This window comes from Labrus mixtus, chromosome 8 (assembly GCF_963584025.1).
Source record: "Labrus mixtus chromosome 8, fLabMix1.1, whole genome shotgun sequence".
NCBI lineage: Eukaryota > Metazoa > Chordata > Actinopteri > Labriformes > Labridae > Labrus > Labrus mixtus.
This window is the reverse complement of record NC_083619.1, coordinates 19,212,911-19,284,999: the sequence shown is the minus strand read 5'-3', so window position 1 is coordinate 19,284,999 and position 72,089 is coordinate 19,212,911. Positions and strand designations below refer to the sequence as shown.

At 38.3% G+C, this 72,089-nt stretch overlaps 1 protein-coding gene across 1 annotated transcript; it reads left to right on the top strand.

The window, feature by feature from the left end:
• The first annotated feature begins 22,952 nt into the window (after positions 1-22,952).
• LOC132979269 (corticotropin-releasing factor receptor 2) lies at positions 22,953-67,765 on the top strand. The gene is made up of 12 exons (XM_061044937.1): positions 22,953-23,282; positions 23,384-23,503; positions 49,941-50,026; positions 52,417-52,523; positions 53,453-53,570; positions 53,695-53,848; positions 58,486-58,546; positions 58,913-58,985; positions 59,505-59,590; positions 62,481-62,616; positions 63,473-63,514; positions 67,082-67,765. The coding sequence occupies exons 1-12, from the start codon at positions 23,162-23,164 to the stop codon at positions 67,220-67,222; spliced, it is 1,245 nt and encodes a 414-aa protein (XP_060900920.1). The 5' UTR covers positions 22,953-23,161; the 3' UTR covers positions 67,223-67,765.
• The last annotated feature ends 4,324 nt before the right edge of the window (positions 67,766-72,089 follow it).

Genomic DNA, 72,089 nt, shown 5'->3' with positions numbered 1-72,089 from the left:
ATAAATCACTTCTAAGAGGAGAAATAAAGTGGCAGAGCCCATGAATAGAAAAGCGGTATCAATGCCACTTGCACCAAACTTAACTCGTGGAAAATATAAAAGGAGGTTCAGTTTTTCTCAACAGTGATAAAGTACCCCGGTATGACATTTGCCTCAGAGAACAAAGAATGTAGACAACTGAATTTATTGCATGCATTCCCCTATAAGACATATTCACACTTTTAATTTCAGATAAAACTGACAGGAAAAGTTTAATGATAATCTTTCATAATTCACCATAATGACACATACTTAATCATGGCCGTAAGTTGTATTGTTAACTTACTGTCCATTTCTGCTGGGACCTTTCCCACCTGTGCTTAATTTAAACTTTTCATTACAAAAGGCATGCTGCTTTTTGAACCTCATCACTCCAATATTACATTATAGCACAGTCTGTAATACCGCAGCAGGTACATTACAGCTCTGTATATACTGTATATGTTTGTATATTTAATGTTGGTTTGTTCTACATAGACATGTAGACACGATGAAATGTAAATTTCTGCAATTCCCCTTTCTCTGTACATCATTAACACATTTCATATACATGTTCCTGACACATCAGATTTATCACTTCAATTATGTCCAATGCACTTAATTTTCTTTATTCTGATAATGTAATATTTGCAGTGTTGTACCATAAACAAAAATCCACTATTCCCCTCAGGGATCATTAAAAATGCATTGACTCCTCTCAAGTCATAAATCCAGCTGAGCCGAGTGCGCAAACAATCAGCTCAGGTCTCTCTTATGCCAATCCTTGGTGTAGTTACTGTACATACAATCCATTATTATGGCTTGCGATCTACTGCTGCAGAGACATGGGAACATAACTGTCATTGAAACACCTAACACAATGCATGCAATGTGTCGGAGGAGGGAACGACTGGAGATTGTTTCTTGTTTGTATTTATGCATTCATGCCTGAGTTGCAGAGGGGCTTTTCACTGAGACGTACATTAATATCCAGATTAATGTGATCACCTCTGGGGCACCTGCGACTACAGCTTCATGTCAGGGATTGATATTGGACATCAATTCAATTCAATTCAATTCAAAATTGAAGGTGGAGGTGGACTGTGCTTTTCACAAGAGAGATAAGGTTTGTCTAAGGCTTTTGACTAAGGCTGTGACCAAAAAGAATTCGAAAGCCTACATGATAAAACTCCAATTAATTTTTTCGGTCCCATTTTCTTTAGAGCAATGTCTTATGTTACACAAAAAAAAGATCTGAAACTAATTTAAACTAACAGGAGTAAAGCTGTAGATGCAAATTAAACATTTTCTTAATTATGCTCCCCCTCTGTCCCATTGGGGATTTTCTTTTTCTCTCTGAGCAAGTCATTGTGAGAAAAACACCTGCCGACACACTTCCCATGTGTATTTCTCAGCTATGAGACTGCAGTAAGACTCAAAGTAATTCTTAAAGTGACATTCAATTGCTGACCCCACTGAATCGCTTCTTCACACTTCACTCGAGGAGAGGTGGTATCAGGAACAGGTGCTGAGACAGATTAGAGAAATGAGGACTGAGTGTTCACTGTACATAGACCAGGGCTCTGTTTTATATCAACCAGGGAAGGAGAGAAGACAGCAAGATGGACGGATTTAACTTTAAGAGTGACATTCAATTGATGTCAAGGGAAACAGAAGAATTTCATGGATGTCAAAGTCAGTGTGTTGCAGGAACAGAAACATTGAGTACTGGCTCTCATTTAAACTCAAGAGTGGCATGTAATGTTTGTAGACAGGATAGTAGAACTAAATGGAAAGTATTACTTAACTACACTGTGAATATACATGAGTGTGATTATGGACGACAAAAAGTCTTAAGTCTTGACAAAATTTGGTTTAGTAGCAAGATTAGTAAACATCTTACTCATGTGTAGTCTCAATTGCTAGTAACTATGTCTTTCTGTATATCATGGTGCTCATTTTGTGACTTATGTTTCAAAAAATCAAAAGCTGGGTAGGCCCTATGGCGTGGCTTACGTTCATAAGCATGTTGCTACCATGGAAACTAGTCAACCAAGGAAAGATACAATGCAATGTTATGCATTTCTACCTTCTTATCCAAATATGGTCACTTCTGGTTCCAAAAATCAAGATGGCATCTGTCAAAACACCGATCTTGATGCCCCAAAATCAGGCTTAAAGAACCGATGCGTGATGTCACAATGTCCCGGCCCCTTTTTTGATATCGTCTATGATCTGGATTCTTAAAATTTCTTGGAATGTTTCCAGAAAGACCAAATTCATGTCCTGTTTTTACTTTGATATACAAAGTTTACCAAGAAAAATGTGCTTCTCTTAAGCAGCTGGATGCTCCATTGTGTTCACCAGCTGTCAGTTATTTGGATCTAAAAACAGATGCTTCCTGCAGCTTAAAACGAGATTGGTGAGAGGACAGAGACAGAGTGAAGATGTAGGCTGTGGCACTGCAACAAAAGCTAAAAAGATGCTCTGCAGAACTAAAGGGAACTGCAGGGTCCTGGGTCCATTACATCCATTTTAAAACCTTCTTTATAATAATACTGAAGATTGGTGCTAATAAAAGTTTTAGAAGTCAGTAAAGCCAGCAGTTCATGAATGACATTATGATGAAAGATGTTACCAATATTCTATCCCAAGGTTAAATAAAGGAAGACAACCAACGTCCCCATACGAAACGCAATGATTAGTGCAAGAATCTGAACCAGGGATGAATTGTAGAGCAGAGTCCAACATTTTCAGTGACGTAAGCGTGCATACATTTCTTTTACCCTAATCAACTACTGATTAAAAACATCCCTTTTAAGAGTTTTCTTTCTTACACAAAGCCTCCCGCATTAGTTTCTACAGAAGAGGCCAAATATCACAGATTTGTTAGATACTCATTGGAATGATTATTAGACAGAAATATGACAGATGCTTCAACATCACATCAGGATTATTATTATGGAAGGGAACAATTATTGGTAAAAATGTTGACGATATTTTGATATCTTTTGATGATATTCATGATAGATTTAGGTAATATTCAAATGTAAAACAGTTGTAGTTTCAATTGAAGAAGTTGTAAATTAGTTGATGACATACTGCAGTGAAAAACGTATATTCTCACGTGAGATAATCCTGGGGTTCAATACCAAATACAATAATTAAAAGTCTGACTCAAAATGGAATAAGTCCTTTTTTATCCTTCCATCCAACCAACCATTGATCTATCCGTCATCTATTCTTGAGAGGAATGTCATTGTGACAGATAGTCTGTAACATAACAGACTGTCCTGTCATCTTTGTAAGATTTACAATATATTTCTAGGTTTCTATTCCAATTATTTTCCTCCTTGTATCACAGATATTTATATCATGTGACACATCTCTGGCATGTTTATAACTCAACTGTGTTCAGTAACTGAAAAATGAGGGACACATACAGATGCCGTAGAAGCATTTATAACTAATCCCTGCTGTGACTTGTACATGAACCTGCAGCATATAGGGTTACAGCATATGGAGGATTCACAGAAAGGTTCATGATATCATGGAGATTAGTCTGTTATTAATATGAGCGCTGAAGTCCATTAGCACAAATTAAACATGTCAATCATAACAAAAACTACAGATGTATGCACAGAATCTTCTGGACTTCATTTATTGCTATAAAACCATGATAAACAAACACATTTAAATTTGCATAACACTTTAAGGCCTTTAATGTTTGCTGAATTTTAATAGAGCAAGATTACAGATTAAGAGTGTAGGAAATTAATTTCACTGTGGGTGAACCAGTCCAGGTTAATGGCGGATTTACAGCAAATAAGCATTAGGACGTGACAGGTCATGGACTTAGGTGAAGGCCGGGGACATGAGCGTACTGTTTGTACAGGGGGAACGATTATGTAATGACATAAACATGCATGCACTTTTTAAAAAGCCCTGGGTAAAGTAATTACGCTGAGTTGAATTTGTTATCAGACATTGTTTCCATTATGTACTACGTGCTGTACCATGTCTATCGTATAAAACGCGGGAGGAATCTGCTTTGCGATTTTATCTCAGACAAAATACTGGACAGGATATTAAAGCGTGAAGCAAACATACACAGACAGTGAGAGAAAACACTCTTGGATTTATCACACTGATTGGTTTCTGGAAAGAAAAAAAATGGCTGAGATAAAACTGAAAATCATATCTGTTCCCCCCCCCCCCCCACAAATAATCATCTTTCATGTTATGACTCAACAGACGTGGTTAAAAAAAAAAAAAAGAAGTTTTATCCCCCAGTGATTGAAATCTCTGGAAGTGTGCTGTGTAAAAAAGTACCTGTTGTTGGCTTCACTTGGTTTTAGCAGGTGCAAACAACTAGTTGCTAAATTGTTCAATTAGGAATGAGAGTAGAGGGTGAAAGGTGTGTCTCTTGTCTTGGAGATGAATCAATTCTAGCATAGCCCTGAGGAGTGGAGGCGGAGGATGAATAGAAGCAGGAGAAGGGTGATATAAATCATGCCGGGCTATTTTCCCTGTTTAGCCAGCCAGAGCAATGTGTATAAAGAAAGGAAAAACACTGACCTGAGATCACCCTGGTATTTAAGAGAAAATGCATTTATTATCCCATTCTTCTCATATTTTTATTTATTTATTTATTCATGTTTTATGGCATTTTTTAAAATTATATTTCTAATATGATATTACTTGTCACAATTTAAATAAAAATATCCACTCATATGTAAACTGGTTTAAGGAAGGGGTGGACAACATGGCAAAAATACCATACCATGTCTTTTTTTTTCCAGGATCAGGGTTTTATCATCATTCTGATTTAAAGTTTTTAGCTGACTAGTTTGCAAGTTACTGACGTGAACAACTTACCATTAGGGTAGAAATTATTTCATTGCAGGAATTTTAGGATGCAGAAATTTTCATTAAGCTAACAGTACTGCTACACTAAGGTGAGAGTTGTGCCTTAGCACAGCTCTTAAAAAGAACCCCTCCTATGAAGACATGCTGACCATATTGGATAAACAATGGTATCTTTTATAGTTTTCTGCAATACTGTAATGAACAAATCTTCAGTTTCCTTTTAGTATCCACCAATGGCCTCCTGCTTCATCGTCAATGGGAAACGTAAGGGAAAGATGTAATCAAGACATTAGCATTTATTAGCTGTCAAGGTTAGCTTAGGGTTAGGTCATATAAGTTAACAATTGGAAACAGCTTACTTAGTAGCTACAGCATACTATGTACGTCCAGAGAGAAAATGTTACAAAGAAAATGGATGAGAAATGAAATCAACAACATTGAAGCAGCAGTTTAGATTGTGTATTTGGTTATAACAATAGAAAGGTATGTTAACACACAAGTACTAAGAAAAAAATATAGAAATGTGGATACAGCATGATGGATGTTCCTTCAATGCACTATCTTGACAAATCAGATCTTGGAATTTTGACATATTGCACCAACTTTTCCCAGTGTTATCAGAACATGTCCAACTTGAAATTTAAAGAGACGGTAACCTTTTCCATCATGTAAATCTCCACTGTCACATCTAGCCAGTTATTTATTGTAGGTCCCACCTGCATCATCAATCTTTATGTCAGAGCATTTGTCCCTCACACCAGCAATATACCAATACATATTTGTCATCTTGTTGTAATTTCATATCTTACTACAAATACTAAAGCAAGTTAGACCAAACGTCTCTCTCCCTTGCTACATTTCCTGCTCGCCCTCTGTGGGTCCAGAGGCTTTCACAGACCTGATGAGATATCTTCTCCCTCCAGCGTGTTCTTCTTTCTACCCAGGGGTCTCTCAGCTGAACATTTTGAGAAAACCTCCAAAAGAAAGGTGTGCTGTTCAGGCGCCCAGGCCCAAACCAGCTTTTGAAGCAGAGAAGCAGCAGATATATCCCCTGAGCTCTCAACGACTTAGCTTCGAGGTTCGTCCGATCTCAGCTGTGGAAAATTCACACAATTCTCCAAGTGCCAAACTACTCATTTAAGCTGAAATATGAGGATGAATATTCTACTTTCTGCTTGATTGATTGACAGGAATCTGGCAGGAAATGCCCCTACTCGCCCGTAGACACACTTCAAATACAGTATATTTAGATACAATAACTAGGTGGAAATTTTAGAGGAAGGTTTTGATACTTTTAGCATTTGATACAGATGCTAAAACAATAACAACGATGTAATGAGGTTGGTTGACCATACTAACTAGTAAAGCTGCTATACAGTTTTTTAACTCTAGTCAGATTTACAAGGACAAATAAACAAGACATTTCAGAAGAGGAGAGATTTCAAACAAGGAAGTAGTTCATATAAAATGTTAAAACCATGAAATCATTTTTTCATAAATTGATGCATTCCCCATTAGTATTCTTTATCCCTGAAGAAGTGATGTTGGATGAAGAGGAGCTTCCTCTGTTGACACCTTACAGCTTTTTTTTAATTGTTGTTTGTGTACTGGACAGTATTCTAAAATGAGGCTACATGTCAGTAGCACAATATGACATATGGATGTGAATATGGATGTAGAAGTGAATCCAAACATGTTCTGCATATATCTGTTTTTCCAGAAATGTGGAACATGCTGCTGTCTGTGGCCGATGTCACTCACAAACTAATGATGCATCTCCAGTGAAACTCCAGTGAAAGTTTGTCAGTTTGGAGCAGCTGCCACTCTGCGACTCTCGAGGTGAAACCGAAATGTTGAGTAATGTAGGTTAACCAATATTTAATCTTGCAGTTACATTTAGATATGATTTAAAATGCTGCTTAAATTGATACAAACAAAATACAAATTACGTCTTAAGTTAGGAATATTAGGAGATCATCATTTATTATTCAATGCATATCATACTGTGTACAGTAACACCTGATTCAGAGGAACTCAAGAGTGAAGTGAATTCCAATAAGTGACCTTGGGAAGTGAGAATGTGACTGTTGAGGGGGAACAGTGAGACAGACTGAGACATATTCTTGAATTTCTCTGGGGATCAATTACACATTTTCTTCTCTTGCAGATAAAACGGAACAAATCAGTTAATTCCTAATGGAGCTGCTGCTATCAACTCAGCTCAGGGAGCCTGACATTATTCCCTGCTTATCTTTATTGTTAAATTCAACTTTGGTGAACTTTGTGATGTCAGTATCAACGTCTGGCAATGGCAAATCATCTTGATAGTGCACACCTTCGACTTCACAACACCATCATTTCCCCACTAAGATAAGATTATTATTTAATGGAATGATGATTGTAAGGTTGCCGAGTATTTCACATTAAAGGAGCAATATGTAACTCTTACTTATGTAGGGATTAAAAGTGGTACTGCAGTCCAAATTCAAAACATTGAAGAGAGCTGTCTCCCCCTGCCTCCTTCTCCCTAGAGTTGATGCGCACGCAGGTTGCCATGTCGCGGACAATGAAGCTTCAGTGTTTAGCCAGCTCTGCATTGGTCTTGAAACCTTTCTTTGCCCTAACCGCTCTCCTTTAAAAAAAAAAAAAAAAAAAAGCTTCTCCAATATTTATCTTAGTTTTATCACGTTTTGGTCGTGGAGCTTTTTAGAAAAAAACTGATAACGATAAATTGGCTGATATCTATGTTCGATTAGAGAAAGATAAAGATATACACATTTATTGAGTTGATCTCTCACATGCAGTTATTAAACACTTGTGCGAAAGATAAGAATGACAAGATGGTCACTCAACTGGAAAGTAACTACACATGTACGTGCATCACCCACAGCTTGACACTCTGCACCCTCTGCTGGTGAAAGAGAACTGCTAGTTTAATCCAATTAAACTCAAATGAAATGCAATTTGACTGGTGAATGAATCTAGTAATATCTGCGATAAAATTATCAGAAGATTAATCAGACGGGATCTAATAGTAAGGTCATTTTATGATTTAATTAAGTTGATGTCTGACATATTGCGAATTTCAGATTGGAATCAGAAGTTCCTAAAGTACTATTGGATCAAGTTTTTGTATAATAACTGTATTTTAACATATATGGTTCCTCCAAACTTATTTTGGTCAAATTGGCTATCAGAAAACAAAGTACAAAACATAATAATTGTCCTTATATAGCAAAATGAATCCTAATTTTGGAGATTTTTAAATATTTCACTGTTACTACTACTTAGGCTTTTTGATTTCTTATTTTTACAAAAAATTAAGTATATACAGCAAAAGAGAGGTACAATTAAATTTAGATTTGTGTAAAGAAAAAATAAAGATGTAACCTGTTCTTCAAAAGAAATCAAACCCTTTTACTCAGGAACATAAATAAATAACCTTCCCACCAGGATAGCCTCACCTCTAAAAAGGTGGATCCATGTACCATTTGCATTTCCTTTCTAATTGTATATGTCTTGGTTACTACCCACAGGTGAAAGATAATTACCTCTCATAAATCTTTTCACCCAAACAATGTTAATTTCTATGATAGAATCCCATTAACAGAACAGGTCTAACGTAGGAGAGAGAAACCCCTGTTGGACATCTTGCACATTGGAGACCTGTGATTAAATGCACAAAGCATGTATTTGCAGAGCATGTTACATTTCCTTGGGGAAACAGTTCAGTATTCTGTATGTCTGTGTTTGCTGCATTGGGTTCATGCAGACTCACTCCTTGACATGAACCTGATGACTCAGGGGAATCTAAAACCTGAAGGCTGAGAGTTTCTCTTCCTGTGTGGTACCTACAGCACAGGCCAAATGGCAAGGGATTAGACTCCAATATACTTCATATATTGGTGTGTAATTTATAAATAAATTATGTTTTGCTTCCTTTCCTGAAAACTAAACTTTTTTTAGGAAGTACAGCTTTTTGCAGGTCTAACATTAATATTTGTATCCTAAAGTAAAACATATTGTCAGAAAACTGCATCTATTATGTTCGAGTAAGATTAAGGAGTTGACTGAAATGGTAACCAGCACCTCACACTGAACAACATCACTGATTAAATCCCAGATGAGATGGGGAACACGCTTGTTAACTTGGGGGCTGCCTCAAAGGTTACACAACAAAAAAACAACACAATCTGAAAACCTTCGAAAGTAGAATTTCAGATTTAAATTGTTTATACTACTTTAATGATCCAGGAAATTGCAGCATTGATCAATTGATCTGATTCTGTGAATGTCGGTTGATTTTATGGTAAAAAAATTATACTGGAGCGAAGGCCTATACTGCCCAATTTTTCATCACACTTCATGCTGGACTGAATGTCTGATTTTTTAAGCCTGTCATTTATGATTTAAAAATTCAGTATTTGCTTATTGTTTGTGTTGTAAATGACAGTATTCGGAAGGTTGTTGTTTTACGCAGTTCGAGGTCATCAGATTTGGCAGTAACTGAGTAGACTGTTGCATTTCATGACTGAAGCTGGATTTTGCGAGTTTCTGAAATTATGTCCCCTGCAGTGAGTGTTATTAAATGATAACATTAAAGAAAAGTTCAATCCTGTCTCTCTTACTAAGAAAGTTGCTACAATACACTTTATAAGTAAGAGGTCCAATTTTCATTCGGAAAAACACAAGCAGCATATCATAGTGATATTCTGAGTAAACCTGCAAAACAGAAAAAGGCTTGTAGCTTTTAATAAAATTAAAATACTCGACAGCCGAGGATGAAGGACTGTGCAGACAGGCTATTGAGCTGAAATGTATACACTGTTTACTCTGAGCATGGAGGAGTATTGATTAAAGCCACTTTCTGTCTTCTTTTTGCAGCTGCTTCACAGCAATCCAGAGTATACTCATTAACGATAACGAAAACGTTGTTGATCAAAGGTCTAACAGCTTCAACACGAAGAAATTAAGAACAATACAACTCAGGAGGCAATAACTGAGAACACTGCTAATAAGTTATATGCACATTAATTCTGATTAAATAGTTCTGATAATACCGGTGAGAAAATGTGACGACTTAAACTTTGTTTCGTTTTTAACATTTTTCCCTCTTGGTAAATCCATATTAGGATTTCTCTGTGGCTCCCTCGACAAACCGGCCTGCATTTCTCCTGTTGTGATACCAGCAAGGGGAGGGATCTCCTGAATAATGACTTCTGGTCAAAGGTACTGGGAATGTGGAATTATATCAGCCATCATCCGGCAGCCTGTGGCAGAGGTGTCATCTCTATTATTCATGCCTTTATGTGGTGGGGACCTCAGCTTCATTCAATCGCTTCTTCATTAAGGTGCTGCATTAAATCCAGATGATGATGCAGAATATGAATGTGACTGTCTGTGGGATTGGATGGAAGTAGTTTTGCTATTTATTTATTTATATATCTACTTTTTCCGCAATACAAACAGCAGTGGTGGTGACTGTGCTGAGCTGCTTGGTTGGGGAAAAAGTTGATAATATTATAGCAAGCACATTTCTGTGTGATTATATTGTAAATGTATTCCCTTTTTCAATTAACTAACTCATTAGTCCAAAAGAGGACGTAAAGGGAATAAGGCGATAAAACATTTTTAAAGTAATTCATTTGTTTATTTTTTTTTACAAGTGTACTTTAATATGACTACAAACACAAAAATGTTGCCACCAAACCAATCCAACGTCTTGTCCTTCCCTTGAATTTGATGTATATATTTTACTACTAAAGGTGATCAAATACAGTTCCCTGTGGAGTGCCCTTGTATTCAAAACACACAGTTCGTATCATTGAGGTCCAACAAAAGTGTTGAAATTATTTCAAAACTATCATCAGGTGGCCAAAAAGACATTTTCAATTTGCGTGGTGTTTGCTGGATCATTACACAGATAACTGTTTGCTGATAAACGTTTTCATATTTGTATAATTCTTCTCTACTGCAGTTTTGTCTCTTAAAAGTCTATTGGCTATATTACAACAACAAATACACAAACCCTTTGGACAAACACAAATGCTGCATTTTTCTGGTCCTCCTGTTTTTGATGTTTGTCTTTCACTCTTCACTGATAATGCAAAGTCAACTGTGCAAATATTCCCTCAGGGTAAATTGCTGCTTTGGATGAAAAATCAAAGACACAGTTTACTTAAGCCCTCCAACAAGGACAAAGCATCATTGTGAAAACTTGTTTGTATGTTTTTCAAAATATACTGCTTTTATTTCAATCAAAACAGGGAAATCAGGTCAGTTTACTTGGCATTTAGATCCTTCTAAGACACTGCTTAGATAGATCAGAAGTTATCCTGAGAGTCATCCCTGTCCTCTGGTAACTGTTTGAGGAGATGATGGGATAAGAACTTGTATATTGCTGCAATTATGTTTGCAGTGCTTTCACTCACACTGGGGAAGACCATCTGGCTTAGGTCTTGGTCCAAGAGAGAGGATCTTCAATGAAGATCATTTTAACCATCTCACACTGAGCTGTGATGAGGTGAAGCAGATGTTTGGAGTCTCTGAAGGTTTGAATAACAGCTCTAAAGCTTCATTTATTGTTATAGTCCGTAGTAGCCACAATATGGCATTAAGTGAATCATGACTTCAGGCTCACAAAGAGTCTAAAACAGATGTGTTATTCAACTTATCAGAACAATTTCCAACATTGTTCCCTGTGTCCTTCACAACAAAGTGAAAAAATTGCCTTTGAAACTAAAATAATTGAACACAGGTTCAATATAAAGCATAGGGGGTGACATTCTGCAAGGCAGTGCTCTTTGTCAGTCCATGTATGCAAAAAACACTCATAGCATGTCAGTGAGGCATGCGATATTATGATCAGAAATCTCCCTCTGGGAAATCAAGTCGCTGCACTGAACATATTTCATTCTAAGTGAGTAGATGCAGTATCTGACAAGCCACCTCATACAAGCAGCATCACTTTTCTTGGTACACTGTGCGAGAGTTTCTTCACACAACCACTTATCATCACCAGTCTGGGAGATCTTTTTATTTAGTTACACACCTAAAAACAATACATAGCTGTGATAATTTGTATGCTGTGCCGTCCAGCTCTCTACAGCAGATCCCTCCAGTTTAAAAAGAGAAATTCAAGAGTTTATTAAATAACTTTAAATTGTGTTTTATTACTATTAAATTAGAAATCACTTAGAGTAGCACTCTGTAAATGTAGCAGAGCATCATCAGAGTGCTGACAGCTATGTGTTTGAAAGATAATTTCATGTGTAAAATTAACTTTGTTTACCCTTCAGGGAGGAGCAATCTCTGCAACATTGTGTTCATCCACTGTTTTGTTGTATAGAATGCTTTCCCATGGGTTGCAGAAAGAATCAACATAACAGTGTTCATTTAACCACAGGGTGCAGGGGGCAGTCAGATTAGCCCTGAAATTAAGTTTCTCATTCCAGCAATGCTATGGTGTTGTGTGGACAGAATTTATTTGGAATTGAAGTCTGATTGGGACAAGTAGCCTACAGGTATCCTTAATAAACAAATACATTATGGCAAGTACCAAAAAAACCGAACAATTAATAACAATCAAAACATAATGGCTTCCATTTACATCAGCAGGAAGCTGTGCACATTTCACGCATAGCTATACACAACTCATCATGTTCTTTAATACTCACTCTACAGCAAAACTTTCTGCCTACTTAGATACTTAGTCTGGTGTAATGGCAGAATAAAACAAGCTATCCAATACTAAATGTGTTGTAGAAGGCACTGTTTTACCGGGGTCTGGACCGAGCGGCAACCTTCGGCCTTGAAAAATTAAGCCAATGTTCCGCATTGTGCAAAATCCTGCAGTCCGTTGAATGTCCTCTTGAGGCTGGCTCCATGAACACTGGAAGTCCCATCAGCTGACTGGCAAAAAAGCTGTTTTTACAGCAGAAATTAACATGTTTACAGCTTGGTTAAAAAAAAACTAAATAGGTCTGATTAGTTATTGTCCTCATAGCCGCACAGTGTGAGTTAAAAAAAAACAAAAAACGCAGTGTTTTGATTTTGTAAACAATATGTGTTATCCATAGTTGGGCGCAATGTAACGGTTCGTCGAGAGGCTTAAAACCCGCCTCGGCTTCGGTTAGGATGAGACACCATTTCCAGCATGGCGGCTACTGCTGATGAGCCTCCGGAGCCCCTCTGCCGCAACAGATGGCTGACGTCACTCAGGGTTCGTCCATTAATATTTACAGTCTATGGTCTGGACCTATGATTTAGTTGATTTTTTTCTCTTAATTATCTGGCATTTTAACGTGAGCTGCAGTTCCTCTTGATTAAAAAAAGAATAGATCAAATGAGCGTAGAGAGGGGTGTAATGCTTAAATAATCAATTACACAGGAAAGATCAGTGCTATTGTCAAGCTTTTCTCAAGCGGCTCCAGCGTGTCGTAACCAAGTAGGAGAGATAATAATTATGGCAATCAGTTTGTATTGACAGTCTTCTCTGTATCGAGGGTATTCCTAAAGGGTATCCACTGTGAAAATGATAACATCTACATATAGTGGGTTTGTTTATTACATTGCCACATTGTTATTTATCTTTTTAATGTGCGGATTAAATATAGATTTAATATGCCCTTCAACCCTTCTTAGAGAGTCCGTTCCTATTTAATATACGAGATTATCCTTGGCAAGCTAAATGATTGACTTTCTTTAATAACCACACTGTAGTGAAATACACATATTGACAGTCAACATGGGAATATGTATTCCAAAAAGTTACATCAGCAGCAGACAAAATACATTTATTCAGGTTTGCAGTGCTCTTGGAAGGTGTGCTGTGTAAACTCTAGGAGAAGAAAAGCACACCCTTGGAGAAAAGGAAAAGAATAAAAGTTCAGACTCCCAATAGTCCTGGTAATATCACAAAATACAAAAAGTCGTTTTGGATTATCTCATTAAGCTTTTAGTTGCAAAAAAAAAAAAAAACCCACTTGGGTTATCTTCTCTGGCAAGGAAACAAAACCGATGCAAATTACATGAGAGTGTGAATGCTTCTTAATAGACACAAAGAGCCAAAACATGTCAACCGGCATGATAGTGTTGAAGCTTGAGCTGAACGTTGGACTTCATTTGTTGCGGAGGCAGAATGGGAGAATAACCATTCTCATCCTGCAGAGTTGGACCCAATCTCCTTATGGCCTCACACTTTTTCCTTCTCTGAGATTTAATTCGCTTGAACATATGTTTTCTCCTTTTTTCTTTCAAAGCACCTACCTCAGTTAATAAACTGAACAACCTCAGGCCAGATTCTTTAGCTCAGTTCCACATACACATACACACTCACACAATGCTTAGCACATTGTATAATGACAATATAGCCCTGCACAAAAAAGACCTATTACTATGAGAAGCTCAATAAAGGCACAGCAGTACTCTAAGCCTAAAAAATAAAGTTAGATCATTTTCATTTGAGTATTAGCCATAGACCTTTAACATATGACTATGTATGATTAAATACGCAAGGACTTTGCTTGTGATATCACAGACGTGAGGCAAAGTTCACAGTGCAGTTTAGTTATTTATTTGCTAAAAATACCAGTGACATCCGGTCCTTTGTGTCAATAAATAAATTATACTGCAGTTGCCTTTCTCACCCTCAAACATTTTAAAATAAAGCTGTTTCTCCTCATTGGACTGGAGGGGTTAATCCACTGCTCTATTTAGTCGCTGCTACTCTGATCAGACAGAGCAGAGAGGTCAAAGCTCAACCTACATGAGGCACGTGTTGAACATGCTGTCCTGTGTTTTCTGTCACACTGACTCAGACGAGTAGGTCAGCGCTGGCAGCAGCAGAACGACAGAATAAGACCGCACTGCGCTATTCACATCCTCACCCAAATCACCTGAGAGTCAAACGACTACAATGAACTCAGCTTATCACTCGTGCCACCTGAGCGGGGCTGAGTGTGTCTGCTGAGCTGCACTGTTAAACAGCTATGCAATGAACAAGTCACCTTGAGGCCTGTCACCACTTTGCATGAGAGGATGTCATTTAGCTCACACTGGAGCCTGCAGTCATGCATAGCTTCCCAGGCTGACTCATGGGATCTTTTACCCTTCAGAGTCACTTTAAAGCTCAATAAAATCCTGTCATTGTGCCATTTAATGTATATTCGATTGTTTTATATATATTTTTAAGCAACATTTGATCTCTGAGTTTTTCTGTTTTTCCAGGTACAATTTCTCCCAACCCTGAAAGTGTTAAAGCTCCAACTTCCCCCTCATTGCCTCTCTACGGTCAGACTTTCCATGATCCTCCGACACAAAGTCTGCCTGCATTTTCTCATCCTCCGGATGCTTTTGTCTCTCTGCCTTTGTCAGCCAAAGAAGACTTTTTTTTTTATTTTTCATTAAATGGCTCAGTTGCAAATATTCCATTTATTTGAATTAGGTCAACTAGACTCTAAGGGTAAAGGATTTTCTTCAAAGGACTTTCTATACACGCCATGGGCAAGAAAACTGAGAGTAAACAACAGGAATGTCCCATCAATTTGAAGTGAATAATTCAGTTTGCGACCTCGAAAAGCAAAGCGAATAATTATCAAAAGTTGCATCTCTGCGCTGAGGTCCACTCTGCATCTGATTCGTCATCCATAGCCCGATGAAGCTGGATTCTTATCTGCAGCCTGTACTTACTCAATATATAAAACCCTGAGTCATCAAACACCCCAAGGCTTAATATCGGCAGAGAAAAGCAAGCACATGAAATCAACGACCTTTTATAATCAGTACACAGTCTATGGTTGACTTGAGTCGAGAAGGATTAGGTCTAAATGCCTTCACGTCTCTCGATACCAAAGGCTCCTGAATCTGAGGCTCAAAGATGCAAACTTTGGGTCCATGCAACCCTGATGAAATGTCCTCATCTCACAGAGAGCGCTTTGTTGTTCATACAAAGAGAGGTTCCTAAGGCTCAAAACACTTAATGTTTCATAGTATGACATGTAAGTAGAAGAGAGACGTTTTATTATCATTCTTTTGAAACTGCTGATACAAATCATTACTCATTCATGTGTTTTTATATTCACTTACCTCCAGCAGTAGAAAGCCCAGAGGAATACAATTCTGCAAATGCAAATGGTAATTTGGTGAAAAAATGATTGATTAATAAGGACGAGAATGTTTGTTTCCTATTTGAAGCTCCTTTGAGGAACCTTTACATCATTTTCAGCTTTTGAAGGCCTCTGCAGATAAAGTATTTGCTGATGTCTTCCACTACATGTGAAAGTCGTGTTTTCCTGACAAATAAAATCTCATCATCTTTATTTAAAATGTCTAGTGTGCAACTCACAATGAACCTTTAGTGTGGAACCATTTTACAAGGTCTGTTTGGACAGTGTGCAGTTAATCTCCTGATCTAACACCTCCCCTGTGGCAGGAGTGATAGGCCTATAAAACCTCTCTGTGGAAATAACCCATCTCTTTGATGGTGGTCTTTAATGCAGTTGGAGGTCATGAAGAAGCATCAGTATTAATTATGGTCTGGGTTAGGGTTAGGGTTGGAGCTTTAAAAAACAGCAGCAAAGATGTGACATTTGAAATTGACGTTCTGGGAGTTGGTTGAAAAATTAATTCAGTTCATACATTTCATTGTGTTCTCTTTTTCTTATACTTGCTGTATTTCCTTATTGTTATTATGACACATCTTGACACTCTGATCCAGTGTTTAAAGACGCCATCTGGTTGTATAAAATAAGCCAAAAGAGACTTTCATTTAACCTAATTTTCCTGTTGTAAATATAGCAGACTTTAATAACTTTGCCTGTGTGGAAGTGTTATTGTGTGACATATCTGCTTTTGGCCCCCCGATAATGTTTCAGTACTTCTTTGGGCCACCTCCATTCAGCATTTGGTCTGGCTGTGGATTTTAGTTGTATTTTAAAACTTGATTGTGTTGTGGACACTTAATTCTGTCAAGTTGCAGGACTTTGTTTCCTTGTACAATTTTAAAAATGTGGTCATGCTGTGTTACTATAAAGTGTTGTGTAGCCTGGAAGTCCAAAGGACTTTAGCTGTGTTGTGGTATTTGGTTGTGGTATCTGAATTTGCAACATGGTGTCTAGATGCTACATTTGTGTTGTTTCATTGATGTGTATATATAGATATTTTTAATGTACATTTGATTTCAAATTGCTATGTACAGTGTTGAGTGTATTTGTCACAAATACTAAGATTGTAAGTGGAGATGCACCAAACCACGTTTTCTCCATTCTGATCCGGTTCTGCTCCATATGAACTGATACAGATACTGATACCAATATTTTTATTAAAATAACTAATACTGTTATTGTTTGTAAGGCTACACAAAGTTGGAGTAATTGGCATTGTATTGAAGCAGCAACAACTCTTAGGTTTTCAAATTCAATCTTTTAAACTTGTGTAAGAATTGTATTTTTTGATCATAAAGAAGGAGCTGTTCCATCTCATCTGAACGTTGTCATGGAGACGAGTCTTACAGTTCTTACAGTCTGAATGTCTTCAAAGTGAGACTGTGAGTTGGGAAAGTGGCCAACCATATTATTTGATCTGTGACGTGGCTTGAGGCCATCATAACGTTATCCGATATTTTATTTATTTATTTGTCAATTTTATTTAATAAAAAAAAAACCCAATAAAGTTAAGAAAAACAAACAAACATAAAATCTCAAATTTTGAATGAAAAGGAGCAGAAAGAAGATTAACCTTATAATATCTGCCCCTCTTTTACAAAACATTAATTAAATCAAAACAGAACACTTAATTCAAAAACAATTTAAATTAAATTGGCTTCAGGCAAACACAGCCACCGGCAGCCCCCCTGTAAGTCCTCCTTACCAATTCATTATACACTGTACAAAGTATATCACAATACATTTATGTTACAGCATCACGAAACAAAACAGGATCTCACTGACATATTTCCACATATTTATTCAACAAACTGGCTTTAATTTTTCTTTTAAATATCATGTTTGATTTTGATTCTTTAGTTTCTCTGTTGAGATTGTTCCATAAACCGATTCCTTTCACAGTAAAACAACGTTCCCCCTATGTAAATTACGTCAACACGTCGGACACGATACCAATATAAGATCAGATCGGTCCCATCTCTAAGTAAGATTTGCAATGTCACCATTTACAAGGATACAAAAATGTTAGTGATACCATTCCCATTATATTCCTGGAAGACATTTTCAAGAATAACAACATAACAGCAGGGTCATCCTGTCATTGGAAACTGTCTGCAACTGCAATAACTTCTAAAGTAGTCTGTTTTGAAGCAAGCTTAAATGCAATGTGTGATAACATACAACAATATAGAAATACAGAAATAGAAGGATTCCTCAACTTAAATCTTTTTTTTTTCTTTGGATTTTAGAAAAAGTGAACATACCTTTCTCCTCCCCATCATAGAAAGCTGCGTGCAGTTCTGCAGAGTGCTGTAGTGGAATTAATTAACTTTTAGGTGTACTATTAATAGAGGGGGGAAATGATAATGTTGTTCCTCACATGGTCAAGTCAACATTCAGATGCTGGACCGTGTGTTGCAGATCTATGAGAACGTGATGTGAAGGCAGCAGGTGTTCAAATGTGAGAAAGGGCCGTGAAGGGAGCCTCACGTTGGTGAAAAGGTCGAGTCTCACATTTAACAGGCAAACAGACGAGATATTAGACTCAGTTATGAGGCACAGCTCGGGTCTAGACACTTTTCATTGGACTGCTTTTCATGATTTGGAGCCATTATTTTTTATAGTTTCATGCAGTGATTTATTTACACTTTTGTATTTGTATGTTTAGTTAATTATATAACAAATAGAAACTAATTGGGTAAAAAGAAATAGCGTGTCTGCTGATCCAAGAACATGTATTTTGCATACCTTATGAGTCACTGGTGCTTGTTGCTAAACATCCACAAATAGCCATTTAAGTTCTGAGTAAAGGTCACTTTATTAACGATTAATTTCACTGACTCAGCAATAAATGTTTGTGCATATTTACAAGCATCTGTGAACTAGATAAGCAGACAGATGTGTTGCCATGAACATGTCATGAACTGAAACTCTGAAACTCAACTAAACCTGCCACACAGTGAACACAGCCGATGCAGAGGCCAGACACAGATCCTTACCGTACTTTAGTTTTTTTTCCTCCCAAAATGTCAAGTGTTAGGCGTACTTAACTACACACCCATTTCCATTGTACTCCTAATTATTTTCACATTGTAAAAATCACAAACAGGCCTTTAATGTTAAGGGGAAGCCCGCCTATTTCTAGAAGCTCTCATTTTTCAGGAGCTGCTGAAATCGACGTGTAAAATGAGACTCTTTCCCTCTGCAAAACACTGAGCCTCCTGACTCGTAACAACACAAGCCTGTAGCCAAATAACATTTAATGCAGTTACTGTCCCAGACAATTTGCCAAATGTGAAAATAATCTTGAGAGTTGCAGGGTGCTCCCTTCATCTATCATTTGTATCAAGGTCATAACACTTAACCTGAGCTGTCATTGAGTCAGTTTGTATCTTGTCTTCACATTCCCATATAATCCAACAAGTTCAAAACTGGTTAAAATTTTTGTAAAGAACAGTATGGAGCATGTTTCAGCCTGTTCAGAGAATAATGTCAGTATTTGATGATTCTTGGAAACCCTGGAATTTATCACCAGCTTTGGAAGGTCAAGGAAGATTTTGGGTGTTCTCATTTCGCTCACATTAGATTACATTTCTTCAGATTTAGCTGACTCTACTGTAGAGGCCAAAATGTGAATTACTTCTTAATATCAACAGTCATGCATCGATGTCTCTGCTGTGACTGGCAGAGAGTTACCAGACCTTCCTTGTTGCTTTAACCATAATAGACATGGGATTTGTGTTGTGAAATTGTTGCCATTTAGTGAGGTTTGAAAAGGAGAACAATAACGAGTACAGTCATATTTAAGTAAGATTTGTTAATTTACAGTGTATAAAAAAATCTTGTAAATTGTATTCTTTTTCCTTCTTTAGCTATTCAGAAACATCTAAAATGTGCTTGTGAATTTGGGTTAGCAACTTTGGTTTTAATGGTAGGCTGGTTACCTGTGCATCTTTATATGTACATGTATTTTTCTATTTTACAAATAAAGACCATAGATCTGATGTTTGGTTGAAAAAAGTCATTACACAAGCAAGGAAACTATCAAAGAAGAAAATGAAGTCATATATTGTACATAACGTTATCACTGCGTTTATAATTAATTCAGCCTTAGAGTCGTGCACTCATAAGTGTCAATATGGGTTGTCGCCTCTATACAAAAAGATGACAAGCACGTACAGTAGGGCCCCTATTGGATCATATTTATGCTCCGGTGACAGGTGCAAACACAGCTTTGATGGGCTGATAACATTCAACTTGGCTGATTTTCCTCAGTGCAAACATAAAAACAGCATTCTCTCACAGTAGTTCAAGTCGTCTGTTTGTCGCCTGCACTGAAGAATGTTTCCATGAAAACAGCTACAACTAGCTCTTAAGAAAACATGAAAAATAACCATGTCAAGCCACATAACAGGTGAAACGTTTATTTTGACCTAAAATCAATAAATGCTGGTCATTATAAAAGAAAGCCTGAAGGGAGTGGAGACAGTCAGAGGGGGGCAGCACAGAGTGGCTCTAAAGACAGATTGTGAATGAATCAGAGGAATCACCACAAACAAAATGCACCACTCACCCAACCTAAAGGTGTAGGTTAATACCACCACACACTGGCAACCCCCCGGTACCAAACCCAACAAACTGTACCGCCCCCACAGTAGAATGAAATTCCGTTACATCTGGCTCAAGACACTAAACAAATAAAACAAAAAACAAAAATGTGTACATATGCATATTTTAAAAAGGGGACAATAGAAAAAAAAAATAGTCAGATGTTTAAAAAATGTATGTACAAGCAGAGAGTAGTACAGTGAGTGTAATGTGTATGTACAAGGAACAATGTTAAGGTCCAGGAAAAAAGCAGTGAGGTACACATGAAACATGAAAACACTATGCAAATATTTATTACATTTGAAGTACACACAACCCCGGCAGCTGTAGAGGTATGAGTGCTGAAACTTATCAGCCAAAGTCACTTTGCAAACAGAAGAAAAATCAATCAGTCTTTATGCAGGCTATAGCTTCTCATCATGCCTAAGTGGAAAATAATTCTGCAGGGCCAGTTTCCCAGCTGTACAGTTAAACAGACTGTCATCTAAAAACGTCTCCCAGTAGTAATACTACAATGACATTCAGGCGGACTGACACTTGTAAAGAGCCATGCCTTACCTAAAGTACTTTTATTTACCACAAGTGTATAATAGAGAGGAGATTGTGTTCGATTAGAAACACAGATATGAAAATGATCTGTTTAAGTCATTGTATGCTCCTTACTCCAGATTTCAGTTTGAGCCTAATTTAAGAGGTTAAAATAAAAAGTCCTATTGGCGCACATTAAACTTAAGCCCCTCCCACTGACACACCTGTTCCTGCTCCCTTGTCTATCATCCCCTAATCAACTAGGATATCCCGGATCCTTCAGTCCAAGTTACAGTACAACTTATGGTAAACATTAGAAAGAGAGCAGCTATGGCATGTGAGCTGTTGTTGTGATTAAGGTTACATTATTAAAACAAGTTCATGTAGATAAAATGTAATATTTACAGTTAATAGCAGCATGGCTTGAAGTGAATGTGCTAATCTTCAATCGAGCAACAAAGCATCCAACCTATATGTCATGCTATATGCTAAACATCACATCATCACTTCTTTGTTTTTGGCACTCATTCTGCACTCGTGCTTATTGTCCCATTGTCCAAGTCAGGTAGTAATTCTTTTCATCTTAAGAGTGTTCACAACTTTTGTTTTTCCAATATTATGGAAACAACACGGACGCTGTCAGAGTCAATGTGTTGTATTTAATTGCTTAGAAGTCGGTCACTCTAGCAACAAAGACCTTATATCTCGTTACAACTGACCTGATAAAAAAACATATACACAAATTGAGTTGTAGTTTGGACCTGGGGGGTTGTTCATGTTAATTTTTCCTATGCAATCACATGTTCCTTCTTTGTATCCATCTCTATCTCCCTCTATCCCTCTTTCTAAGCCCAACACAGACGCAGCAGCTGCTTGTTCAAAATAAGTCTGGTTTCGCTTATGAAAAAGTGATGGAAGGTTTCTACCTGTTAAAAGGCAGTTTGTCCTTGCCTCACTGCAAACCTCATTGTTACTTATAACAAAGAGTACGGTCTAGACCTGTTCTTGTTTGTAAAGTGTGTCAAGATAACATTTGTTATGAATTAAAGATTGATTGATTGGTATGGTGTTGGAACAGTTGGTAAGAAGAGTCTCCAACACGATAAAAAAAAAAAAAAAAAACTGAACAATTTCTTCCTGAAAGGGAAACTTCACAAAAGGAACCCATTAGTTGGAAGACCTTCTACAGTGGAACAAGTTTGTTGACTCATTTGCCTAGTTGGAGGCCGCGAAAGGCTTATAATACTGTTCAGCAACTTGGCAAACTACAGTAAATGTTGGCATTTTTTAAAAATAACTTATTGTCATTCCTTATTGCTTATCGGTTTTGGTTAATTTTTATATGTATTGCAACCTATGTTTGCTGCCCAGGTAATTTGACTTGCTTTTTTCTGAGCAATAACATGGAACACATCGTGCATTTGAGCATTAGTGCGTTTTTCCATGAAGACTTGAACACACCGAAGACTGACTAACTCAGACCCTGAGAGAACTGAGACCCCTGGGCATACTGGGTATGCACTAGGTGTAGCCTAAATCATAAAGTGGGGATTAGTCCAATTTAATGTAAGGGAACTTATTCTTTATAGCCTAATGAGGCACAATAACAACAACATAGTGGGCTAATGAGCTTAAAGTGTTAAATCAAAGGAAACTGTACGTGCTCATTAACTCAAGCCTCCACCCTCTGAATGCAGCTTCTCCCACTTCAAATGAACCCGACAGGTGGGTGACAGGTGTGAAATGTCAGAGTGACAATAGGATGCGGTGAGTTCGCTGTGTCGGCTGTCTCTCAGCGGCTTGCTGCAGCACGTGGATGAATGCGGGCGCGCGCGGCTCTGATGGACCGGGCGCGCGAGCGCTGAGCTCTCTCTGCCTGTCATTACTCCGATTCACAAGCGCGTGAACACCGCTGTGCCCAGTGTGTGCATCTCCGCTCGGACTTGGAAGTAGTCTCTTATTATTCTCCGCTCACCATGGATGCTACATTTTATCAGATTATTTTCGGGGAACTCGCGGACTTGAACTGTAGTTTGATGGATGCTTTCCAGGACACTTTTTTGGAAAACGCATCTCTTTCATTGCTCACCACTGATGGTAAGATGGACTTGCCTCCTTTAATTTTCTGTGTTGAGTCATGGAAAATAAAAACTACAACTATAAGCAGCCCTTTTAATTTTTTTTATCTCCCTCCAAAGGTTTTTATTGCAATGCCACAACGGATGAGATTGGAACCTGCTGGCCGCGGAGCAGCACCGGGAGGATTGTGGAAAGACCCTGCCCGGAGTACATTAACGGGGTGAAGTACAACACAACCAGTAAGAGCATATACTGTTATTGCAAAAAGTAGTTAATCATGCATGTTCATGTTTAAAATTAGTTTTTTTTTTTCAAGAACAAACAGAGAGAGTTATTTAAATGTGATGGCTTCAGGTGAGAGTAAAATTAGCAAACATTCAGAAAATATATCAAATAAGTTATGTTACGGTGTGCTTCTCTATTGCAGAATAACCGCGATATATTTTAATGCTAATTAGGTTTATTTTTGATGTGTAAAGCCAGTCTGTTTTGACGTGAAGCAGTGATGACAGTGATTCTCAATGATCATTACACCTTCTGTCAGTGCAGCAGCTGCATCAGAAGCACGTGTGCTGCTCACTGAACGTTAAAGGACAAATCTGCCCAAAATCACTTACAGTTTACAGGCCTTGCAATTATAGGCTAATTCTATTGCTTTCTTTTTCTCTTAGATGCATGGGTTAGGGTTACTTAGACAATGAGATATCATGTTGAGATATGAGGGAAAGATAGGGTTGAGGGAAGAAGCTCTTCAGTTGGAAATAACAGTTTCAAAGGAATATGAATTTGTAATAATGGTCACCAAATGTAAGCATAAGAAAGAATTTCATCATTGAAGAAGAAATTCATCACATGCAGAGATCCAGATTTCCTCAGCTTTAATCGGCAGATTGCATTGCAGACTTCTACGCTGTCAGGCAGCACCAATCTTTGGCTGTCTAATCTGCTACAGAGCTGAGTCTTTAAGTCTCCTCCAATCACATATGCTATGCTGAAACAAGTCCACAATAATTATGGAAGGCTATTTTTTTTTTTGGCATTGCCACTTTTCTCTGTATTTAACTGTAGACTGTGGTTAAAATGAAGATATTTTTCTGAACTCTTTCAAAATCTGTAGTTTTCATCAGAACATTTTTAACTTGCAGCTGATTTTATGGAAAAGTTGAAGGCCTTGGCTTTAAAGAATCAGCTTTTCCTAACTAAAACAGGATGATTCAACATTTTCAAACCAAGAGCTGAAACTGCAAATCACCTCTTTTACACCACACCAACACTGTCCCCTTATGTAACTCCTGTCTTCATAATTAGACATGCTGAAGTTGCCTATGATACCTTAAAAATATATAAATAATTGCTTTAATTTCACAACATAACCAAACTTAACTCTGCAGATTCAGAGTGTCCGAGGCTGTATTTTTTCATTTAACCCCACAGCTGTGATCTCTAACAGGCGCAGGCACAGGTGCAGTGTCATTAGTCACTAACCACACAGTCAAACACTCGTACACACACCCTGCCCTCTGTAGTCACCTCTTGCTGCATTAATATAGCCTTTGCTCTGTTTGTGCTCAGCGTTAGGTAGACACTCTTGGGGGGTTTGATCCACTCAGTTTGAAAAGCGATGGCAACACATGTCGACACCTTTCCAGATGTCTACTTTCATTTTATTGACAACTTTGTAGATCCAGTTAAATTTATTGACATGTTTGGGTTAGGAAATTGTGCCAAGATCGAAAAGTTTTGTTAAAGTGATCTTCCAATCCAACAGTTGGCTTGTCAAATACACCAGAGGATAATGTTGTTTTTTTTCTGTTTGCTGTAGGTGATGATATAATCACTCTGCCATTCTTGCCTCCTGCTTTTTTTGAAGAATCTGAAAGGAAAGAATGAGAACAGGAATCAAAGAAATATAAGTGATTTTAAGAATATTGAGTCACATTAATAAAATATTACATTCCTCAGGTAGAATGAAACAGGTGAAAGATTTTTTTTTGGTCCCTTTCATAGAGTCCTTGAGTGAGATAATAACAGCAATCAGTCTCTCTGACCGGAGTTTGTGTTCGTTTTATTCCTGCATCAACATTAGTATTAAGGGGAGTCAATCAACTTTGGTTAGTTTGGACTTTAAATACTCCTTTTATTTCACCTATCATTAAGGGGTATGAGAGTAATGCATTTTTCATAGAATGTAATGGATAGTGTCACTGTAAGGACGAATATAGGGACATTTTACAGTTTGTTCACTTCACAGAAATATAGAACATCTTACGATATGTATATATTTTTGTTGTCCCTTTAAAATCTTACCTTAATGAAAGATAATATATTAATGTTATGTTAACCATTATTGGTTTAGCTGACCATGATCAACTGTCATACCCTAGAAATGTGGATTTTACTCGCTGTACAGACCTCTTTTGATCATATAAAAGCATTACAGTCTCAGCAAAGCATATGAGCATGCAGTCTCTGAGGGTGTTAGATGTGACTGCAGCATGATGTGTTTGCATGCTAAGCCTTTGCAAGCACTTTTCAACTCTCAAAAATCAGGTTCAATTGTGCCAGACATGAAATGCTGTTTTTGTGAGCTCCCGGTTATTTAATTTATGAACTCTGCGTATCACATTTTTGACACAATAAGCTTTACAACCTGCCAAACAGAGCCTCTAACGGGATACATGCCAAGATAAAAGCCATGCTACTGCGGATAGGTTCAGAGAGGAGGGATATCAATGATGTGAAAGGAATACTTTTTGAAAATACAGTTATTCACTCAATGTATGCATTTATAGGCCAATATCTTAAAGAGCCCATATTATGACCTTTTTGGGGTTCGTATATTGTATAAGAATATGTACCTACTTTTGTACGTTCACAATAGCTAAAGTCCGAAAAAAGTGTCTGTTTTCATGTACTGCTCCTCCTTGCTCCCTCTCCGCTCTGAGTCCGTCAGCTACGCTCTGCTGAGCCCCCACTGCAGAGCCCCACGTGGGCCAAGTCTGCTCTGATTGGTCTGCCGATCTGCTCTGTCGTTATTGGTCAGTTGCTCAGCACGCATCTCGGAAATTTCTACATGAGCTGCAGGGCTTGCCACAACGAGCCAACGGGCTTAGATCAGTGATCTCACACTGACAATGACGCTGCACTGACAAATTTTTATCGAGGGGGGCTAGAACCGAGCGTTACATGCAGCTAATGCTACAGCTAACAGGAGGAGGTAGGAGAAGCCGCGTTTCCGCGGACTTTGAATTTTTGCACATAGATGTGCCTAAACATGCACATAGATGTGCCTAAACATGCACAGGACACTTGGAAAACACACTAAAGGACATATAAAACCAGAAAAAGCATAATATGGGACCTTTAAAGTGGTCTGCTAGAAAAGTAACATGCTTGTGGGCATCACAGCAGTACAGTTTTTAACGCATTAAAGCAGGTTTCAATCTTTCTAGGTTTTTATCTTTTTCCCTTGCCTGGGTGAGTTTTTCCAGTATTAAGCCAGTTTAAAACATGCAGGTTAGACTTATTGGCAAACCTTAGTTGAGGGTTCATTTGTGTGCATGTGAGCAGAAGTGGGCTGTCAGCCCTGTAATTTACTTTTGAACTGTTCACAATGCACCCTTCCTCTCAGCTTATGTCCACTGGGTTTGGCTCCACCCCACTCTTAACCCTCTAAGGATAAGCATTACATCGGTTGGGAGGCTTAAGTCTGTGTGCTGAATATTATGTAAAGCTTTTTTTTCCCTCATACTGTTTCTTGCAGGGTCACTTCTCCCCACCCTGTTGACCTTTGACAACATGTCTATAGACACTGTCTAAGGACAGGCTGTTGATAGAACTGCACTCCAAGCAAACCACACACACACAAGTGATTACTGATTTACTGTTCTGTTGAATCAACATTTTAGTCAATGTCAGGAATTGAAGCTCTTTAAACTCTTTTAAAACTAATGTACTAAACACAATGGTCAAAAGTCAATCAGATATGATTTGCTAACCCAAAGATAGAATTATCCATATAAAATGTAACACATCCAATGTGAACAAGTTACTGTCAGCATACATTAGGCTGGATGTGAAGTAGTGAAATAGGATGAGATAATGGCAGTAGTATAAGTGTAAGTATAATGGGACGATATGGGATCATAGTAGGAGGTGAAAAAAGTTGTCAAAGTAGGATTAGATGATATGAGTCAAATTAGGATGGGATCAAAAGGGACATAATGATAAGGATTGTAGAGGGTTCTGATAAGGATGGGGTAATAGGGATCATAGTAGGATGGAATGAAAGGGGTCTAGATCAGTGATTCTCAAAGTGGGGTCCGCGAACCATAGCTTGGGGGTCCGCGGAATAGTTTACAAACAATTGTAAAAGTGTGCTATATCATTTAAAAAGCATATCTACAAACTGGGACCTCCTGCACCAATAAAATCTGCTATTTTGTGTAATACTCCCGTCCACTTTAGTTTTGTGCCTTTAGATCAATTCTGATATGATCGTGACATGTCTGTCACTTCATAGTGCGCAGCGATAAAAAAAAAAAACTCAAAACACAAAACACCTCCAAGTCAGCATTTTCTCACAGTTTATAAAATGAATTACTTGAAAAGAATAAAAGCCCAATTCTATCGTTGCAAAGTACAACATAGTATGTTATTACATAGTATTATCAAAGTTATGATAATGAGGGGGTCCTTGGAAAAATGTCTCACCTGAAAGGGGTCCATGGTCTAAAAAAGTTTGAGAACCCCTGGTCTAGATGACGAGATGCCAGGGGGGCAAGGTAGAATAGGGTGTTACTGGGTCGGAGTAGTTTGGAGGAAACATGGGAAGATGGTGGAAAAAAGTATGATGGGGTCAAAGGAGGGAGAAACTAGGTCAAAGAAGAATGGGATGATAGGGGGTTAAGAGATACTGGGTGGAAGTAGGATGGGTAGTAGGGGTCAAAGAAAGATAGGATGGAAGGGGTTGAAATGGGATGGTATTAAAAGGCTAAAATGTGATGGGATGATAGGGAGTTGAAGGAGGATGGGGTACCAGGGATTAAAGTAAAATAGAATGATAGGGGTCATAAAATAGGATATCAGGGGGTCACGGTGGAATGGGATGGAAGGGGTTAAAGTTGAATGGGGCCAAATAGGTCCAATTGATATGGAAATAAATGGAGTGAAGTGGGATGAGATTATAGGGTTCAAAATGGTACTGGATCAAGATGGGCAGAGTAAGATGGCACGGTAGGGAGCCAAGGTAGGAGGAGGTGATACTGGGTCGATATAGGATGGGGGGAAGGGGTCAGGTTATACGGGGTCAAAGTAGAATGGGATGAAAGTTGTTGAGGTAGGAACGGAGGGTTGATTAGGGTTCAGTTTTTGCTGGAGCTATCAGGAACCCAGTGGTCCAGACTAAGGGTGGGGGCAGGTCTCAGTGCACTTTTGGTTCAGTATCCTTCATTGGTTCTTGTATAATGAGAGAAGAAGAGAGGAGGAGAGAGGAGGAGAGAGGAGGAGAATGGGGTTTGGGATGAGGAGAGTTGTGAAAACAGAGTCAAATGGAGGAGTATGGGTTAGGCATGTTTATAGGTATGTTCAGGTAATAGAATTAGGGAGGCATTAGTGACAAAGCTTGTGAGGCACAGGAGATTGAATTTATGAGAGAGAGAGAGGGAGGGGGAGGGTCCTGAGACAATAGATGGTCATTTTATTGATCTTCTTGGATGACAAAGGCTGCTCCACATGCTGCTACTGTTAAATACAAAAGTTCAATCACAAATTAGGTCAGACTAATAATAGAAGTAGGCCTGAACATCACATGAGCAGGTGTTAATTATTACAGTGCAGTTACGCAAAGAGTCAAAAGGAATAAGAAAATGAAGTTGATGTGAAGCTACAGGACACTGCTCTGCAAATGGAATCCCAGCTGGATATGTGATAGGTTTTTTTTTAGTCTCTCCAGCTACATACAGTATCTGACCTTTGGGACTTACAATAGAATTTCTTCCATTTCCATTCTATGGAATGTCTCAGGACATTGTATGCTACAGGCCTGCATATTAGAGAAGCATGATCCTGGATGTGCTACTTTTTCTGCTGAGGGAAAGCCCCCTGTGATTTGCACTCCATTTGTTGAACACTGGAAGATTTCGGCACTTTGTTACTAAGTTGTAAGTTCTTTTCATAGAAGCTTTCAAATCAATGTCTCCGTCATTTGTATGTCGGCACAATGTTTAAAAACACCTTGAAGAAATTCAAGGTTTCTCAGACTTAGTAAACAACTCAGGTAAGGAGCTATAAATTCCTTTCCTTTTTTTCTGGCTAACATAAATATTAATGCCTTTGCAGAGTGGCTTAAGAGGTTTATGCATTTTTAAACCTTCCTGTCTTGTGGTTTTTTTTTTTTCTTTTTCATGCATTTGTTCAGTTGTCTTGCTAACACGAACTTCACATCCCCAAAGTTGGGGCGGAGTTGTTGATGCGGTTGAAATTAATTTCTTGTATGTCTTTAGTAACATATGACATGCTATCATAAGGCCTGGGGCGAGACAAGTTGTTTGCAGCGGTAGAGATGAATGACACCGACAAACAGTGTCCTCCTTTGGTAAACTCACCTCATCTCCGTGTGTGCCTGTTCATTTTCACAGAGGAGACGTCTGGTCTGCACATAATGTACCTCAACCCAGCTCAAAGTCAGGATAGCCGAGTCCACAATGGAACTTTATTGATTCTCTTATCAGGATTAATAATGTCTGAGACATATCAGCGCCGCGGTTTCTATCAAGTTCAGAGAGGATAGAGTGGAGCAGCTGCAGCATTGCATGTTTGGAGTGTAACTGAAGCTTTATTTTGAATCAGAGATTAGTCTGCATATGCCACATTACCTCATATTTCTGATGCAAACTTCAAACTCACATTTAGAGAGACAAAGTTGAACAAAAATCTAAGCAACATAAAACCAGTTGTTTTTGGTAAATTAAAGCTATTTATTACAAAAGAAATAAATTGTGATACGCAACAAAAGGTGAGGCAAACTCTTCATTATTGGCTAAATTACATCTAGTGACAGAAAAAAAACCTATGCAATCATTTAGCTGCTTTTTTCAAGGAAGAATCTTTATTCGAAAGTTTGCGAGCCAAGCCACATCTGAAGACAGACCTGTGGGCACAAAAGTTTTATAATAACTAATACAGAAATGTAGATCGTTGGGCGGTACGGTTATGTAACTGATGTAAGAACTTAAGCAGTTTTAAAGAAGTCCTTCCACTCTTGAAAGGCCTACTCATTCTACCAGCAGCACAACCTAATGACTCACCAGAGTTAACTCAGCGAGATGGATGACATTCTAAATGAGCTTCATAATGCTCTGTATTTTGTTTCATGTTCCCCCCAGAACCCCCGTGAAGGAGTAACTTAACAACTATAGAATGGTCTTAAAATGGCAATCACATACTTGCATGAAGAAATTGGATATTTAAAATCATGTTTATTTATTTAAAATTGTGTAAACCACGAAACTTACTCTCTATATTATACACACATACTACTGATGCAACTGACTGTGCAGTCGCTCATGCAGAGAATCAAGCACTTCTGGTTGCAACAATCCATGTTATTCTTTTCTCGGCTGAATCCAGTGATTGCACCAAAGACCTCTGGAAAGCACCTCTCCTGTGGTGAATTTTCCCCCTTGAAAACCTTTGATCCACTTCTCCACGCTGAGTCTGGTTAAAAGAGCAGTCAGACAGCAAATTCAGGTCAACGTGTAAGGCAAACATTTCACTAGCCACTGCACACCAAGTACCGCAGGCGGTAAATCAACCTCAGGCCCCCCCAGGCTGTACTCACCACTGGCTCGGCTTCCACACACACAGTACAAAATAAAACAAGACTTGGAAGGCGTTTCTCCAAAGCCACTGGAATCCTAAATTGTAAATTATCTTCATAAAAGAAAGCATCTAAAATTTCAAAAAGAGTTTAAATCCCAATTCAAAATAATGTAATTTATGTTTCTGATCATTTTTCTGATTGATAAGAAATGGGCGCAAAATTTTATGTACAACCACCATTCAGTCATTCAAAGTAAAACCATCTTCCCAATCACAAAATAGTCACAGGGCAGCTCTCTTCTCTGTTGATTGTTTGGAGGAGATTATTGCATGTCTTTTGTAATAAAAGCTGAATAATGTATAAATGATTATTAATTAGCAAAATACTAAAGGGGCACAGTTGTCTATTTTCTGCTGCAGGATTTTTGTGTGGGATGTAAAAGCTCCCGTGATGATGTTTAAACTGGTAATATAGCAGACTGAAATTAATTGCTATACCTCTGTTACCAGCAAAAGCAAATCAGACCAGGATTGATTTTTTTCTTTATAGTTAATTGTACTGTTATATATGTTACCATGGGGTTGATGTCAGACAGTGAGTTATAACGCAGACTGGATGTGCTTTTGTTTACCAAACACCGTGTCCTAACAGCACGCGAGCGATATACAGTATGTTGTATCGTTTGTGCATGATCGCACGCTCGCTGTCCACACTGCATCCTCTGAATACTGAATTCTCTGCTCTGTGAATTTCAGTTTTTCTCTTGCAAACAGTATGATATCTAATGCTTTTGTATTGAAGGTGGACACACACGCGTGTGGTGCTTTGTGTTGAGGAGTAACACAACACTCAGAGGCTCGTCAGTAAACGGGTCACAGTGAGCCGAAAAAAAAACGTTTTTTCCGGTGTGGCTGACACAAGTCAAAGCTCAACATTTCAATCACAGATGCGGATATTATTAATACATCGTTATCTCCACTTTGTAAAACAAGCTAACAAGCTGTGCTGAGTGAGAAAAGAGAGTGTCAGTGCCTTGTAGAACCCCCCCCCCCCCCGCCTTCCTTGTTGCTCGTCCGACTTTTTGTCTTTATTAGATAGGACAGCTGAAGAGACAGGACATGTTCGGAGGAGAGATCGGGGGGTGACGTGCAGCAAAGGGCCGAGGTTGGATTCAAACCCATGGTCACTGTGATGCGGACTATAGCCTCTGTACATGGGGTGCACAGCATAACCGCTAGGCTATTCACTGCCCCCCCACAATCATGATTTTGACTGTTTAAAAGACAGCAGGAAGATTTGTTGTTCATTATTCGATACTACTTATACTATAATAATCAACTATTCTGGATGATTTCAGTCTGATGGTAGTTTTCTTCACATGTAAATAACTTGTTTTTTGAAAGTACGTTTAGTTGTAAATAAATTCTTCACATAGTCTTTCCATGTGCAAGAAAAACACATGCACACTGTCTAACATGCAATGGACTTATTTGCAAATGAATGTATTTTTGAGTCCCAAAGAATCAAGCTAAGAAGATTTATATGTTGCCAAACTGTGTAATTTACTAAAGTCATTAGTGGGGATTAAATTCATCTGTGTGCTTGTGCCCTCAAACTTGATGCCACTCGTACATAAGTCAGTGCTCCAGGTGGGCCACCACACTCAAATCACACCTGGATACCTAAGAGGTATCGTAATGTCCACAGGGGCATCCAAGTTTCTCACATAATGGAAGCTTCTCATTGTCGCTTTAATTTCAGTGGCAAGTATTGTGGTCATCTGAGGGGGTTTATTTCAGTGATAAAAGGAACATTTAAAATTAACACCTCAGCTAATGTTGCTTGTGTAACTGCTAACTTTGATATAAAAAGCAAAGCATTTTGTGACTCATGATTCAGGGACCTACTGAAATTGTGTAACTTTCAAAGAACAGCTAAGAAAAAAAAAAAGTTTAGACAATGAATTGTAATCAGTCATCATTGAACAATGATTTTTAGTGGTATTTTAAAATGATAAATTATTATTCACGTCTGGTTATAAGAATTTTTTAATTATCAAATTCATTTTTTGAAAACTTGAAGCCTTGAAGCCCTGTTTTTGTCTCAATGATGCTACATTTTCGACTGTGTCTCCTGACTGCTTCATTAAAGTCGTTCTAATAGTGATGTATGGTTGGTGTTCTCCATTTCTTTCACTCCTCTCCATAAATTGGTGTTTTCATTCCTCAAAACTCAGTGGATAGACAAACTTGTTTGTTAAGAAAGCCTTAAATCCCAGAACCTGTAAACAGAGGTAACAGTGGTCTTGGTGGTATTGATCAGCAACATTTATAAAATCCCTTCAGTCCTGAAGCCGCTCGTTCCTGTCACTTCTTTTGGAGATGCTTCTCCAAGTAATGATTGTAGGTTTTGTTTTCCTTAGCAGACAGTTTTCGTCTTTTTTTGTCATCTTTTCAGTCCTTTCATGTTCCAATTCATATTTGTAGTGGGGTTTCATAGTATGCTCTTCTTTTTCATTTTGTTTGTTATTGTCTATTTCTTCCTTTGCCAGAAGTGACGCACTGCCACTTAGAATAGAATCAGGATGTATAATAGACATTTGTATGAGATGTTGTTTATTTCTATAAAGTTGTTCTTAAAGGCTACAATCACTGCCTCTGGGTTGGTGTCAGATGACGTCATTAACAGCACAATGTCCAAAACAATCTTCTTTTACGTTTTCTGCAGAAAAAATACTCTGGAAATGATAAAGGTTTGAAGACACAGGATGAGTTTTACTGTGAGAAAACACTAGAAAACATCAAAGAGAAGAAGACATAACCACCGTGGTAGTAAAATCCACATGAAATTAAAGTTCCTCACAGGAGCTTTAATGAACAAATGGCATTATGATGTCATCCCTGTTATTGTGCCCAAACAACAAAAGAACACCGAACTGGTTTTAATTGGTGTGAAGGTTCATTCTTGACTTGAATAGAGAACTTTGACCCAACCAATTTAAACTGCTCCATTCGAGTCCCTTTGCACCTTTTAAGAAAAAGTTAAAGACCCATGCAGCTCTTTCATTGGCACCTACACACTTAATGATATTGACGATGGCGATAATGATTATGATTTTGATGATGATGATGGTTTTGTTTGCTAATGACGATGACGTTTTAAGGATGGTTTTAATGCTGATTAGATCTCTAAAGAACAGCAGTCGATGTTATTCTTGACTGTGCACTTCCTGTCAGCACCTGTGTGTCTTATCAGACTTAAAGCTGTTTGTTTGCACTTACTGACAATGTTTCCTCCTCTCTAGATCATTGTTTGTGTTGTACTAACTATCTGATGTACGTTGCTTTGGATAAAAGTGTCAGCTAAATGAATTGTAGAATTGTAGAGTTGTTTGATCGGGATAATGTTGGGGAAATCAAGAGTGTTTTTGTTAGTGCAGTGAGCTGACTGACTTGGAAAAAGTGCATGTACCATGTGGGTAAGGGTTGGGCTGTGTGATGTGGTATATTTACATGTACTTGTTATCCATATTTATCTTTTGCCTGTTGGTTTCCCTCAGGGCTACAGCTTTGTAGCGCTCGGCCTTTCTGCTCAGTTTCTCTCACCAGCCGACTGCAGTACAGCTGTGAGGCGTGAGAGTCTGACAGCAAACACGTGGGCAATCGTTTGAACCTCTGACCCACAATCATACTTATTACTTATGCGTCATGAAGGCATGAGGAGAAACAGGAAAAGCTAGGGGAGACACAGCTGTGGGGAAACAAATTAGCCAGCAACTCTTCTTCGGGCTCGGTTGGCCTGTCTGCTTCAGTGGTCATCACTCAAGTCACAACACTTTTAAGAGGGATTCATTGTTCGCTGCGGAACTGAAGAGACATACTGGCACAAGCATAGACTCCCTTTTATTTCAATTGTTCACGGTTTGATGCCTTTAAGACATATGCATTGGAGCTACCATTTCTGCTTCCATCCCAACCTTTATTTGTACTCTCATCCAGAAAGAAAAGATATTAGCATTCATTTATTGGAAATTTATCATCAAAATCATGATAGTTGATTGGTCGTTTAAGTCGCTTTGAGCTCATCAAGTCGCTAGTTTTACGACAGTTCATTGGATAAATTCTTAATTATTGGCTTAAATGTCTTTGTAAATATTGGATAAATTGTTATACCACTTTGTAAGAGTTAACATATTCTAGAGTTTAACTGTCCCTTGGAAAAATTACAAGACAATCCATCAATATGATGACTTCACAGAGGCAACCGTCCAACGCGCACGTTGTTCATTCATTCCTGATAATGGACACCTTGTCAGCCATTATCCCTTACTAACTCGTTACTTTACCTTTTCTGTATTATTTCACCATAATTATGAGTACTCCTGTAAGGTTTAGTTTTTATTTTTCTGTTTCACATTCTTATTTATTTAGTAATTTCCCTTAGTCTCACTACTTTCTTCAAGTTATTTCAACAATTAAAAAAAAACAAACCTTTTTGCATTACAAACAGTCACGTTGCAGTCGATTAGATTCTGTAACCTTAACCTCCTGTAGCATTTGAGAGACATGTTCTCAGGCTGGGTCATAAACACATTTTGTGCACTGACCCCCCACAACCTTCCAAATTAGCATATTCAGATATAAAGAAAAGCAAAATAAAAAATCTCTGACTAATGCTGAGCCAATCACAAAGAACAAATTCCTCTCAGGTTCATTAATGTGTTACCAGGGGGAATATTTAGCTTCAAGAAGATCTCTAATGAATAGTCATCTTGCCATAGCACATAGGCAATTAAAAGCCTACATGATGTAATGGGCTAAGCCCATGCAGAATACACCTGAGAGTAAGCTTCTTCTTTACCATGGATGCATATAATCTTGGTTGGTAATTAATTGAGGCACTTATGGACATTTTATTTGCCTACATGACTAGATTTTTGTCTCCTTCCACATATATTGTTGGACGGCCTAAATGGCTTACATCACAAGGGAATAAAGATTAAATAACCCCCGCCTTATTTGTAATATTTTCTGGTATTTTTGGAAACCCTAACTAGTCTAATTTTTATGGTTCCTTCATTCTTATAGTAAACAAATGTGATTTTTTTTTATTTCACGTTAGTATGAAATTGCCAAAGCTGAAAGATTTGGTCCTCTCTGATAATTTAAACTAGCTGCCATCACTGTGTTTATATTTAAGACTCCCCCTATTTCATGTTCAATCACCCTTAAAATAATCCTCTCAGTTAGCTCTTAGCCCGCCTCTTGTCTTCGGCTCTCTTTTTATATTTTTTGCAGTAGCTTTCTTCTAGGTTTATCTCATTACAACCTTCAAAGAGAAATGATTTCATCCAAAGCAGTGAAACGCTGACAACTTTTCCTGCTGACCCAGCGGCAAGCTTTCTCCCCCCTTGAGAAAACCTGCATGAAAAAAACATGTACTTGGCAAGTCACTCTAAATCACAGTGTGGTGCTGTTATTTTCAATTGAGGGATCGATTTCAGTTTGTTTTCTTTTGCCTTTTTTTCTGCTTTGTTGCAATAACAGCTTTTCTTGCATTCCTGTTAGATGAAGAAACAGTATGGTGTATCGTCCCTTTTCACACATGAATCCTGACTTTTACAGATAACTTCAGCAAATCCGGGCCCTGATATTTGTAATCAATCAATCAGTCTTTATTTGCATTGCACCAATTCACAACAAATGTTATCTCTCAAGACACTTTACAAAAAGAGCAGGTCTAGACCGAACTCTGGTATTATTTGTAAAGACCCGACATGAATCCATCATGGGCAGTAACATTTTGCAAATTTACAGTGGCAAGAAAAAAAACAACCCTCCTTTTAACAAGCAGAAACCTTGATCAGAACCAGAGTCATGTTGAACAGCCATCTGCTGAAACTGTGTTGGGGTTGTGAGGGGATAGGGAGATGCAGGAAGAGAGAGAGAGACAGCAATGAAGAAAGTAGATAGTAGTAGTACGTAGGCATACAGCTGCAATGACAGTAATAATGATATGTGTAGTATTAGCAGTATCAGCTCAGTATGATAGTAGACTATCAGTCTAATATTAGCATTAGCAACTATAATGATAATGAAATGGGGAGGGGTCATTATGTTAATTAAAAGGTGCTGTAAAATTCACTTTGGTATTCATAATAATGATAGTAGGTGTTACATTCCAAGTCATACATTTACAAGAATATACGTATATGATTAAAGTCGTAAATGTACAAGAATAAAATCATAAATTGACAAGATTAAAGTCATAAATTTACGAGAATAAAGAGTTTTTAGTTTTAGTTTTATCAGAAGAGCAGCAGCCGCCTGTACATATTTTTTACATTAATCCCGGAATTAAAAAAATATATATATTTAATGTGGGCCTAATACTCCGTTGTAACATATTGATTATATATATCATTCAATTGTTTTAAGTAATTGAACATATTAAAAATAAATACACACATACATTATGTTATATAATCAGGTTAAGACATTTCATGTAACCAGATAAAGACAATAAGACAATACCTGCACCATGTCTCAGTCATCTTTTTTTTTTTTTAACTTGCTGCAGCACTTGCAGAGCCACATCTCCCACTGATATCTCAACTGTCAGACGTGGGAGGAGGAGACACGGCGGCTTCCAGGCACTCTGAGGAAACAGGAAAACAACAGTGGCATTTCTACTCTGGCAGATTGCCTGCACTAAATTCTACCCTTCCCATTCAGCTCGAAAACAAACAACAAGCTTTTTTTTTCTGTTGTTGTTTGCGCCTGTGTAGCCACAATCCACACCAATGTCAGTTACATTACAAAGATTTATTTTAAACAGCAAAGTGTCGGCAGGAGAAGTGGGTGTCTTGTTTTCACCCCCCCATAAAAAAGTGTCAGCAACACTTCTGCACACGCCACAAATGTGCATGACACAGAAAAACTTGAGCATCTTTTTTTTTTGTGTGCTTCCTTTCTCCCTCCAGCTGTTCCTTTTATAGAAGCTGTGAGTGTGTCAAAATGTCACGGAGGGAAGACACCACAAAACAAGGACATCCAGCATGGATTTTCAAAAGTACATTTGATATTCAAACTTTTTTAAAGGCTGTCCAAATGATTAATTTTGCAACCCTGGTAACAGCTTCAGTTGGCTGCAGCACATCTAAAGACATACAGTAATCAAATACAAAAAATGATGAAACAACACCCAGCATATTTGAATGAGACAGGACTGGTTGAAGGGCACCAGATCTTTTGCATATTTAAGCAATAAAACACTTATTCTAGGTAGAAGTCAGCATGGAAATGTAACATTAAAAGCTCAATGCATCAAAGGTAATCAGCATTAATAGTAGCAGAGACCCTTTACCTTTTCTTATTAGTTAAATATACCTGATGGTGGAAGATAAACTTTGGGCCCACCATAGTCTGAGATATTCTGAAACATCCCACATATGACTTTGTTTTACTTTGAAAGGAATCAGCACCTCTGACAAAAAGTATAACAGCTAATCTGACGAGGACGAGACAAGATTATTCTTTGTGCAAAGAGGTTCAGCTGCCATGTTGTGTTTAGTCAAACTTGGGTCGGTCAAGGTTTGTCCCAACAGATACGTTTAAATGTTATGACAATCGCACACTAAGTGTTGACAGATTAGACTCACTGGGGCTAATGATTTATGATCTGAACCCCTGGTCATCTGTTTTTATAAATCTAATATATTTTGAGGTAGTTTCACATTTCTATAAAAAAAAGAGAACAGTTTGAGTTGAACAGAAAACTGCAAAGAGGAAGCCCTTGTGTTCGCTGTTGTTTTTCTTTATGGCAACAAAGCAGGTTAATTCATACAGGAAACATGGGATGATCTGACATGTTTTCTTTTTGGCCTTTTGAAAGGACACTTTTGCATCTGAGACTAAATGTGTCAGCATGATCGCAGACACACACACACACACACACACACACACACACACACACACACACACACACACACACACACACACACACACACACACACACACACACACACACACACACACACACACACAAACAAAATAAGATAAACTTCATTTGCACATGAGATGCAGTCTCTTACAATTTAGGAAACATTGGACCTCTTTCACCAACCGTTCTTAAGAACATGTTAATGAATCTGACGGAGAGTCTTTTTAGAAATCTTCTTAAGAACAACTTTAGCAAAAACATATAAACATACTTAAGAAAATATTGGTGAATGAGGCCCAATGTTAACATATCCTAAAACCTATGTTATTAAAAGTTCCAGACAATATCTGCAACTCAGCGCTTATCATGGCTTCTTAAAAAAAAAAAAAACCCATAGAAGATCAGTGATAGAGATGAGCACATTTGGGTTATTACACTCAGTATGAAGTTTTTGAAAAACCAATTAATGTGAATATGTGAGATAAAACAAAGATTTTATTATAACGACCATGTTCAGAAGTTAAGATCAGCATTTCTACGAGCAACCTGAAATCATTACATGCATTTCCCAGAGCTGCTCTTAAGAGTGAGTGCATCTGCCTACCATTAAGAACATCTGGATATGACTGAGTAAGGAGCTGAGAGGGTTACTGAGGACACATTCAAGTATAATGGCATAAAACCGTGTTATATTAAAACATGCTTATGAATGTAAATCACAATGAGACAGGGCTTGGACATCTTTTGAGAACAAAGCTTTAAAGAGAACTTCGCTCATTTCGCATTCAAGTCTACATTATGGTCGGATTCGTAATGAACAGTTTAGAAAAAATAAACAACAATATTTAGAGTGATTCAGCAGAACTATAGACTTCTATTGAAAATCACATTGTAGCATATAATACATACATGATATTCAGTAAACCGGCAGCATTTTGAAAGAGATAGATACAGAAATTAAAAGGTAAATTTCATTAAAGGCAGCTTGGACTACTTTACGTGTGAGTGATGCAGTCATATGATGGAGAAAAAAAAACATATTAATTGAGAAAACATCACTCAGTTTAAGCTGTCTGACAGAAATGGCATACTTTATCTTTAATTTAGTAGAAATATTGTCTATTTTCATCCTAAAGAAAACATCTAGCAACCTTATTCCCCACAATGCAACTCAACCAAAGCAAGTTGATTTAGAGGTTTCTGAAGTTTTGTCCACTCATCCATTTTTTTCCTTTTTCCAAAAAAAGGGAAGCACCAAGGTGTAGTGCTTAACGCTGTTGCCTCACAGCAAGAAGGTTCCTGGTTTGAATCCACGTCGGACAGGTCCTTTCTGTGTTTGCATCTTCTCCCCATGCATGAGTGGGTTCTCTCCGGATACTGCGGCTTCCTCCCACAGACGACAGTTAGGTTATTTGGTGACTCTAAATTACCCGTAGCTGTGAATGTCATTGTGGATGGCTGTCTCTATATGTCTCTGGGATTGGCTCCAGCCCCCCCGCGCCCGAATGGGACAAGCTATATAAAGATAATGGATGGATGGATGGTATCTTGGGACTTAACTGATGCTAACAATAATTAGCTTTTAAAGTTTATGAAGTTCCTTTTTTATATCCAGTCAAATGGAAATGTTTTTGGCCTGCTTCTTTTCTCAATCATTTCAGGAAGAAAAGGAAGAACGATTGTTTTGTCAGCTCATTTGTCACTAACAGAGAGCTTCAGTGGTCATGATGAAACTTTTCAGTTCCTCCTGCAGTTGTTGAGACATTCTTCTCATTTTGCAGGTAGGTGCAGATCTGTCCGTCCAAAATTGTCAACTGGTTGCTACATTGCTCAGCCTGAGCTGTTGGTTTAGTCTTGAGATTCTTCTGGGAAATGGGGTCTAGTTTATAAACGAGTCAAATATTTGTTTTACCAGCTGAATTCCACAATATATATTGAACATAATATCATTGTCATAGTCATTGCCAACTGATCATTTTATGTCACATCAATGTTAAAAATCTTCGTCTATCATCCTGCCCCTGTTTTTTTGTTTGGTCATGTTGTGTCATTTTGACTCCCTCCATCATGTCCTCGCATGCCCTCTGATGTCTTGTAGCGCCAGTTCTTGCAACGTACTGTGAGGTTTACATGCTTCCATAGTGTGGCTCAATTTACTCTGTGTCCCAAGCTCATAACAACTTTTCAAATCGCTTGAAGGAAACTAACTGGCTCAGGTGTTCTGCTTGCAAGAGCTGTTTTGATCACTCAGCTCTGCGAAATAATAGCCTTTCATCTTGACTTCAATTTGAAACTCATCCAAAGGCTACAGCCTCACTGACTATTTCTCAAAGCAGCTAAGCAAGTGTGTAATTTGTGACATGCTGTGAGCGGTGGCTTTGAGGGGACATACCAGTGATTTTCTTTTTTTTAATAAATTGTTGTCCATCAACCAAGAAAACAGCTTTGTGGCTCAAATGTAGCACAAAACCACAGAGACAGATGAAAGACCTGAAGCAAGGAGAAATCAAACTCCAGACAAAGAAGGGCAGCGTTACACAACCTTTAAGTGAAAAATGTTGTTCTGTGATTGAACTGTCACATTGATGCCGCTCGCACAGTTGAAAGCATACCAACAATCAGCTGAAAGATATAGGTCAGTGCAGCAGCCATAAACGAAAAGACTTTGATTTAGCTTCAAGACTGCTACTGATAATTCAATAGTTGATACTGAATCTTTAATTTTACAGCCTACATGTTATTGTTAAATGTTCCAAGCCCACGCCAAGTGTCTTGAGATACATTTATTATGAATTGGCGCTATACAAATAAAGACTGATTGATTGATTGATTGATTGGTTGGTTGGTTGGTTGGTTGATTGATTGGTTGGTGGGTGGGTGGGTGGATGGATGGATGGATGGATGGGTTGGTTGGTTGGTGGATGGATGGATGGATGGATTGATTGATTGATTGATTGGTTGGTTGATTGACTGGTGGGTGGGTGGGTGGATGGATGGATGGATGGATGGATGGATGGATGGATGGGTTGGTTGATTGATTGATTGATTGATTGATTGATTGATTGATTGATTGATTGACATGTTCAACAAGTTAGGTTGAGACTTCTTTCCTCTGCCTCTATCCTAGGCTCATTATTGGCTGATCCTGTCCAAGCAGATGGCTGTTCATAAGTCTGTTTCTGTTTGAGGTATCTACCTGTTGGTGGATTTAATGTTTGATACCCTGTAATGAATATAAGAAATAGTCCAGTCTAGAGCTGCTCTTTATGTAAAGTCAAGGTCACATTTATTTATATAGCGCTTGAAAAAAGCAGGGCTTGTGCCAAGTTGCTTTACAGAAATGAAGAACATGTAAAAATAGAAGAACAGTAATAATATTGTTACATGGCCTGATAGTCATAGTGTACACCACCTTTATACACTTTTAACATTTTTGACACTCTAAAAAAATGTTATTTTAAACCTCTGATCTTCTATTTTGAAATGTTTTACCTAAGCGCGCATACCATGTTTTATTTTATTTTAGTTGTATTATTATTACATGTACCAAACTATTTTGGTGTATTTTAATGGCTTTGTTTAACATACTTATATTTTAGTTAAACTTCCTATTGTTTTTGTTACAAATATTTCCCCGGCCTTAAGTTTAAGTGACCTTCTATTAATCGGTTTCCTGGTTCTCATATTGCTTTGTTGTCGATCTTTTGCTACTCATTACTACTGTATTTGACTCTATCATTCAATCATTTCTTGAATTTCAAGTTGATATACACATATGCTTTTAATACCTTATTTAAGTACCACACTCATGCCAATCCACTTCACATTTACGTTATTCAAACCTCCTTTCCTTGTTTAACTCGACAAAGAAGCTTCATATTTTCTAATCCTTGAACGGTCACATGGCGTTTTGTTTGCATGTACATATTTGTCCATCCAAGAAAAGCAGAAGAGTTGGCAGGGTGGCTAGCGGAGGAGGTGGGCAACGTTGGCAGGGATTAGTCTGGTTGGGATTTGCACATTTCCTTCGTCTCCTCATGTGTCTTTACACCAGTGGATTGTGGCCATTGTTGTGCTTCTTTCAGCATTGTTAACACCTTCAAATGGCAGCTTTATTCTTACGCAAGCACCAGAGACACTAAGTCAGTGGGTGATTTAATTTTAACCGTGTGAATATAATGCAGTGTCAAGTAAAACGTGAAGAGGATAGATTTATCATGCGTAACACACAGATGGTTGTGTTAGTCAGAAATGTGCTCTGCCTGCACCAGTGCCTTGAATTAGTCCTGCCTCAGTGGAATAGCTCACAGGGACAAACTCAGAGCCGGCTCCACTTCCTCTATTTCCACATCATCACAAACACAGTGTGAGATTTCGCTCACAGAGACAGAGATCTTTATCTGGCAGGCACCTTGTGCTGCTACTGTGACGTTTACTCAAACAATCCTGAAACCTAATATACAAGTTTGATAATAGCGTTTATGGTTGTGTTTGCAGCTATAATATGTCTCATGATTAGAATTTAATCATTAGTAATATTTTGCAATGGCAACTTGTAGTTAAAAAACTAAAATGACGGCATAAAGAGATTTAAATGTTCTGTTGATTAAGTCTCACTTGGAGAAGTTCCCCGAAACAGCTTCAATGAAAATGGCAATTTTGTCTTTATTCAAATAGGATAGTGGATAGACAGGAAATGTTGGCAGAAGAGAGTGAGGGATGACGTGGCAAATGTCAAGGGTCAGACTTGAATCTTGTACTAGCGCTTCAGCTCGTGGTGTGCACCCCTTTACCTGCTGGGCTAAGCTGGTGCCCCATCATGTTGTGATTTTTACAAGTTTTCTTTGGATGAAGGAGGGACATTTCATTGCTTACCCTACCATAAATACACTGAAAGGTGATCTTAATTCCTCTACGGAGGCATTGCCTGCTAAAAATGAACAAGTGAGACGATTTTGGATTATTTCGTCCATGGTGGGTTAACATACCCAAATGCATATGACTTGTCATAATGGTAAAAAACATCAGGTTCCACATTTCCTGCTGCCTTTGGTTGATAAGATGCTGCTACATTTTCCCATGCATGACAGACTAAATGTAAAGACTATGTTGTGTCGCTTTGAAATACTTCTTGTGCAGCACAAAAAAAAGGAAACGGTGAAAGTATCAAGTGATCTAAAACTTCCACACTGAACTATATAATCCAATTTTGTAAAGCTGAGGTGGTTTGCCAGTCATCTACTTTCCAAGCAAAGTTAGATTACTCATGACAGCAAATCTTCTCTGTACTGCAGATAAAAATAGAGCTGTGTAGACTCAATAAAGGACAGCCTGCAGGTCCCAGCGGCGTTAGTCTGAGGGTCCTTAAAGCATGAGCAGCACAGCTGTGTTGAGTAAATCAACACATCTTCAACCTATAAGCCCGAGTCTAGAAAGGACACTTCGACACATCCTGTGTGATTTCAATATGTAGAATAGGCATCTTAGTGTCCCCAATGACCTTTTTTAAAATTATCTCTGGACCCATTTTTAGTTTGTCTACCAGCCAAAGGGGAGGACACCAGCATTGTTCTGCTTCAGCTAAGCTCAACTAACAGGGAAAGGCACAGGTAGCACTACCAAAGTCCTGTTGCATGATAATAACAACACCTTCTAACCTGCCCTGCTGAGGATCAGGCTGACAGTGATGCAGGGAGACGCCGCCATGGTGTCCTTTGTTGTGAACTTTCTGACTGTATGTCCACAGGGGGTCACACTGCAGAGCTGATTGTCTGACTTTGTGGCTAGCCTCATAGAGGTCCCACAGGGCACGATCCAGACACCCTTTGATGTTCTTCTCCCTGGCCATTTTTTGTCCTTGCAGGCTTCGCATATTGCTTAGTGTAGGATAATGAACTGATTTTGAGTAGTAGCTGTTTTTCAAAGAGGAAGTGATTCACATCAAGTTTTCTGTCTACTGACTGCTTTTCAATATGACCTATGGGCCATAATACTTGAGCCCAGAGTGTGCCCTAGAAGAGGCCAGTTTTAAGGACGCTTAGTCTGATAACCTGACATTGACCCCACATTTTTATACATCTCCCTCAGAGATAAGGGGCTCTAGCATTCCTTTTATCTGAGAATGGGAATAAAGACTTACATGTACTGACTGTATATACATTTATATTTATATATATATATATATATATATATATATATATATATAAGCATGCGTCATGAACTGAGCTGATGCCCAAGGTAGAAACTGCTGAAAGGCCATCTGAACACTTCAAAAGAAGAAATGTTTGAGAGAAATCTGCATATGTCTGATGGTTCAATGCCAGCATTTCTGACACGGCAAAAGTGGATTCTGTGACCAGCACTTCAAAAGGTGGGGGTGTTAGAAGAACTTCAAACTGACAGAAAGAGAGACAGAGAGAGACGGACAGACCCCCAAGTCAACAATTGATGAGGGCCAACTAAGGCCTCTGTGCTCTCTGACATGTTTACTCTGCACCTCTCTCCATGATTTCCCCAAAGATGAAATGATCTGAACCGGTAACTGATCTTAACGTAAAAGATATGAGCGAATCAATCCGCGAAGGCCTGGACTGGTGGGGGGAGAGTGCTTTTTATGCTTTATTGGAGAGACAGCACAGTGGATAGAGTCCGGAAATTGAGGAGAGAGAGAGAGAGAGAGAGAGAGAGAGAGAGAGTGGGGAATGACATGCAGGAAAGGAGCAACAGGTCAGATTCGAACCCTGGCCACCTGCTTCAAAGACAACAGCCTCTGTACATAGGGTGTGCAAACTAACCGCTCAATCACAGGGGCCCCTGTTTTGTTAAATATTAGAAAGTTGAAAGAAAGTTGAATATTTACAACAACAAAAAAAATGTATAAGTGAAGTTCAATCAGGAGAGACAAGTAAATGATTGAAAGATGAAAGGTTTATTTTACATATGTGACATAGAATGATTGTCAGAGAATCTTTGGCGCTTGAACTCTAGATTGATCTATCCCCCCTAGAGTCCAGACACTGGTGGTGGAGGTGTTAGCGGATGATGTCATCTGGGTTGATGCGATGAAGAAGTTGACTGAACTGTGAAGACTAGAGTTGATGAGGAGATGGTTAATGATGTCATCTGAGGCAAACTGCGAAGGCTGGGGTTGACCGGACGATGGCTGATGATGTCATCAGAGGCTGATGGGATAGAGGAGGTGATGAAACTGCGAAGGCTTGGTGGCGATGGGGAGGTGGAGGGTCGCTCTTTACGATGGCATGAATGAACTAGTGGAAGAGAAAGACGTTTTCAAAAGAGACAGCAGCAATGTGATAGGCTAACAATGAGGGAGTGGAGCAGTGCTATTGGATAGATGTGACCAGGTGATGATTACGAGAAGGAATGAGTGAGCATGCGTGGAGGAGTGATTTGACATGGTATGAGAATAAACAATAAAACGAGTGTGCAAAATATAGTCTTCCTGTCTGAACTTTCGCTAGAGCTACATTTAGCCTTTCCCCCAGATTATTTAGGCGATATTACTCGTGGTTGATAACAAATGGAAATATTGGCTCTCATTGAGACTATCTATGTACAGATAAGGAATAACTATAGGAACATATTAAGCATTTTACCTAGACCTGATTAATGGCATCCTGTTCTAAAACAAGTCTGCTGCCTCTGAGAAAGGAGATATGGCTTTATTTACTGCGACTTCAACAAGCCACACGATGAACATCGTCTCACTCCTTGTCTTTATCTCTAAACTCTAAACTACCTCTAAATGTGCACACCCAGGTGAAAAAAACACTGGGTGCCAATGAATCAAATACTCAGTAGTGGTTTAATTGTTACCCAATTCTACTGATGACCATCATGGACCCTGTCTATAGGATGTAGTGGCTATTTGCAGGAACCCCTTTCAGCAAGTAGATTACAGTACCATCATGCTGCACCACAGAACTCCTCAGGAAATCCTTTTCTTCCTGCGGCAATCAACCTGTAATCTCATCTACCTCACACAGAGAGATGCACTGCAGAGACATGGGGTGCTCAGGTGGCTCCTGCATTTATTTTGGCTTGGTTTCTTTAATCCTCCCTGTGCTATGTCTCAGTAGGTAGAAATCATCACAACTCTCTGACTTATGGGACACTAAGGATCAACTGCAATAAAGGGATATTACACAAAATCAAAGATAACCATTTAAAGAAAACCTGTTCATCCATGTTGGATCTGCACCTCTGAACCTGTTTCTTTATGATTATTTCTATTTAGTGCACATGATTAACTTTCTTTGGATGTAATCTCTACCATAATGATCCTGAGCATTTCTTCTTCATAGGCCTTTTTGTTTATTGCGGTTTGGATCTTACAGGTAATATTTAATGTAATAAGTTGTTTCCCTTGATAGACTTCTCTATATAAGTCACATCATCTGCATGGAATTCAACTAACATAAAGCATTTGTAAAGATTTATCAACAATAGAGGAAACTATTGCAGATGTTATGTTCATATTGTGAACATAGCTGCTTACAATGGCAATACATTGTCAACGAAGGTAACTTTTTACCCAGACTCCATTTGAAAAAGTTTCAGCAGCCTTGCTGTTCCTTTTTAAGCAGTTCGTGTTCTCCTCTTAAAGAAACCCTGAAATACTATGGAGTTTTTTTTGGATTCATATTTAGAATCAGCTTCTTTTGTTTTGTAAAAGTACAGGTAAATATACCACTTTTTTATTTGTATTTATCTTAATGGGCCAACAGAGAAGTAGACATGACAACAAAGCTGAGTAAAGTTGTAGATAAAAACAGTATAAAGGTATTTAAAAGTAATGTGTTTCCAACATCATAAGCCAGAAGAAAGTCTGTACACAGGTAAAGTAATATGTAATGTGCAGTCTGAAATATATGTTTTTGTTTTTTTTGTACTAGCCTAGATAGTACATGTGGGCACAATACCTTATAATAGAAATCAAATTTAACAGCAGAATGAACTTTGAAACTACATGACCTACTCTATAATGATCATGGTCATTTTACTGTCATTTGGTTTAACTCACAATATCTCCAAACTCATGTCATCTGGCACGATTTTGTAGTTTACAGATTTTGTAATTACTGCATCTAAACAATAATATTCACTGTAGAAATGATTTACTCAATTTCATGTTCAAACCAATCATTAGACATAGCTGTCACATCATGGCTGCATTGACTGCAAGAGAACTGTTAATGCCACATGGCAGCTGATCAATGAACATGTTCAGGCAGTTTATGCACAGTCAAACAAACAGGCATAGTGTGTTTCTGAGTGTATTGTAATTGACTGTTTGACTGTGTCTCTGGGAATACAAGTCCCGCTCATTCTAGAGCTTTAGTGATTTAACGGACTTTGATAAACCACTGAGAAAAACAGCTGACAATTGGGATTTCTCTTCATGAACAGCACAAAGCCTTGTGAAGTCACAATACAGCAAGTGTCAAGCAAACGGATATTATGAGTCTGTGTCTGTGTGCTTCTCTCTTTCTAGCTTCCAGACTTGTTTTCTTCTCTCTGCTCTCCGGATACAAATGTCACGTTATGTAACAAGTTTGCAGAGGATCTTTGCTAATGCCACTGCTTAATGCGCCGCTGTAGGTGTTTCCGAGGTGGATGGTTTACTCACGTCACGTTGTTTTGGTGTTTACAAAAAGTGTAGGGACAAATAAATTAAGTAGATTACCCACATGTGAGATGAATAAAAAGAACACATTTTCAATGGGAAAAAAACAGTGGTTAGCACTGTTGTTCTCCCTGTGCATGCGTGGGTCCTCTCTGTGTACTCCGGCTTCCTCCCACAGTCCGACAGTTAGGTTAATTGGTGACTCTAAATTTCCCTTAGGTGTGAATGTGAGTGTGACTGGTTGTCTGTCTCTACATGTCAGCCCTGGTATTGACTAGTGAACAGTCCAGTGTATCTCACCTCTCAGCCAATGACACCTGGGATCGCCCCCCCGCGACCGGGAAAAGCCATATAGAGAATGAATGGATGGATGGATATTCTGAACATTTTGATAAACTACATATTTAGTAATTTAACCAACAAATATGTAGGAAAATTCAACTTGTGCGATTTTTGAAGCAATGTAAGAACATATTTATGACATCATTTTGATCATTTGGTTACAAACTGCAGGTCTTGGCAGATGGTTTTTCACCAGAGAGTCTAGTTTTTGTTGAGGTAAACTAACAAAGGGGTTGGTTACTGATTTTTTCCTCAGTATACATTCATGGCTTTTGTCTGCAGTGAAACCATAATTAATGTGAATTGTCATACCCAATAATAGAAAACTGAAACAAATGACGAGTATCTTGGCAACAGATCAGTTCACATAACCACTATAAGCATCTGGTCATAACAGAACAGAAGAAAAAAAAAAACCTGAATTCATTTATATACTGCTCTGTTCCTGCCCCTCTCCTCACACATTTCCCCGTGTAAACGGAGATAAAGAGGCCCGCTGAGTGCATGCTGAGGGGCTGCAAATGAAAAATTCAGCTCAAAGTTGATTGTGGGAAGCGGTTTTTAAAAGATATGCAAATAAAGTGACAGAGGAAGAGGCTTTCGTGTTTCCAAACTATGAATAAAATTTGTTTTGCTGAATTGGTATTCTGTGTCACATTCAAAGAGATAGTCCTCAAGTTTGAACCCTGCTTTGAAGAAATTACAAGGAGTTTTTTTCTTTTTAGCTTATACCTGCTTTGGCAAACACATTACTTTAACCTTGCCAGAACAAACAACTGGCCTGCACTGAATCAGCTAGAGGCAATATGAATACAAATGGGAGGATTCTAACAGAAGAAGACATATTTTAGTCCAACCAGCGTTTTAAGACATAAAGAGTGTTCACAACAGTGTTTTTATTGTTTCCTCTACTCTTTTCTTGCAGGGAGTGCTTACAGAGAATGCATGGATAATGGGACGTGGGCGTTGAAGAGCAATTACTCCAATTGTGAGCCCATTTTGGAGGAGAAGGTGAATGTGGATTCCCGCTATGTCCTTCATCCTGCAGGCAATCTGTTAGTCGTCTTAGATAAACGCTTGTCGCAGTTTTTCATTTTATTCACGCTAATGACAATAAAGAAAAACCAATCACATGTGGCAAAGGAATCATGCAGTTTTGATTGTTTTATGCTTATATTTTTATACGTAGGGCCGATAAAGCATCCATACATTTGTTTTCCAGACACCTTGAATTCACAAGTGCAGTCTTGTCTGTGTCCCTGTAAGAAAAGCCTGAGGCCACACTGTAAGATTGATGTATTGTATCTGATGAGGTTTGGCCTGATTACCTCACATTATGTCTCCTGTTTGTGTGTATTTCTAAGCCTTACTCTATTTTGTCTGACAATTTTAAGCTGTGACATCTGTAGTGTGTCAATGACATGTCCTTTCCCTAACTTAGGTTAAACCTTTAAATAACAAAGCCTGAATTGTTATAGGTGGTCAGGCAGCATATTGGTCCCCTGGCAAGTAGGATCTGACCGATATGGGTTTTTTGGGGCCGATACTGATTTCTGATACCAATATATAGGCCTATATCTTAGATTTTTGTTTGATCTCTAGAGATAGGTAGATTTAGATAAACACATTCATTGCGTTGATCCCTGAAATGCAGTTACCAAACACTTGAGGAAAAAGATATACAGTATAAGAAAGACAAGCTGGTCACTCAACTGGAAAGTAACCCGCACATGTACATGCATCACCGCTTGACCCTCTGGAGGGTGATGATGCTTGTTGTAATCCATATAGCACACTCTGCTGTTAACAGCCAGAAAGAGAACTGCTAGTGTAATACAATGAACCTCAGATAAAATGCTATGTGACTGGTGAATAAATCTAGTAATATCTGCAAATATCCACAATAAAATTAGCCGATACTGATAGTCACTGGATACGCTAATATTGGCCGATATTATCGGCTAGAAGATTAATCGGTCGAGGTTCTACTGTGAAGTCACGTTAACTCCCCTTGGTTTTCTCTTTGACTAAAATCTTTACTTCCTAACATCTATGCTCACATTACCAAAATTGTTCAGCATTGCTTTTGTCATTTGAGAAATATCACTAAAACAAAACCTATGCTATCTACTCACAACACAGATTTACTGGCACACACACTGATTTTCCATTTGTTAGACTACTGTAGCTTCCTCTGCTCTGTTATCACGCAATCCTCTTTAACCCGTCTTCAGTTAGTCCAAAACTACGACGGAGGATTAGAGCCACGTTAAATTATTATTATTTTTTTTAATTTCGAGATTAAAGTCGTAAATTACGAGAATAATCTTGTAAATTAACGAGTTCGAGACCAGCCTGCGCAAAATGATGAAAGTAGAACTCCTCTGCAGACAACCTCCTCCCAGTCAGTGTGGTTCTTTCTTCGGAAAAGCCACAGTTTCTTGCAGTATCTTTTCAGGGTGCTGATATTTTATGACAATGTGAAGATGATGATGTGCCAAAAGCATGTGTAGTTTTATATCTGCATAAGTAAAGCCCCAACACAACTATTTGTGTCTGTTATCGGTCTGCCTTGTTAAAGTGTCTCATGTGCAGAACCAGTTTGTGTCCTGTTCATCATTTTACAGATAAACAGATAAACAAGGTCAAAACTTCTCTTGAACGAACTGTTTTTACCGACTACACAAGGAAGTAGCCTATTTCCTTATTAGTGAAACCTGTAGGACAAGATGCTCCATGTTTGTTATTTGACACTTCTGATATAGACTAAAATAACAACTTTATTATTTTATTCTTTAAAGACTTTAAGAGTTCTACTTTCATCATTTCGCGCAGACTGGTCTCGAACTCGTTGATTTATGAGATTAAACTCGTAAATTTACGAGTTTATTCTCGTAAATTTTACGATTTTAATCTCGTAATTTAATTAATTTTTTTTTTTTTAACGTGGCCCTAATCCTCCGTCGTACAAAACACAGCAGATATGCTGTTAAAAAACCAAACCGTTGGTCAAACAACCAGTACAACCAGAGTATCTGGAAGTGTGTTGCTAAAGTTGCTTTGTCTCATCTGTGCTTTTGCTGTAGCCCGGCTGAAACCCTCATAGTCCACTTTTAAAGACAAGTTTACACTTTTACCCCAAAAGATACATTTATATATTTTTTTTAATCCTCAAAGGGAATTTGAGTTTGTGTAAATTTTTTCTTTGTCATTTATTGTGTTTTAAAAAAATCTAAGATTTTATCTGTTGGCCTTATTTCCCAGCCCTACTGAGTATTCACCCAGACCACGCTATAAAGACAGCTTTACCAGGGTTCTATTTATGTATTGGTCCATAAGTATTCCTAAACCTTTCTCTGTATGTTCTGTTCTGAAGTATAATTCTTGTCTTTTCTTTGCAGAGAAAATATCCGATGCATTATAAAATAGCACTCATCATCAACTACTTAGGCCACTGTATCTCTGTGGGAGCTCTAGTCGTGGCCTTCATTCTCTTCTTGTGCTTAAGGCAAGTACAGAAATAGTCTCCCCGTCTAAATGTGTCCTGCATGCATGAGACCTCACAGAAGACAATCAGCCAAATTCACGTAATATCCTCTGACTGCTTTCGTTAACTCGCTTATGTCAAAGGAATAGATCTCCGCAGCCTCGACTCAGCATGAACACTGCGGACATAATATGCATTTCATAACACTCCTTTTTCTCCGTACCTATTTTCATGTCCTGGTTTGAACACACAAACACCTACATCTGCTATGACAGAACAGGGCTGAGACCTAACAGCCTCAGCTGAGTTGTGCACAATGGTTTGATCGATGTGGGCCTCCGAACGCAGATATTGATTTTTTTTGGGTTAAAGAAATGAAAAAAAGTCAATATTTTGTGCTATTAAATCTCTTTATATTTGAAGGCACAATCTACATTTTAGTGTTTCCCAGGAAAAGGTTATTCTTGACAGGATAAGAAAATTTGACCATCATCTTAACATATCTCTCCAAGGCGTGAACAGTGGAAGTGATTCATCTCTACTTTTTTTCATGACGGGGGCCCTCGTGGGAGGCTTTAAACCTCAAGATGCATCAAAATAAATCCATTTTCTATTTCCACTTGTTATAACTGAGTCAAATTTGATTATATCTTAAGAGTCAGTTTGTCTTTAACCTTCCACGGATGCAAACCCCATCATCTCAAATGCCCAATGTGATTAGACGCCTAGACATCTGCTCCTTACAGTTTTAACATGAATGACGTCACTATTTTAAGTTTTCCTCTGAATGGGAATATCTCAGTGATAATGATAAATACATCCATGAGTAGTACACCAAGGAACTTCTATTGGACTGGAGCCTCCTTTTGCAATGACATGATTGGCCAATAACTAATGAACCAGATAATTAAAGGACTATTTTCCCTATTTCCTTTGACCTATTGGTATAGGAGCATACGATGTCTCCGAAACATCATCCACTGGAACCTAATCACCACCTTCATCCTGAGGAATGTGATGTGGTTTCTGCTTCAGCTTATTGACCACAATATCCATGAGAGCAACGAGGTAACACCATTCAGTGTGTACATGTAGCTGTGTTATAAATAAAGCCACTGGAAATCTCTCTGCTATAAAAAAAAAAAAATCTAATGATGAAAAGTAACTGTGAGTCTTGTGTTTACTCTCACAGCCCTGGTGCCGATTAATCACAACAATATACAACTACTTTGTAGTGACGAACTTCTTCTGGATGTTTGTTGAAGGATGTTACCTCCACACGGCGATCGTAATGACTTACTCCACTGATAAGCTCAGAAAGTGGGTCTTCCTTTTCATCGGCTGGTGTAAGTATGCTCATGTTGACAATGTATTAGTTACAGTCCTCTCCACTCCTTGTTCGGTTACAATAGAAACAGATATAAATACAATACTTTATTTTCCCCCAGTGGGAAATTTGTTCTCACACCTTTGCACCGTTGGTACACATGAAGAAAAACATATAAGAGAAGCGGTGCTGTCGCAGCAGAGCATGCACCATAGCTCAATATGAGGCATCAGCTTGAGACACAAAAGGAATCTTAAAATTTAGAAGAAAATATGTCAAAAGTGAACTCCTCCTTTCTTAAACAAAAAATTATTTTAGTTAAAAATGAGATGTCAAGTTGGTTAGGTACCAAAACAAAATTGAATCATCAATATGACTTTTCATATTTAAGTATTATTTAAATTAAAGTATACTTTACTTCAATACTATATACTATGCTATATTATACTTATATATATATAACCACGTTTCATCAAGATGTCTGTTGAGCACCTGTATCTGGAGCTTTTATTCATATCACGTCATTGTCTTCAGCAGAGGTTTTTTTTTAGCTCAGTCAACATGGAAATAGAAATATTCAAATTTGTGTGTTTTGAGTGTAATATAGTCAAAGTTGGAATCACAAGGTTTTCAGGTAACTACACCATTGTTCAGTCTTTTGTCAAATAAGGTTACACTTTTGTGTTTGACCCTTTGACCCCGTTGAAAGAACTCACATTCATCATACTTTTTTTTTGGTATTACAAATTTGATGTCAAGTCAACATTTCTGTGGGAAACTCTAGTCAGCATCTGACAGTCTGAAAAGGTTGGACGCCAGGAATAGCTGAGTCAGCGTGTTGTTGTCACCAGTGCTGAGATGCTCGTAAAGAGTAACTGTAGCCAAACAAAAAAATCAGAAAGATGATAAAGGCAAATGTGTTTTCTACACATCTTTATGAATAATAATCCATTACATAGATGTACTTTAAGTACATCATTAAGCAAAAATAAGATATTAAAATACAAATACATTAAAATATAAGCTAAACAAAGGTGTAGGGCCTCGAAGCCTACACTGTATGTTGTTTCCAGAACAACCTATCAAGCCTTTAGCTCTTAATCTATAGGGACTTTAACCCAAGACTACAACATGTTTCATCATTACAATGGATGGAAAATCAATAAAATGTACATGATTATTTTTGACCTTATAGAAGATTTGACGGTTTCTGATACAGTATTCAATTTTAAAGTCAAAACGACCCGTTTTAAATATCAATATATGCACAGGTACTTGGAGTAGGAGTGGTTCTGGAATATTTTCAATGACATCCAGATTGTGAGACAGCTGGACCACAGCGATTGATAATATTTCTCCCCAATTCCAGGTTTGCATTTGCCTGAATGAACCAGTTAAGTGAAGTCTGCTCAGCGAGTGAAGGTGGAGGAGACTCTTTAGTGCTCAGCCTAAAGATAAGGCTTTAATTTCATGAGGGAACAGAGTGGCAGAGAAATGTAGTTTTTTTTGGTAGTTCACTTCCAGGGATAGAATGAATTGGAACTTGTAGCAGATGTACCCCATGTGGACACATCAATTATCTATGCTCACATTGACTTTAGCTACTAGGAAAAATAGCTTATTGTCAGAAAAATTCATCTTAAGGCAGAAAATGCACATAGAAACACCGAGCCGGTCTGACATTTTCTTTCTTTCTTTACATCTCAGACACGTTCTGTGTTCATTCAGAAAGAAAAATAAACATGCACTTTACTAAATCTAGGCCATGCAGCAGAGCCTTATGCACACAAGGATGGAAAATAAATAGATAAGTAGCAGATGACTTATGATTAGTGATGACACATGGGTGACATGATCTGCAGGCTTATATTGGCTTTAAAATAGAAGTAACCAAAGGCAAATATAACACATATTAGTCTGGTTTGAATGGTCTAATGTGATTCCTCGATGAGGAGTGAATGATCTGTGCATCTCTAAAGAAAGTATACTAACAACTCTTGCAAGTGGAGAGGAAATAAGTTTAGTTTTAACCAGTTAGATAGTTTAGTTTAACCACTTTTTTCTGACAATTGTACACTAGAATTAACATGTCAGGGGAAATTCCCAAGTTAGCTACAGCAGCAACAACAATTGAGAAAGAGAAAGAAAGAGGTTAAAAGAGTTGGAAGCACAGAAAGAAAAACTGTCATTGATGTTGATGAGGATGATGATAATGATGATGGACCCCCTCAAAAACGAGATGGTTCATCTCAGGGGGCTATCCATCAAATAAACAGAATTTCTCCCATGATGATGATGATGATGAGGATGAAAACAATTATTCTATACACTCTGTGCCTGTGAGCACCTATGTCCAATCAGACTTTTCTGTCTGTTTGCACTTACTGATGTTGTTTCCTTCTTTCTCGATCTCATTCACATCTCAAGGGTGGAAGTAACAATAATCGATGATACAAATTGAGATGATGAAAATGCTCTGTATACACTTCTTAAGACTTTTAAAAATCATGCTAGTTTTCAAAAATTAACCAACCCTGCCTTTAGCATTTGGATTTAACATAAAATTAGCGCTTTTGACTCACAGCAAGGAGGTTCCTGGTTCAAATCCCCAAGGGACAGGAGCCTTTCTTTGTGGAGTTTGCATGTTCTCCCTGTGCATGCGTGTGTTCTCTTCCGAAACTCCGCATCCCTCCCACAGTCCAAAGACATACTCGTTAGAACAATTGGAGACTCAAAAACAATTGCCCGTAGGCGTGAATGTGAGTGTGGCGGGTTGTCTGTCTCTATAAGTCAGCCCTGTGATTGACTGGTGATCAGTCCAGAGTCTATCCCGCCTCTCGCCTGATGACAGCTGAGCTCCAGCGAGCCCAAACGGGAAAGAAGTGTTATAGATAATGGATGGATAAAAGTGATATAATCAAATGACTGGATAATCACTATTCAGTGCATCCATCAGAGCTTCATCGTTTAAAACACAATTTGTGTTACCTCCACCTTAAAAACTGAGCTCATCGCTATCAAAGCACCTCTCAGCTCTCGATTTTTACTGTCCAAACAACATGGATAGGAGGGACCACACTACGGAGTATATTTTAAGATTTTCAGTCACTATTTCGTCACAAAACTTTCTTCTGGAAGTCCATTCCACTCTATTTTTAAGTTCACATGCATTTTCATCACCTCCGCTTTTATCATTTCACTTTTGTAACTTTCACCCCTCATAGCCTTTATGACATTCAATGTACAAAAAAAACAAACACACAATGCCTTACCTTAAAGTGACTACATTTAGGCATCTACAGCAACATGTCAAGCATGAGTTTAAGTTCAATAAAAAGTCTAAAAAGTCTATTGCACACAGTAGCATTGTATAGTTCAGAAACTTCAACTGTATTTCTGTATTGTGTAGACCACAAGCCAGAGAGATGTGACTTCTCATTGTGCTACTGATATTAGTCTTGAGAGGTCTTTAATTAGGATTCATTAGGAGATGATGGAAGTAGGGCAGATTAAAAGTGTCACACACCAGAGGTGTAAAGTGGGATTGAAATAGGTTCCAACATTTATTCTCCAAACTCCGACAAATCACTGACATTTTTACCTTCATGTTTGTTCAACTACAGATCAAATGTGACCGTACAATAAGTCTGTCACTGTGTTACATATGTGATGTGTGCTTTAGCTAATTATATTTAACTGGAAGATGTTTTGCTCAATTAGCTTGTTGGCTCACTGGAGAGGTAAGGAAAGTAGCTTAAGGAGCCGTCTTTTCTCCTGCATGCTCTGGGGGCCTTTACAGTACTTACAACTCAATGTGCAACAAAGGGGTTTTTAGGCAGCACAGCCTCAAACAGATTGTAAAATAAGCTTAAGCTCTCAAATGTGGACCAAATTTACATAAAAACAAAGACTTGACGATATGTACAATACATGAATGGGCCTTTTATTTAAAGCAAAAAGACAAAAGAGGACTCTTTATTGCCTCGAAAATCCTTTAAATGGGGGATTTTCACAAAGTTGTGACCAATTCAAGCACACTTGTTCCTTTTTCCAGTCAGACTCGACAGATCCTCTACATAAAACCAGTCACAGCTATAACCCACACCTGATTTTTGGTGTGCTGATACGACAGACATTGTTCAGATGTGGTCGATAGAGACTAAGACTAACTCAATCGATCATTGTCATCCATGTGGCAATCATTTTGGGTCAGAAAAGTATAAATCATCTTTTTTAATGTTGCAATTTGTGGTGTTTGAATTCTTTGACAAAGCTTCTTAGAAGACCATCACCCATTACACAGAATGTGTTTTTTTTTTGTGTTGTTTTTTTCAGACATACCCACAAAAATCTGTTATGTCCCTGCCTGCCCTCAATGACTCCTGAGTGATGCATCATTTGACCGTGAAGCCACTTTAGCTTGCAAAAAGTTCCTGTGTGTGACTCATGGCTTCTTCTTCTCTCTCTTCTTTAAACTTCTATGTTGTAGTCAGGGCAGGGGCTTATATAGTCAGGGATAAAGCTTCCACCTTTTATGGTTTAGGTGGGGGAAAAAACTCCCTGCAGCGACATTGGAAAAAAGATGTTTATGCATTATATACTTCCCTTTAACATTTTAAACGTTTGTGTTCTCTTCAATCTTTTTATGTTTTCTAGGTATCCCGTTTCCGATAATAGTAGCCTGGGCCATAGGGAAGTTGTATTATGAAAATGAACAGTAAGTATTGAAAAAACATTTGTTTCATTGTTGTTTCTGTTTTTTTTTAAAGGTTTCTTTTGGGGCTTTATATCCCTCTATTTGGAAGAAAGTGACAGGACAGTGGATAGAGTTAGAAATCGGGAAGAGAGAGAGAGTAGGGAATGACATGTAAGAAAGGAGCCTTAAGTAGGATTTGAACCCAGGCTGACTGCTTGGAAGACTACAGCTGTCACACATAGGGCGCACATACTAACCCTTAGGCTACTGGCGCCCACTTAGTTTCATTTATCATTGTTTTTTTTTCTTTTGCAAAAGTCTCTCTAATGTTTTCTCAGACTGTTTTCCCACTTTGATTGTTCTGATTCTCTTTTATTTTGCCTTCAGATGTTGGTTTGGAAAAGAACCTGGAAAATATATGGACTACATTTACCAGGGACCTGTTATTCTTGTGCTACTGGTGAGCAGCAAAGTCATTCAACTGTACATCCACCATTAATTATTTTCATCCTATCTGTAATAAACAACGCACACAGACATGATTAGTCACTAATGCCTGAATCAAAGTGTTAAGTGATGAAAAAAATCTGCCTCAAAATGAAAATTGATTAACCATGAAAGCCATTTCCATTCTGCAGCTAGCTTATAAAACAAGGTGGAATTAATCTTCCTTATGGGCTAAGGTATTAAAGTTACACACACAGATTCTGAGAATATCAATTTGTATTCATAGAAATGCATTCACTAATGGTTAGCTGTTATCAACATGTTCCAGTGTGGCGACCAGTTTAGATTCATGTGCTCCTCTAACATGCTCTCATTGAGAGAGGAGGAGGAGGCTTTGACTCGTGTGGCTGCTCCTCCCACTCAGCGTTTCACCAGCTGCTTGCAGCAGAAAATTGCTCTGGCTGTGTTTTAATGTCAGCATTTAGAACAGGTTTTCAAAAACATTCATTTCTGTTTTTCTTTTTCCTTCTAGATTAACTTTGTTTTTCTCTTCAACATCGTCAGAATTCTTATGACCAAACTCAGAGCTTCAACCACATCGGAAACAATACAGTACAGGTTAGTGTGTAGTGTATGGAAGTGACACTTCTGTTCTCTGTTTGCTCCCTCCAGAGACATCGTGCATGTTTAAAACTAAACTAAACTTAAAAACCAGATGTAAGTCAATCCATAACTCCCACATGTTAAAAGCACAACTTTGCATCAGCCTTGGTCTCTAACCTTTTGACTCAACCACCTTAGATTTTATTTTCAGCCATATATCATATGTTTTGCTGTTGGTTGAATGGTTGTACAGACCATCCACATCTGTAAATGAGCTTCTGTTAAGTCAATACTACGTTAGCATTAGCATGTCGCTGACCTTACTGAACCTAATCTATTAGTTCTAAACCTAATCTACTAAGTATTTCTCATGCTTTGATTTATTTTTGGCTGCCTGTGCATAGTAGTCCGGATGTTGTTGGCTTTTGGCTTTTACTGGAATAACAGATGGCTGGCAGTACCGATGAGATTTTTTTCAATCTCCCATTTCAATTAGTTTACCTGCTGCTCGCTCACCTGCCTGTAATGTGTGGGGAAGACTTGCACATTTGCTACTTTTCATATGCCCTCTTTTCTTACCTATTTTCAGTCGACTACTGACACAAATCTAAGTCAATTAAAGTCTTATTCTTAACTATCCAATACGCCAACTGCTGTATTAACATTTAGCATAGGCTGGATAACCATTAAACATTGTTAGCTGCCAAATGTTCCTCTCACCCTTTCATTCAAATATGGTCATGCTTGGCTCTTACAAAACTGCATGGTGAATGTAATCAAAACACCAATAAAATGTGTGACATTATGATAGCTAATTTACTTTTATATATACAGTTTATGGTTGCATTGCTCTTTTCCTATAAAATCTAAGTTGACATTTAAATTCTTATCTCTCAAAAAGCCAACCCTGTTTTGAATAGAAATATACTGAATAGAATGGATTTGGGACTTGGCTGATGTTCCTGTCATATTTGGTAAAAGAAAATAAAGTCTAGACAAACACAATTACTCTGAGTGGGCACAAGGTAGTTGCAAAAAATCATGTTGTTCATTGCACCCCACCACCAGAAATGATCTGAGGTGGAGTACCTCTGATGTTTCTGACAGGACTTGATGAGTGAGTAAATGCAGAGATTTGCTGTGCGTCTGAGAGAGGCAAGCTGTGTGCAATCCCGCTCCTTGTTGTCATGTTGTGTGTCTGGCCGCTAAATTGTGAGAGCCTTTTCCTTTTAGGCTACTCTGTCAAGTGTGTTTCTATCCTCCGGGGATTATTCCGAGTGTTCATGGTGTTTGCTCTGTCAGCTCAGACAACTTCAATTCAGGCTGTGCAGGATAGAGTTGGATTTAAAGTCGTTGTGTGACAGATATGCTGACATGAGCCATGCAGATTTCTGTGAGTGTCAGCTATGAATTATTAACTTAAATTTAGAACATTATGATTCCATCAAAATACTGCCAGGTTAACCAGAAGTGCATGCAGAATGTTAACAATGGAGTTATGGGATTTTAAATTGCTTGCTCGGGTCAATATGTGAAGGTTTTGGGCCAAAACCATAATTTTCGAAGATTTTTTTTACTTGTGTTGTAACCCCGAATACATTTTCAACCAATTGGTCATCTCAATCTTTTAACCAGCTTTGTGTTTATTAAAACACATACTCCATCGGACAGACTTTTAAACAAGGCAGCCCTAAAAGGCTTTTGAGGCAGGATACAATAAAAAGGCCGAGTTTATTAAACAGCCCAGGTCGGTGCACAGGTAACCCAAAATAACAGAAGCAAACAAATCCAAGAGGGGCAGGAAAATGTCAATGACATACACAGACAATTAGAGGATAACGAGACACAGGTGAGCACAATAAGGGTCGGGAAGCACAAGGCAGGAAAACATGAGGAGCAGGATCTGAAAGATGTCTGCTGAATCTGGATTTCCTCCCTAAACCCTGAGCCCTCAGAGACTGAAGCGGGTTACACACTTCAAGATTATCGGGTGGGAACGCATATCAAAGTCAGTGAGGGTGTGAGGGTGGACATCGAGATTGGGCCAGAGGCAAGATTGAGTAACAAAATAAAGCAGGTTATGAGCGCTATACTAAAAGAAATAGAAACAAAACGTGACCTTAGATAACTGACAGATTGTGTCACTTATCATCTGAGAAGGGCTGCACAACCTCCAAACCAAAATGAATATAATACAACCTTTTCAGATCTACAAAAGCAGACTTTAATGATAATTGAAGAATGATTTGTATTTGATACATTTCTGAAAATTGTAAAGTACAGAGGTGATGCCTTAGAAATGAATGGTACTAATACAACTGATGATGCTTTTGACATTTAGGATGGTGTTAATAAGGATATTCATGATGGTGGTGATATTGATGATGAAGAATTTGGTGCTGTTGATGATGATGATAAAAAAAAAATCCTGTATTCCACCCTGTGCATGTCCTCTTTGCGGTTCCTTTTGGCACTTAAATAAAAACCGGTGTCCAATCTAACTTGATCAGACTCCTTGTTTGTGCTGTACTTCCTCTCAGATCTTCGATGCTTTTGGACAAAGTGTCTGCTAAATGATATTGTAATGGTTTGTTGGCAGACTTTATCAATGCATTTTAAACTTTACGTGCATTTAGAGAAAGTTGTGTTATTTTCTTACAAACTAGGGTTCATCTCTCTGCGGATGTGTTGATATTTTTTAAGTGAAGCATCAGTGTCTGTTTGTGTGTCTGCATGTGTAGGGGTGTGTGTGTGTGTGTGTGTGTGTGTGTGTGTGTGTGTTTTTCCCGTTCTTCCACTGACGCAGAATCGTGCCTTTCTTCAAAATGAACTCAGACTGAATCCAGGCTCTCACTGTACTAATTTTATAAATGAGGTATTTTATATTCTGTCCCTGTCTTCACAGGAAAGCTGTGAAAGCAACATTGGTCCTCTTACCCCTGCTGGGCATCACCTACATGCTGTTCTTTGTGAATCCGGGGGAAGACGACATCTCACAAATAGTCTTCATCTATTTTAACTCATTTTTGCAGTCTTTTCAGGTATGAGGAAGGACCATGTGTAACTAATACAATACAACATATACAAAGAGAACACTGTGAATCTTACTGATCTCTGAATGAGTTTTATCGCACAGCTGTATCATATCTTTCAGGATGACTTTTAAGGTCATGAACCTTCCTAATGGAACATGATTTAAAGTAACACCTGGCTGTGTTTACACATTATGGCCCTCTTGCCTCATGTTAAGTGCCCTGACAAAAAGTTCAAGATGGCCATGAGGGCATGAGATTTTACCCATGGCTATTTTTTTATTCTTTGATTTGATGTATTTAAGTATCAAACTGAGTTGGAGGGAGAATATGATTTCAAGCAGAGCTTCTTTAAAGGGGCACTATGTAGATTTGGTATTGAAATTTGAAAGTTTGAGAAGTGAAACAATTCTATACTATATTTTCTGAACTAAATACCAAACTTTATTTAAAGGAAAAAATGGGTACCAGGAACACTGTTTGGAGCTAAAAAGCTACCAGGAGAGTTCTGGTTTCACTATAGCGGGCCCACCACCATCACTTTTCGCGTAGCATTTTATTTCCAAACAGCGTTCTAGGGACCAAATTTTCTTCTGAGGACAGTTTTCATATATTATGAACATATACCACAGAATCTGTACACTTCTCCAACTTTCAAATTTCTCTGAAAAAAAAACTCTGTAGTGCACCTTTAAAGGCATGAACTTTAGAAGACATGAAAACATTTACTTCAAAATTGCAATACTTCAGTCCCTTCTTCTTTTATAACTGTACTTTCTAAGTTCTCTGATGTCTAATTAAGGTGCCATTACACACTGATGCTGCGCTACATCCTGATCTAACAGGAATGTGTCTCTTTCTGCAGGGCTTCTTTGTGTCAGTGTTTTACTGCTTCCTAAATGGAGAGGTGAGTCACTGGAGCTTTGTGAGTATTTATGAATATCATTAAATTGTCATGTTTTCCTTGATTCATGATCTTAATAAAGCCCCACATGAATTTCCAAGACAGGTTTAGTCATGCTTTTATGTCTAACTACCCTCCTCGTAACAATACTTTGCCAATTTCAAGCAGAGGTAGCATCAGTTAGCTTTCATAAAGAGAACGTACAAAAGGACTTAGTGTTCCATTAGTGAAATTGTTGCATTCTGATGTTGACCAAAACATTTTTTCGCTGAGCTCTGTCATGTTCATCTAATTAAAATGAAAGTAAATTGCTTGTATTCCAGCTGTGAAGAGGTGGTTAATGCCCTCTGATTACTCATTTGTCAGTAATTGTGAGAAATGAAGGATCCACTTAGTGCTCTCTCCCAGCCCTCAAATATATGAAACTTGGGGGTGGTGAGGCGTTTAATTTAATGAGGAATTGTGATTTGAGTCACCACTCGAATACAGTTATTTTATCTGTTAAGTACAAGATTGTGTTTCAGATTAGTTTTGTTTGTATATTCTCTCATTTCCCTCCAGTAATTTCAAAAGTGACTAATGGAGATAAAAGTTATTTTACGGGATGTAGAGATCAAGCTTCTCCTTTAACCCTAGGCAAATAAAACAGGAGTGTGAATAGTCTTTTTCTGTCCAAATGTAATTCACACATTTAATGTTTTATCCATACTAAACAAGCTCCAGGGCACTCCATGAGCCAGACTTCCAGCAGACAAAAATTATGTGTTTTATGTTCAAATAGATGCAAACTTTGAAGTACAACAACTACCGGTATATTCGTCTGGATGTTTTTATGTATGAGAACTATGTCACAATACGGTGTTATTAGGCTGAAGTTTCATCATCTCAGCTGTGCATTTTTTTCATTAACACATTAATTGTCACAATGAATGATTACATTGTTTCTTCAAAAGTTTCTTAAAGTTAAAGGCAGAGTTGGTAGAAATGTTCGTTGCTGCTTGTAAACACAACATTCAAACTGGGCCCCCTCCTCCATGGACTCATCCTCACCAGAAGCATGTACTGTTTACTGCTTTTACCTACGCTGCAAGTTGCCTGAGAATATTACATTTGTTGTAATAGAAGAGCGTATAATTTAGCAAGCAAGCACAAGATAACCGCAGGTGTTTGAGACCTGCCTGTCCAACAGAAAGCAGACCAACTCCGATTCTCTGCAGACACAGTCACCACCACACATGTACTGTATAGAGGCCCATAAGTGATGAGTGGGCGGCATTACTTTTGTACAAGTCTATTTTTTTTTTTTTTAAAGCGAAAGCTATGGATTCTGCCAAAATCTGGCCGGATGTTTTTTCTGTGTTGCAGCAAAAAAAAAGAAACAGCAACAAAAACAGTATATATACTGTTTTTCTTTTAAACAGTATATTCTCGATGTAACATAAGTAAGACCTACATGGTGCACATTGAGTTTTAGATATGCTAACATTGTGTATGCTAAATGTTACGCCCCGCCATAAGGCGGCTTTATGGGGCTAACAACAATCCACACATTGACCCATTAAAAGACACTAAACACCTTAACAAAGCCAATTTGGCATTTTTGAGAAGTTGGGACTGCTGTGCCTCTCAGTCAGGGATTGTCTGTTGTTGTTAAGGTGTTTTAAGTATTTTAATTGGTCAATGTGTGGATTGTTGTTAGCCCCATAGGGCCGCCTTTTGGCGGGGCGTAACAAAATGGGGGCTCGTCTGGTCACTATTGTGTTTCCTGGTGAGTATCAGTTGAGTTTAGTGTCTGAGTGCTTTGAAGATTTATAAGTGATCTCCCTGGTTAGTACCCAGCTGGGCTGATTTATTCATCCATCCATCAGTCCACTATTTGTTATTTTGCCTTTTTTTTATTTTTGGAGGTAATCCTGGGTAATCCTAAAACCTGTTCTCTGTTGGGGGTAGGCGTGTCAGACGTTTCAGTTACGACTGAAACTCTGATGTTTGTCTTTAAAGTCGCCTCGAGCCCGGCAAGCCTCTGAAGAAGGTCAGGATTTAGTTAAAGGTACCAGGTGAGATTACTTTTTGTTGCCGCACTCAGGGGCTTGCTGACTTTGCTCGCTGATGGACTCTGTTGTGTGTTTGTTTAGCTACAGTCAGTGCTTTCGTGTGCAGTAACTTTTTGGTTTGTGACATGGTGGTAACTGTAATCCACATTCGTTGGGCCACTCGCGTTGCTTCTTAAGAGTTAGTGTGACTACAGGGTGGCCATTTTGTGTGGTGGTGTTGCAGTCCACATTTTGGTTTTGTAACACTTGTGTGTTACTGTTGTGTACTTTACTGTGGCAAATTTAGTGTGACTTGATGGTCCAGGAAGATGTCACTTCACAGATCAGTGGATCTTTGAGTGGTGGGTGTGTCCTCCTTGATTGTTGAATTGTTTGTGTGACTCCTTGCCTACATTTACCAGAGTAAACGTTGTGGACCACAATGGTGTCCATCTTTTGTTGTGGTAGTGGCAGATCAATGAAGTTGGATCTTTCTGTGGCTGTGAGTGAATGGCAACAATTATTGTAGTGGGTCTACTTGTGTTGATCCTTTTGCTGTGACTGTTGCATTCCACTTTAGTAGGTTGGGCACCTGTGTTACAATGTTAAATGTAGGTTAGTGCAGTACTGTCTGATTGGCTACAATTATAGTTGATGCTCAGATTTAAACTCTGTTGAAGCATCTTTGATGGCCCTTTTGTTTGTGTGTCTATGTTCCATTATTGACCCATGTTAACACCTTTTAGTCAGTAGTCCCGTGTTTGTTCTTTGTGACCTAGCGATTGACTCAATTAGCTGTTTAATGGTTGAAAATAGGTTTGGTAAGTAACACCCATTTTGTAATTTTAATGTGTAATTGATTTGCACAGTGCACTTTAATTCAATGAATAAATATTGTGTTTTAGAGTGACTTGCCATATTGGTGTTAAATTGATGGTATTTTGTGGCGTTTTTATAACAAATGATTTATTCATTGTTTTAAGGGTGAGGGGTGTTACGGCTGTATGTTTCCCTGTGCCCCTGTGTCCCTTCTCCCCTTCTGTTGTCTCCAGCCCAGGTGAAGCTACTAATTGCACAACGAGGTACACCTGGCCTCAGTGCTTAAAAGGCCAGTGCTGGCTGCAGAAAGAGAGGCATTTTGAGGTGGCATTTGGCGTTGGGGCTGCTGTTCTGCTCAGTCAGGAATTGTTTGTTGTGTTTTGTTTGTTGTTAGCGTTTAGTTTGTCATGTTGATAATAAATCCCTTTGTTTTGGCTTTGTTAAGGTGTTTAGTGTATTTTAATGGGTCAATGTGTGGATTGTTGTTATGGCGGGGCGTAACATAAACTACTTAAAAAAATTCCATACAGAGAGGGAAGAGCTTATTGGTTCCCTGGGTGTAGCTGTTTATGTAAAAAAATAAAACAGATATACATTTAAGATTGGTAGTAATTTTCATCTTTACAAATATGATGTGATATTCGTTTTCTTAAATAATGAGAGCTTAATTTTTCATGTCATAACATTTGGTCTTCTATGTTCTTGACAATCATTTTAGGTACGCTCGGCAGTGAGGAAACGATGGCACCGCTGGCAAGACAACCACGCCCTGCGAGTGCGAGTGGCCCGAGCCATGTCCATCCCCACATCTCCAACCAGGATCAGCTTCCACAGCATCAAACAGACCACGGCTGTGTGACCAGAGGAAGAGCGCGTCATCTCCTGCAAGACATCCAACAGAACAGACTTGATGTTCTGTAGAAACACCTACAGAACATACTCATTCCTCTTAAAAGACCAAGTTATGTCTGATATGAGCAAAGAGGGACATTTCTGTTGTTTGTGGGAAAAAAAATAGCATAGGAAGGTACTGCACATGAAGTGTAACTGGAGGAAAAAAAGGTCGCAGGAGGTTGTATCTCCTCAAACATACGGTACATGAGGTGTAAGGTTTGAGTTTTCCTGAAGATTAGAGTGTCTGACATAGATATGACTTCATCATCAAACTGTCAGAGTGAGTCTTATCGTCTGATCTCTCGGTGTGTTGTCATTGCTGCTGTCATCTTTCAGCCTGCTGGTTTTTTATGGAGTAAGATTATTCTACAAGATTTGCTGCAGGATACTTTTAACAGCTCACGCAACTTCAAGCATCTGCTTCATTCTCGCGTAGTGGGTGGGCTACGAGGAATTACTTGCAGTGTAATTAGAAGCGTCAACCAAGATGCACTCAAAATGTTGCCCCCCCCCCCAAAAAAAGAGCCATTTGTGTGTTGTGAATACTGAAATGCTCTTTGAGTAAAATGGTCTGTCTCTTCAACAGCTGCTTTTGACAGGGACAGTAGAGAGGCTCTGGGGGAGAGGGCATTTAACCTGAAACAAAAAATTCAAAAGAGACTCTGCTGTTTCTTGCCAAAAGGGATGAAAAAGTTATTTTACATGAAGTGTTTTTCACCCCGCCTGTGGTGACACATTTTGTTCAAATTCATTGAAATGTTTACTTTTTTATATCCACCCAGTCATTCCAGTCCTCAGAGAAGTCTGACTTCCCTCCTTTCATTGTGTGTACTTCTACACATTTTTTTGTCAAGTGTTGTACGATTGTTAACATTGTTTTAATACTCTCTGGTCCAGGTAATTGTTTCCCTCGTTATTATTTGCTTCCCCCTTTGCTGTCTTTGTTTTTGTCTTCTCGGAGAAGTGAGGGTGTGATCAGAGCTATTTAAGCAGAATGTGTTTGAACTCCCCGAGGCTGATGGGTGAGCAGGCCTACATTAGAGGCGAGTAAAGATACAGCACTCTTTCATTACTGAGTCATTTGTGTCATTTGTGTGATGTATATGTGTATTGGAAGTGCAGGTAAAGTGGAGAAGATGATTTTTTTTGGCTTTATAAGATCTTGGTGTTTTTTAATGAGTATCAAAACAAAGCTGCTGTTTCAAGAGGAAAGAAACTTGATTAGTGGGCACCAATTTCCTCTGATGGCAACTCTTTCATCTGCTCAGGCTGCTCACACAGTTGCGGGGACAACAACAACCATCTATCTGCAATCTCAAAACCACTTGTCTTTCGTGCTAAAACACGGAGAAGGATCGCGATAAAGGATGAAAAAAAGGATGTATTGAGTTACATGAGAAGTTTGATACTTCTCTCATGTATGTGCATCATTTAGCAGTTGGCAGTAGCAACTAGTCAATTAGCTTAGCATAACATAAAGTCTGGAAACACAGGAAAAGCTTGGCTCAGTCCACATTTCTCCCATCCAAGAAATAATTTGGCACATAACCACTAAAATATAAAGAATGTTTAGGAGTACACTTTGGTTATTGAATGGGTTTTAACATTGAACACGTTGAAATATGAGCATTAGAGTTATTGGTGGATATATATTGTTAAGATACAGGCTCACTCCAGCTGTTTCCCATGTTTCTAGTCTTTGTGCTAAGCTAAGCCAACAGACAGCTTACAGTATTTTTATTTTTAACAGTCGTGACAGAAGATCTTCTCATCTGACATTAAAACAAGAAACACAGTGTCAAACTTTTTTTGGGGGAAAAATTATCCATTTTCAACTTTTATTTGGTTTATTTTTTCTTTTAAGTTAAATCTATGGGTTACTTATTTGTTTATATTTGTGATTCTATGTCAGGATTAAAATACACTGGATCTGTTCTGTGGTTTTGGATTTTAAAGATAAAAGAGAATCTCTACTGAATTGTGACCAAATGTGTTTAATGTTATGTATAAAATATTTTGTCTGTCCTTGTTGTACTTTGTATTTTCTGCTACATTATAGAAGACATTTACAGTTTCGTAAACAGCTGCCCTTCTGGACTGACAAAAGCCTTTTTTTTTGTTTCAAATGTCGATCATCCAAAGGGATTCTATTGTAAATATTTGATCCTGTTTTATAAACCAACATTTCTGTTTTCCCTATCACAACTTCTGCGGGTGTAACACAAAGCGCCTCCCCATGATCCCCCCAATCGAATAAATGTGAAATATGTTTTTACAAAAACTAAAAAAAACAGATCATCTACTCAAATGCACCAAAGAGACAAATCATGTTTACCAGCATCCAGAATTTTATTCTCCCCACATTACAAATCGTATGTTTATTTGGTTTTTACTCCATTTACTGTACACAATTTCATGTATTCAATGCAGTGTGACATCAGAGTTGTCATTCATCACTGTACCTGGATACATCTGACCAACTGATTATGTGGGAAACTACATGTCCAACCACCTATGTTGCCTTACAAGTGAAAAAAATGCATTGTAAATGTCAAAAGTAAGCTAATGTTACTGTAAATAATGTTTCATTGTGTTATTGATATACATTTGTACATGCACATGTGAAAGGAAAAAATGTTAATTTGATTAAAAACTATTACACTCTTATTACAGTGTTTGTGTTTTCATGGTTTAGTCTCTCTTTTTTTCTACAGAGCTTCTTGTAAACAACATTGATCAGAGTTGCCAGAGTGCAAGACACATTATGTCTCTACAGTAACATTAGGCAATCTGACATTAGCGGCATATTATGCTAATGTGATCTGCTGAATGTATTCATTTTATTTCTCTCAACGCGCTGTGTGAAATAAATGTAGCAGTCTTGTAATGACTTAATCAAATAATTATTCTCATGATAGAGTTGACTAATGCAGCTTCACTGACACTGTGGCATGTAATTGTTTTACTTGCAAATATAGTTTTCAGGGATGCAAGTGAAGATGCCCTGGGAGAACATTATGTAATACTGTATGAATGTAGAGACAGTTTTTCTTCATTTCAGCCTGCGCTGGAGTGAAGTGGAGCAGAAACTGCTGCCTGGGCTCAGGACCCTCAGGGCTTTATGAGTTATACATCCCCAAACAATTAGCCGAGTCTCTGATGCAGCTTGTTGTGACAATTAATGCTTCTGATGCCTTATAACAGTATGAAAGGCGGACCATGCATGTGATGTTCTGGAGTGTACCCATGCCTGAGGCAAGAAGCATATCTGCACTCAATTGTGGATCGTTTGCCCCGAGCTCTTTGCTTCTACATTAAACTGCATTTCACCAGTCATTACCTCAGGAGTAGATGACTGACAGCCTGAGGCACCCGTCATCGCCATAATGATGATTCATCATTATTGTCATTTTATATGCTATGGTGAGGTGTTTCCTGATGGACTATACATCATTTTGTAAATAGATCAACAGATGATGGTTTTCTAATCATTTCAGAAACAATTGCTTTTGGAGAAAGCAAAGTCAAAGAGTACAGATCCTGAGTTGCATCCTGCTTGGAAGGCTCTGTTGAGATGACTCATTAAGGTCTGGTACATTGTATTAGGAGTCGACTGTGAAAACAGCTGTTTGAGGTCACCTGTACCTCTTAAAGGAGCTTTATCAAGCATGACAGGGGGGTGTACTACAAAGCAGGATTTTTCATTGTTTGACAATCCCTATTCTTTACTTATATCATCCCCCTTTCTTCAACAGAAACTGAAAAAACACCTGAGCATTTAAGTTGTGTTTTTAAGATGTGTGATTATGTGTAGCCTACTTATGGCTTTGAATTATCTTTTCACTGGCTAGCCATTTTAAGTGGCTTTGTGCCACTCTGGTACCATTGAAGCTGCAGCTGAAATATAACTTCTGAAGCTGTCATACACGCCACAAGAATAGTCATGGTAACACATTTAATATAAGGAAAGAAACAGGAGTATGGTCAGTTCTAAGGTGCACTATTGGTTTGCACATAATTTTTTTCTGACAGTCGTCCTTGTTGCATGGTGCTGTAGCTGTGTTATTTAAGTCTGTAGGCGCCTTAACTTCTTTACATTTACATATAATTTCCACAGAGTTTGTTTCATTATGAACTGCTGACAGCAGACTGTCAGAGTTCATAATTGAGTGATAGGTTGTAGGCTATGGACAAAACTCCGCCCTTTTTATGTGAACGCCCTCGTTGAAACTCTGAGTCGATTTATCAGGTTGATATCAAAAATTGAATTAGCTTTGAAGTCTAGGCCCCAGCTCCACAACCATATTTCTCTGGTGCTGTTAGAGCCAATGATTCATACAATAATGGGAACATCTTTTAGGTGATCCTCCCTCTGGAAATGTAATGCATAGTTTCTGTGACAACTAAGCTGACAGTCAGAGAAATCGCTTCAGAAGCTCAAACCTTTAGGTAATGAAATGTGAAGCCTGACTAAACATACCTGTCCAATTTATCAAAATAATCAAGTTAAACATCAAATGAGAAACATTTTATTCCAGCATGACATTCTCTCCATAATTCTTGGCCTGTGGGAGCTGAGATTGGGTACAATTTAAGTGCATTTGACTAAGAACATCGTTGCTATTTATCTGGAAACACATTAAGGAAATGATTCCATTATGATACAGACAGCCGGCTAAATAACTCTGGATGTGCAGTTGACTCAGAAGATCTCAGAAACCACAAACTGGTGCCATCCTGGAGGTCCAGTGGAAAACTGGCTGTGCACAAATAATGTCTAAATATAAATCCTGATGTTCAGGCTGGAAGAGGGCTGAGTGACAATGATAATG

Coding starts and splice junctions, on each gene's coding strand:
- LOC132979269 (XM_061044937.1), top strand. CDS start 23,162: ATGGATGCTACATTTTATCAGATTATTTTCGGGGAACTCGCGGACTTG. Junction 50,027..52,416: donor AGCCCATTTTGGAGGAGAAG/GTGAATGTGGAT, acceptor TTTTCTTTGCAG/AGAAAATATCCGATGCATTA. Junction 63,515..67,081: donor ACTGCTTCCTAAATGGAGAG/GTGAGTCACTGG, acceptor CAATCATTTTAG/GTACGCTCGGCAGTGAGGAA.